The 72089-nt window shown below is 40.4% G+C and overlaps 2 protein-coding genes and 1 long non-coding RNA gene across 6 annotated transcripts; all 3 read left to right on the top strand.

The window, feature by feature from the left end:
• Positions 1 to 38640: 38640 nt before the first annotated feature.
• Positions 38641 to 53896, top strand: LOC135714336 (uncharacterized protein DDB_G0292186). Of its 4 annotated transcripts, XM_065237672.1 has the most exons (6): positions 38641 to 38767; positions 49162 to 49787; positions 49860 to 51010; positions 52316 to 52498; positions 52591 to 52895; positions 52965 to 53896. In XM_065237672.1, the coding sequence occupies exons 2-6, from the start codon at positions 49169 to 49171 to the stop codon at positions 53563 to 53565; spliced, it is 2859 nt and encodes a 952-aa protein (XP_065093744.1). In that variant the 5' UTR covers positions 38641 to 38767; positions 49162 to 49168; the 3' UTR covers positions 53566 to 53896. The 4 variants fall into 4 exon arrangements, with proteins under 4 accessions (XP_065093744.1, XP_065093743.1, XP_065093742.1 ...); XM_065237671.1 differs by having other exon boundaries at positions 49162 to 51010; XM_065237670.1 differs by having other exon boundaries at positions 49162 to 51010; positions 51437 to 52498.
• Positions 53897 to 63165: 9269 nt separating this feature from the next.
• On the top strand, positions 63166 to 71597 carry LOC135714300 (U1 small nuclear ribonucleoprotein 70 kDa-like). Its single transcript, XM_065237638.1, has 6 exons — positions 63166 to 63485; positions 63563 to 63745; positions 63807 to 63951; positions 70204 to 70449; positions 70508 to 70876; positions 71138 to 71597. Exons 1-6 carry the CDS (start codon positions 63342 to 63344, stop codon positions 71335 to 71337), a joined length of 1287 nt encoding a protein of 428 aa, XP_065093710.1. The 5' UTR covers positions 63166 to 63341; the 3' UTR covers positions 71338 to 71597.
• Positions 63959 to 69321, top strand: LOC135714301 (uncharacterized). Its single transcript, XR_010518813.1, has 2 exons — positions 63959 to 67022; positions 67066 to 69321. It is a non-coding gene; the product is annotated as an uncharacterized LOC135714301 (long non-coding RNA).
• Positions 71598 to 72089: the final 492 nt, after the last annotated feature.

Genomic DNA, 72089 nt, shown 5'->3' with positions numbered 1-72089 from the left:
TCTAGGAAGCATAGCCCAGCACAACCGAAGCTTTAACTTTTGGGTAAACCGATCACTCATTCCATGTCTTTCAAATATCTTGGGGTCTTGTTCGATTCCAAATGCACCTGGAGATCCCACATTGAGTATCTGAGACGAAAATGCCAACAAAGGATCAATTTTCTCCGAACAATTACCGGAACGTGGTGGGGAGCTCATCCGCAAGATCTTCTAACGTTGTATTGGACAACGATTTTATTGGTTTTAGAATACGGTAGTTTTTGCTTCCAGTCGGCGGCTAAAACGCACATCATCAAACTGGAACAGATCCAGTATCGTTGTCTTCGTATCGCGTTAGCATGCATGCACTCGACTCATACGATGAGTCTAGAAGTGTTGGCGGGCATGTTGCCACTATCGGATCGGTTTTTGGAATTGTCCCTCAGGCTACTCACCCGTTGTGAAGTTATGAACCCACTGGTAATCGAAAACTTTGAAAAGCTTCTTGAGCTGAACCCTCAAACTCGTTTTATGTCATTGTACTACGTGTACATAACACTGGATGTCAGCCCTTCACAGTATAATCCTCATCGTGTATGCTTCTCCGACTTCGGCAATACAGTTAGTTTTGATGTATCTATGACGCGGGAGATTTGTGGGATCCCAGAACATTTTTTTTTTTTTTTTTTTTAGTCTTTATTATAGAGATTTTTAGCCTGGGGCTAGTTCATCTCTTTTGGATCCCAGAACATCATCGTTCCATAATTGTTATGAAAATAAGAGAGTTTCTAAGTACTTTATCTTTAAGATCTTTTGTCATCACCTTTGCATGGGTCCCATCTCATTGCTCGATTCCGGGCAATGAGAAGGCGGACTCGCTTGCAAAGCTGGGCGCTATGGAAGGCGATATTTACGATCGACAAATCGCCTACGATGAATTTTTCTTCATTTATAGTCAACAGTCACTCGTCAGCTGGCAGAATAAATGGAGCGAAGGGAGTTTGGGACGATGGCTATATTCGATCATCCCTAAGGTGTCGAAGAGTCCTTGGTTCAAGGGGTTGGATATGGGTCGAGACTTCATTCGTATGATGTCTCGCCTTATGTCCAATCACTACTCGTTAAACGCTCACTCGTACCGTGTTGGGCTGGGGGACAGCAATCTCTGTGAATGTGGACAAGGTTACCAGGACGCAGATCACATTATTTGGTCGTGTGCTGAGCATTGCGGAGTCAGATCCGAGTTGTATGATTCACTTCGGCTCGAGATAGACAACCTAATGTTCCAGTTCGGGATATTTTGGGTAGACGCGATCTGGAGTTTAAGCTACTCATAAATGTTTTCTTAAAGAATATTAACCTAAGATTGTAAGTTTGACTAACCTTGTGTTTAGTTTTTGTTTTGTTCGTGTGGTTTTTTTTAATGTTTGTTTCTGTAATAATTGTATAATTACACTGCGGATACCAAATTGAATAGGAATAAGTTCATGTTTTAGGAATAATGAAATATTTGTATCGTAAATCATAACTCAAACCTCCTTCTCCCTCTCCCCATCCATAAAACTGTAAATCTCTACTGACCTCGAGACGACCGCGAGTAATCGGTTCAATTCCCTTAACTCTAGCTTTAAGACATCTATTATGTATAACGCAAATGATAACTTGGCTCTGTAAAGTTTATTCGATTGAGCCTGTACAAATAAATTAATACAAAAAAAATAGAATTTAAATGGAAAAATATTCATTCAGGGGACACATTTGCCCACAACCGACTTGGTTCATAGCCACTTCCCCGGGACATCTCGAAACAATAACAACTGTAACCAGCACTTAAGGGGGGACACCTATTAGAGGGTTTCAAAAAAAATCTAACATGTTGTTTGAATTTTCGGCATTCACATTGTGTTTCAAAGCATCTATTGGTCAAATTTGAGTGCTCTGGGACTTTGTTTACCCCCTGACGATAATAGGTTAAGGTATTGCCGAAGCCGATATTTCCCCTACTAGGATGTTGTGGTTTATGGTGGCGGAATAAATATCAGAATATATGTAAGTCACTGTTAGTCTTGTGTTAAACGCACCTAGACATAACTCAAATTTTTAGTCGCGTTTTAATCGAAACCATATTTTTTACATCAAAGTTAATATCAAAACCTGCAAAATCTAAAACATCTACTAGACCGGCCCGAAACACGAATCCAGTGGTAGTCAGAAATGTAATAATTCTGCAAACATTTTGATTAATTTCCTTGTGGAAAAATTTGAACTTGAAATAGCGTTTGCCTGTTGATTAAGACGCATTTCACCCTCTTAATATGATCACCAATCGACCGAAGCAATGAACATAACACACACACACAAGTCTACGCCATCATATCCAACATCGACGAAATAAACCGACACTTTCAGTTCCTTGAAGTAGACAGCACGATGAACAGCACCTGAATGGAGCTTTTCGCCCCATGTCAGTACCTACACATAAGATACGAAAGCTGGTGCGCTTCGCCAGCGATCGGCATGTCATGCTCGAAAGCTTCGCCTAGCTTCGAATTGAAGCCTGAGCGCTTTAGGGTCAGTGGGGTGATTGTGACTGTTGGAAGTTTAAAACTAGATTTTTGATAAAATTATAAATCAAATTTTTTTTTATTAATGCATCAATCCGAAGGAAGAAAATCAATGCGAGAAATATGTAGAGTAAAGAGGGGTTAAAAGTGCACTCTTAGTTATTTGACTTTATGCTACTTTTTTAATTTCTAGTGATGTAATGCCCAAATAGATCATGGTATCATTTTTGTACCATTTGCCTATATTGTACTACTCTGGATTCATAAAAGAAAACGTAGATTTTCTAAAACCTCACTTTTATTACATCGCAGAACCACGCATTTATATAATTGCTAATTTCGTTGACAAAGTTCAGCTCGACAGAGGTGGCCAAAATGTTCAATGCCAACAAGGCGGAAAATGTCGAATCGAATGGAATCAAAATTGAGCTGGATCTGGAGAAAATGGTGGAGTAGGAAGCTAACGAGAGTATCTTGCAGAAGTTTGATAACACGATAAGCAAGCTATTCTCTGGAAACACTGACGATCAGGGTTGCTTCCACTCACTTGCTATAAAAAAATATTTTTCGGAATTATGCAATCATTAGATGTTATAATGATATGTTGTATTTGTAAGTAACAAGAAAAGGGTTTAAAGTATGTGTTTGATTTATAAAACCTGCCAATTTCGCTTTCAGAGCGTCACAATCAGCGATCTTGTGATTCGTGAGCGTTCACTCAGAGTGAGCGCTCACGAGTCATAAAATCGCTGATTGTGACGCACTGAAAGCAATATTGACAGATTGTATGTGTCAAATATATACTTCATGACCTTTTCTTGTAACTTACAAGAACTAATTAGCATTATACTATTTCATGATTTCATAATTCCGAAAAACATTTTTTTTATAGCAAGTGAGTGGAAGTAACCCTGCTGACGATGATGTGAAACCAACGGCTACAGAAACAGCACCTAAAGAGGGTGCCCGAAGAAGAGAGAGCAGACGGAAAAAATCCAAGGAGTGCGGGAAATTCGACTAAATCTGGAGAGAATGAGACTACGAAAGGAAACAAAATGGAAAGCCAGTGTTGGCAAAATCATCAATCAAGCTATATTTTCCACTCTCATACGCATGATATTGGAAAAAAATATCATGCTTGATACGAGGGGAACGCAATACAAAGAACCTGTGCGTTGACGTTAAAATGCAATCAAAAGTATTTTAAGTAATTAATGTGTTTTGAAGTAGTACCAACCGGTGAGCACTCGTGTTTCAGTTACCGTGGGAACATAATGTATCATTATTTATGTACGCTCCTTATATTTGAAATGACGTTTCACATGCATCTAGTGATGGCCGATTTTCATTCGAATAATCGATTAATCGATTAACGAATCGAAAAGTAAAATATTTGTAATCGGTTATATCATGCCGACCTAAGCATTAACTTCTCCAGAGGATCAACACTAGACTGATGCAAAATTTGAAAATTTCGCTCCACAGTGCTCAAACGGTTCCAAATTGTGCCCTGATTAGCCTCCCAAAATTTGAACTCATTTAGTGAGAAACTGACTTGGGACAAACCATTTGAAGTTTATATGGGAATTACTATGGAGAAACCATAATTTCGGTTCATATCGATCTCAAAATTCACCATTTCACTCTACTTTAGAAAATGATAGCTGAGCTTGTTGAAAATTTTCTCAGCTACAACTTTGTTAAGAACCACTTTTCGATCAAATGTAAGGAACTAAAATTATTATGGATTCAATTCACTGATGTCTTATGATTATGCTCAACCAACTGTTCAGCAGGCAACATTGATGTTAAGGGGGTATTCCCAATCTTTTGCCTTTTTTCGGCCTGTTTTTCAATTAATTTTTTTTCAAGGAAAATGAATAGTAATGCGCCTAACTCTTTGGGATTCTTGTTTATTGAACATTAAAGTTTACAAATAAATTTTTTTCGACACAAAAAAAGACATTATTGACGTCACAAAATGGCGGCAAACAGACCCCTGTTCGCCGCAAACGCCTGGACGGGCGAAGACTTTTCTCTGGAACGGCTTCATCTGAAACAGATTTCGTGATGAAATTAATAATCTGCATAAGATTCTCTGGAGCTTCTCCCGTTGGCAGCAAAAAATCTTGCAAATTAACAAAATGGCGGCCATATGAAAAAACAGGCGATTTTTAGCCCGCTTTTTTGCAGCTTTAAGGTGCTTCAAACAATGTTAAATGTTAATATTTTTGGCTGAAAGTGGGAGAAGCTCCAAAGAATTTAATAAGGAACAAAATGCGCAAAGATTCAAGTCAATATCTCTTATAGTTTCTGAGAAAAATCTTCGCCCGATAAAAAAAATGTGGTTTCGAGAAAAACGCGTTTAAAGTTTTGACTTTAGTTAAAACCATTTAGGGGTTCTTACCATTAGTCAGCTATGCCTGGACACCGAATTCACTGATCGGAAAACGGCTTGGAGGGATGAAAGTATATAGTCTAAAGTACAAAAAAACGTGAAAAAAAAAATTTGATTTTTTGAAAAAAAAAAGATCGGGAATACCCCCTTAATGGCGCGTAGAATAGAGGACAAAAATCATAACTACTATGTCAAACTGCAGAATACAGTGTTGCCCACAATACAGTTGCTTAATCTTGCCATAAGATAATCAATCTCTTAAGCAATTAATAATTATTTAATTTGACGTTTGGCTGAAAAACGATTCTCTGCAAAGTTGTAGCTGATGAAAATTCCCATAAGAATAGTAATAGAATTTGTTAACAGTACAATATCTTAAAAGGCTAGAAGACAATGAACAAAAAGTTTTATTTTCCCATAGTAATTTCAAATAGTTTGTGCCAAGTCAATTTCTTATCAAATGAGTTTAAACTTTCGGAGGCTAATCAGGATCCGATTTGAATCCGTTTGAACACTGTGGAGCAAAAATGTTAAATTTTTTATCAGTCTAATCATCACCCATCGTTTCAAACATGTGCTGTACTCTCATTGTAGGAAAAATGACAGCACAACGAACAAAAAATAATCAATTAGTTGTTTATCGAGTCATTAAAAATTGGGATATCTCTGGTTTTGGTGTGATCATTTTGTTAAAAAAGAGCCCAAAATTTCAAAGCAAATCCACAAAATTGCCTTGCATTCGGGGAGTATTCATTGGATGAAAGGGACCGTGAAAGAGGACACTAAAATAGAAAGTATTTCTTCCGACAGTTTCATCTTAGTATTCTTCTGTGGTTTAACGAAATTTCAACTGTAATTAAAGGAGTTAAAAAGTAATTAATGTTCAATATTGTGTAATTAATGTAATTAAAGCAGTAGTTAATGGAATTATTTTAATTACAGCCGTTGCCTGCGTTGGAGTTAAAGGTTATTGCGTGCGTGCCCCTAGACTTGATATTGATTTTACAAGCTCCTTTGAAATTGCGAGACTACACACAACATGCTAAAATCAAGCTGAGAGTTGACTCGACACAAAAATGATTCCGTAGCACATCGTTTTCTTAGAAAGAGACAGAACAGAACAGCTATCTCTTTTAATCCTTCACCTATGGCAGACCCGAAGCTACTCCTGTCAGCAGTGACGGTAGTTTCGGGTCACGGTCGGATGTAAAGCAAAAATTATGAAACTCAAACTCACCACGGTTTGGTTAGAATTGTAGCTGGTGAGTTTTGTTAGCTTGATATTCGTAGCTACGATATCAGGACTTGTTGCCTTGTTGATAGTGAAAAGACTCGGCTTTGTCCACCGAGGATGATCTTGAAACAAGGAAACAATGAGTTAGTTAGTCTTCATTTATGTGATTCCTTATCTTCTATTCGTTGTTCCCTAGTTTGAAGTGGTTAAGACTATGGTTCTGATGCATGGTCATTATCGGTGTCATTCATTAATTGTGTTGCAAAGGAATCCAATTTTGACTGACAAAGAGGCACGCCTTTGAAGGGTGTTTCAACACTCCGAAGGGTATAAAGAGCGGGACCTTTCAATTAGAGTCGGATCCTTGCGATAAATCCAAGAATGACAACTGTAAAAAAATCGAATACTTCATCATTTCTCAATAGTGATGCATGCATGCACTAAACTAAGGACACGGGATATACTACAATAGATCTAATAACTGGTCGCAGTGGTGTTAGGTCCCGAACCGAGGGGAAAACATCACGGCTTTTAATATCATCCGCAGTTGCTTGCTTGTTGTGTGAAAGCCAAAAATTGTGAAAATTAACCAGAAAATCCCATCAAAGGAAAAAGTGTTCTACATTCAACCATTGAATGGATCGAAATTCGAAAATCAGTGAGAAAGATCAAGGTTCTCAATGAAGTGAAAGTGTTGCGAAGAAACGTTGCGAGACAGCATTGAATAACTTACAATGTTTTGTCATTACCCATGGTAGAGGTTGTTTGAAGAGTAGTATGCACTCTGTGGGACCTAAGAGCAAACCAGATTGATTTGGGAGTCTCGCTTGCTCGGAGATGATCGAAAACTAAGACGAATGCAAAGACGAACGAAAATAACCCGGAGTACACAAAGAGCGACCATATGCTGTGAGTGTTCAGAAGCAGATGATCACTTAAGCGCAGGAAATTAAAAATTTCTTTAACATGACAAAATGACATACGACATACACAGCAGACAATTCTGCGTTGCGTTGCGTTTGTAACGGAGTAATTCGTAGATTGCATACTGGTAACTGTCATGTATCAACTTTAACGTCCATATTCTGATTGCTTAAGGAAAACTATTTGAGGGTGAACAGTTCTCCAATCAAAGTTTAAAACAGAAAAGCATGACAATTACCGTTGCCGGCCACGGCCATCTTCTCCGTTACTGGGGAAAGGAAGGATATTGTTGATCTAACATCTACTTAACGGGAGGCCAGCGACTCACCGACGCCCCCATAGATGCTACCGAGTTGGATAGTTGGGTAGGAGATGGGTCAGAATTCGCTTAAGCAGGCGATGCGACCATGGTAACTGTTTTATTTTGGAGGAGCCTGGAAGTAAACCCATGGTCTTCTACTCAGTAAGCAATAGCGGCAGCCATCAAGCTAGCCGAGTGCCTCAATTTAAATATTGGGACCTTATTTTGTGAAGTTAATATAATACTTATACTTAGAATACTAATTGAAATATAATGTAAACAAATAAAAGTTAAGAGTCTCATCCGAATCAAATGATTCCAAATGCTACGGATTCATAGAAATAAAGTTTAAATAGATAAAAGTAGAAAATAGGAACAATCTCACCAAATCAGTCCAAGTGAATCCTTTGCAAGCAGCTCTGTCACGTTTGGTGTAGTAGTTCCGATCATAGATCCGCCTTATGGGGATCAATCCTCTGGCCTTTTTTTTATACAGGGGGGAATCTGCTCGCAGACACCTGAGCAGATAACTCAGGGTGTGGGGATGGGAGAAGTAGCACTCCCGACCCACTAAACCTTACCGTGTACTCTAGGCCCTTGCCCTCCCTGGAACCACCCGAAAGCATTACGTCATGGGAGGGGGCCGGTTGCGCTATGGCGCATCACTAAGTGTTGTGTCAGACTTGATACTCACAACTGAACAGTGAGCAGCTGTACAAGGCCTTCCTCTTGTTGATCGCTGTTAGTTGTTCGCCTGAGTTCTAGAGCAGACGTGATAGCCAGCCAACTGTCCAGGGCCAAACAGGACAGATGTGACCGCTTACCAGCTGCGTGTGCTAAGCACTCTAAGAACCCGGTGTCACTCCTGCCTTTGCACAATGAGGGTTTGTGCAGGGCTTATCAACCTCCTGGGACGAGCTGGATGGGGTTCCAGCGTCCTTACTCTGCGGTAGTTCGTTTAGCCGCAGTATCTCTCCCTTGGGTTCGATAATTAACGTTTCCAGGGCACACCACGAGGAGGCGAACTACTTCATGCCCCTGGTCAATCCTCTGGTCTAATATAGTCGATTGCTCCAAATGGAAGTGGCAACTTGCATCTAGGATTGGGCGATCTTGGATCGATCTTTTTATCTCGATTTACGATTTTTTGGATCGATTCTTTGTCCACGAAAAGATCGAAAAAATCGAACTCTTCTTTCGATCTTTTCGATTTTCAAAACAAAATTTCGTTAAATTTTTTAAGCGTATTTACATCGAAAAAACGATTTACTTTCATCGCAGACTGCGTTGCAAATTTAACGAAAATAACGTCAACATCAGCATCGCTCCCTACAATGACGTCACTATTTGCGTTCCCGATATTTACGAATACAGCAACATTTGATGGTTTTTGCTACCTCCCTCCCGTGCTTATTGCTCCTTATCGTCACGACAACATTAAATAAAATATTATAAAGGAAATAATTTCTTGGGGTACGAACGTATACAAGCCTATTAAAATAAGAATCAAAAGATCGATCTACCAAAGATAACCAATCAGTGAATCGATTCTAGAGCCAAATATACTATCTATGCGTCAAGATCGATCTTTCTCTGAAGATCACCCAATCCTACTTGCATCTCCTTGACGCGAACACGAAGCGACCACTCATAAAATCATACAACGCATAAATAAACTAAAGTTAAAAACTATCACTCGCGATGCCACAAATTTCTGGTCCGGGAGAAAAAAAAAAAACAAACAAAGATTGCGACATCTCTTCTGATGCTTGCAGGGCCCATGTATTAATTATGTCACGTTAAATCGAGCAAAAAATTTACCTCCTCCCCAACCACCCCCTATCGTGACGTTTTTCCTATACCTAATGCATTGCTTGTCACAAAATCTTAACGCATCCCCCCACGCCCCCCTAGAGTGTGACATAATATATGCATCAACCCAAACATGATGAATCACGATTTCTTTCTCGATTCTAAAACTTCCCGGAAAGCGAGAAAACTACCAATCACACACGTATAACCGTCCGGGAGGCAGAGCGCCAGCGCTAATCCGGCAAATGCAGCCGAAAACTATCCAAAGGGGTTCGAAACTGCACTCTGGACATAAAGGGTGATACGGTCAAAATTTGGTCAATATCAACTTGACGTATTTCTTTCAATTTTGCATTTAAAAAACCTGAACACCCCTCATTTTGAAGGTGTGTGTGTGTAGAATGTTGCTCCTATTTTGATTTTGGAATTCACTCTTCAGTTGTCAAAATGCCGTCCAAGCAAGAAGAGCAGCGTATCAAAATTTTGCTCGCGCATCGCGAAAATCCGAGCTACTCGCACGCAAAGTTGGCAAAATCGCTAAAAGTTGCCAAATCAACCGTTACAAATGTAATTAAAGTGTTTGGGGAACGTTTGTCGACAGCCAGGAAGTCTGGATCGGGGGGAAATCGAAAACCGGAAGCCGCTGAGACGACAAAGAGAGTTGCCGGTAGTTTCAAGCGAAACCCTAACCTCTCTCTCCGAGATGCCGCAAATAAGCTGGGTGTATCGTCTACAACCGTGCATCGAGCCAAAAAACGAGCCGGACTATCGACTTACAAGAAGGTAGTGACTCCAAATCGCGATGATAAACAAAATACGACGGCCAAAGCGCGATCCCGGAGGCTGTACACGACGATGCTGACGAAGTTTGACTGCGTGGTAATGGACGACGAAACCTACGTCAAAGCCGACTACAAGCAGCTTCCGGAACAGGAGTTTTATACGGCAAAAGGAAGGGGAAAGGTAGCAGATGTTTTCAAGCACATGAAACTGTCAAAGTTCGCAAAGAAATATCTGGTTTGGCAAGCCATCTGTACCTGTGGCTTGAAAAGCAGCATTTTCATAGCTTCCGGGACTGTCAACCAAGAAATTTACGTGAAAGAGTGTTTGAATAAACGTCTGCTGCCTTTCCTGAAGAAAAACGGTTGTTCCGTACTGTTTTGGCCGGATTTGGCATCTTGCCATTACGGTAAAAAGGCCATGGAGTGGTACGCCGCCAACAACGTGCAGGTGGTTCCCAAGGACAAGAACCCTCCCAACACGCCAGAGCTCCGCCCAATTGAGAAATACTGGGCTATTGTCAAGCGGAACCTAAAGAAGACCAAAAAAACTGCTAAGGGCGAGCAGCAGTTCAAGGCAAACTGGCTTTCTGCGGCGAAGAAGGTGGACAAGGTGGCTCTACAAAATCTGATGGCAGGGGTCAAGCGTAAGGCCCGGCAATTCGGATTTGGAAAAGCGGAAGCCTAACTGAATATTTCTCCTGAATTTTATACTAATTGAACTTGAAAAAGAAATTTAATTTGATTTTTTAAATAAACGATTTCACCGATTTACACGCGTTTTCCCTTGACCAAATTTTGACCGTATCACCCTTTACACAGCAGAAAATTCTGAATATTAATGATGATGTAAACCTGGGGGGAGACACCTGAGGTATAGATTTGGATCCAGTTTGTGATCTGGTTGATTTAAAGAGGAAGACTGTCTTTTTGTTTTAAATATGTATAAATTACTGTTAAAATTGTGTGTATTGATTAAGCACGGGTAATGTTCAACCGAGACCAAAAAAAATCTGCGAAGATGAATAAAAATAATAAAGATGTCCTGTATTGACTTAGATGTACATATTCATGCATGCAAACCTTTAACTTCCTCTTCACGTAACCTACCAACTTGCAAGAAAGTTTGCATGCAATTTTTGGAATATTCATGAAATTTACACGACTATGCCCATGAAAGCATAACATTCCCATATGATTATTAGCCAGAAATGAGTTATCGATTAGAATCGAGTTGCGATTAGATGCAAATGTTTAGTTTGGAATTTCCACCCCCCGAGTATCTAGACAGAAAATCTTAGTTTCACGTACCCACTTACAAATTGTAGATGTCTCTACCGTACGTAAACAATGGGTTCAGCCATCGTTGGTGGCACAACTTTTTTCACATCAGAAAACATGTTGTTGTTTCACTTCATGTGGACGTCGAAAGCAGGCCAAGAATAAATTTTGGGTTAGACGTATTACTGATGTTGCATTATTTTCCTCATATCTTGGAATTTAATCGATTTGATGAAATCAAAATTCATTATTTGGTCTGGTTTGATTAATTCCTCGGGGGCATCTGGGACATGCCCGGAACTGACCAATGTGATCCACGGCGCTCGAAATGGCCACAATTGAATTGGTTAACATATTTTGAAGTAATTTGTTTTGTAACATGATAGGTTTTATTCCATACCGGTCAAATTTAGTATCATGGCTCACATTCCCCAAAACATGTTCCTGCCACATTTCCAGCACAAGTTGACCGATTCTGAATTTGTTCATTAAAGCTCTATGGACGAGGCTATGGGATCATGATACTTTTCATTTGGTGGTTGTTGCTTGCAATTCGCATTAGTTATTACCGATAAATACGACTTAGCTCCAAAAATGCATGTCTATCGGAAATAGTTGACCGATTCTAAATTTGATCAACATCATTCAATGTGACCATAATACTTTTTGTTAGCTGGTTGCTTCGTTTAGATCGCGAATTTCGTCCATATCTCCGAGACCAGTTCTTCGATTGAAAATCTATTAATCAACACCCGCATTAACAATAACCATAAGAAGCGTCTAACCACCAATTCGGATTATCATACTAACTTTATGTGGTATGGTCGTAGCATATATGATATCGTTAGTGAATGGTACATGTTTATTGGGGCATTCTATAGAATCATGGTACCTTTCATTTGATGGCTGTTGCGTTCAATTCGGTAGAGTGGTTGCCGAGAAATTCATTTAAGAAAAATATGTTACGCACTCTCACGGATAGGCATTTTCCGATCCCGTTATGTTGAGTCGATTGGATAACTATGAGAAAAATATCAATGTTTTTACAAAAACATAAAAAAGAGTTGATCAAAAATAAGACGAATTGTAAATTTACTCCACCATTATTCGATTTGACAGAACCAGAGTACCAGAATTTTCGGGGTACATTGACATTATACTGGTGCTGTCAAATAGCTCCCGGGGTGGGAATTTCGGAAAGGGTGTATGCGTGATCCAGTTTGAAAAACATTGCAAACTGCTTTCGGGGACGTCACTTTATTGGAATAGTTTTTTGTTAAATCGGTCATAGCTTGTGGTAATGTAAGGGGCTCGGTGGCTATAGAGCATCCATTTTTGCTTATTGAGTAGAAGATCATGGGTTAGAATCAAAGCCTCGTTACATTACTAAGTTGCTCCACCCCAGGCCTCCATTGTGTAAAATCGCATATAATAGAACTCGGCAGAACGATTCGAAAAATTAATACGTATATTTAGACAAATGTGACGTACGCTCGATCCGGGTCGAAAGACATTGTCAATTGCTTGTCATTCATGTTAATAGCTTCTTGTAACCGAAAATGAGCCCCGTAACGTGGGTAGATCACCTTTTCGTGGTACGTTACGGGATGTAAGATCTACCACCGATTCCTAGTCCTGACTACTTCAAACTAGGGGAACAGGATTTTTCAGTAGTCCAAGGAACACATCTTAGTCCTTGTTACTTTTTATGCCTTGTTGATAGTGACAAGACTCGGCTTTGTCCACCGAGGATGATCTTGAAACAAGGAAAAATGAGTTAGCTAATCTTCATCTATGTGATTCCTAATCTTCTTTTCGTTGTTCCCTAGTTTGGGCCTGTTCATAAACTACGTAGACAGTTTTTTGGGATTATTGACCCCCCCCCCTCCCCTTGCGTAGACAATTGTCTATACAAAATTTTTAAAATTTGTATGGGCCGTGAATAATTGTCAACCCCCCCCCCCCCTAAACTGTCTACGTAGTTTATGAACAGACCCTTTGAAGTGATTAAGACTAGGGTTCTGATGCATGGTCATTATCGGTGTCATTCCTTAATTTTATTGCTAAGGAATCCAATTTTGACTGACAAAGGGACGCGCCTTTGGAGGGTGTTTCAACACTCCGAAGGGTATAAATAGCGGAACCTTTCAATTAGAGTCGGATCCTTGCGATAAATGCGAGAATGACAACTGTAAAAAAATCGAATACTTCAACATTTCTCAATAGTGATGGAGTAATACGACATGCACTAAGCTAAGGACACTTGATATACTACATTAGATCAAATAACTGGTCGCAGTGGTGTTAGGTCCCGAATAGAGGAGGAACCGAAAATGAACGATCGTCGGTCGTAGCTTGTTGTGATGTACGGGGCACGGTGGCCTTAGAGCGACCGTTTTTGCTTACTGAGCAAAAGATCGTAGGTTAGAACCCAAGCCCCTTCACATTACTGAGTTGATAGGGTCGGCAGAGGTATACTCGGTCTCCAGTAACAACGGGTGTCGAAATAACAATCCCTCCCCAATGACCGTAAGGATGTGGGCGGTGCCGTAATTGACCTCAAAAAAATCACTGGATTCTGCACACTGAGAATGGATTGCTAATCCCAAGCCCCATTCATATGGTTATTTGTGAAAATTTCGCTCAATCTGGTAAAACATGGAGTAGCAACTACTGAAATGTATGGCCGTCAATGCTCATGTTCAAAGAGTTATCTATTACAATCGATTGTAAACTACCGGCATTTTACACTGTGTACTAAAAGAAACATGCTTTGTTCAGAAAATATCGTGGAAAATTCCAAAACTAGTTTCTCCCATTCAAAACAGTCTACGGAAACATAAATTTTCAAAACCGGTTTTCTCTGGTTGCTGTTTTTCCAGGTGGCATAGGATATATAACGCTCCATGTATGGGCATCATAGTAACCAAAATTTACTCTACTTTTACAAACTGTGTGGCTCACTTTCAATGGGACAATGAACAAATCGCCACTATATACCTACCATGAGAGCTGCCTTTGATCACTTTCTTCCGATTCACGTGCCGAGCACCGATGCACATGGTGGAACAAAAAGCGTCTCACAAAAATCAATATTGAAAATCGAGGACCCTGAATGAATTGGTGAGATAACTACGGCTCAGCCCAGAAAGTGTGCTTACCGAAGATGCCGAGCTCCCAGTCAGTCGGTTAGTTGGTCATCGATTGGGTAATCACATTCGGTGAGTTTTGTGTATATATTTCCTGATTTGTGCTCCAGTTTGGTGATGTTTCTGGTTAATATAAAGCTTAAAGGGCTAGTTTTTCAATCGTTAGCTTATTTAAAGTTGCATCGATTAATAGCTTTGATATTTTGAAACAAACTTTTGCTTTATCATGCTGCGTGTGATTTCCCAATTATGTCTTTTAAGTTTTTATGGCCTGCAATAAACATTACTACATTAGTCGCTCGTTTCCTTTTCGGAGCAACCAACCGCATTAACAACGCAGACAATCAGCTATGATTTATTATTGCACCACCGAGGGTAGCTTCATCATCGTCCTGTTCATAAAAGCACTATCTGCTATTATCATCAACGCATATCGCCATCGCTGGCGGACTGGACGTCATTTATATTTTTCAGCCATTGCGACAAAAGGTCAATCGCGTACCACCGTGATGCATCAACCTAAAAAATTAAAGTATCATTAGTACCACCCCACTTTCAACTGCGCACACCCTAAAAAGAGGATCGGTGTACTTTCAACTGTCTCCACGCCACGTCTTTCACGAGCTGCCATAGGCCTGCGCCGCGACATTCAAGGTCGTCCTGACGGTGGCCTATGGCTATCATTAGTGTATACATTCGAAGTCAAACAGAGAGTCACGCCCCGTTCAAGGTCTTTTGGGTGTTCAAGCTTATTTGCATTCCACGGTGGTGGAATCCAATCGATCCTATTTTTCGGTGACGGTCAAGTCAGCACCAATCGTGCTAACACAAATTGATGACCACATTTGGAATACCACCGCCAATGAGCTGAGTCATCCATTCATGACTCTTGTTTTTCTTCTTCAAATCTCTATCAAAGACGAGTAACGGAAAGTGAGAACGAATCTAAAGTGGAATCTCACCGTATCTTATTATTTGATCTTGACTTCTCGGCTGCATCCGAAAACCGGTTTTGCTCAGCGCTGCACATCTAAATGCCTTGAGAAAAGGGCAAAGACCGGAGAAAGCCATTAGGTTGATGAATGATTCTACGGGCCAGAACCGTTAGGATTAGATGCTAATCAGGGTAATTTGCCTCATCTATGTAACATCACAAGAAACTCTATTTCATTTGGCTGCTAAACCATCAACGAAGCAAGACATACTTTCGATTTCATACGCCATTGGGTCCTCAAGAATTTACCAACGAAAATTGCTTGGAAAAACCCACCCGGTACTCAACCACGCTTAGTTCTATCACCGTAGCCACAGCCGGCAGCGTTATGAATGCAAAAACTGGAAAACCCCAGTCAGCGGTAATTCGCACTGATCTAGGTCAAAGAACTGCTAGAGCACGAGAAATCCGTGAGCACGTGAGACGCTAATGTAAACAAAAGCTACGTCGTCGCCGCCTCCACCGACTGCCGGGGCAAGTTCTGAATGCTGTTGTGGTAGACATCAGCTTCGCGAGCTGGGGCAATGCCTAGTAAGTATAGAAGCAATGTGAGTGAGTATAATAGCTTGTCCGATGCCGGAAAGTAATTGCACATCGAAAGTGAAGGCGAATTCGAATCGGAGGGAATTCCCCAAGAACGAAATAGCGTTGCGAATGATTATGATTTATAGATAGATTCGTGATTTCGGAGACGAGGGGGATTGTTGCTTGAACTACTGATGGAGAATGAATTAAACAATCTTCAAGGAGATATGCAAATTAGTTCGGTGGAAAAAGCATAACATTTGAAGAGTTTTGAAGCTTTCTGATGAACATCCTTTGGCTTGAAGCTTGAACAAGTTCATCGTATTTTTTGGGATGTCATCGCGTATACCAATGTTGCTTGACACCAATATGGAAAATCTATTGATCTATTTTAAAACCAAAATATTTGAGAAAAATAGATTGAGGATCTTAAAAACCATTGACAAATGATTTTTACTCAAATTTTGGAACTTAAGCACCTTATTACAGACAAGCACACACATTCTTGGACTTAGTTTATGGGATTCAAAATAAACAGGTTAGTAGTTAATAATGTCATGAAAACAAAAATGTAATGCTTGATGTTTTGGACTATTCAAAATTCGGCGCTCTTTTTCATTAAAAATATGAATCAATTTAAGCGTTTGACGCATTCTCCTCTCCAAAATATATCGATTTCGACCTGGCCGAAGACGTCCTTTTCCGGATTTCTTTCCTTGGTGGAGTTTCTCGCGTTAAACAAATGTATTCACTAATGCAGGGAATCAAAATGCAGAGAGCAAGCAACGATATAGACGACTATCATGACAAACTCTCGTTCTCTCTACAAAATTGCCTGATCGGAACGGTCTAAGGAAAAAGGTAGAGTTGTTTGCAATACTCAGTGAGTGAGTAACCCAACCTTTTGCACTTTTGAGTTCGAATTCGACTCAGTTTTTGAGTTACCCTCGTTGGTCGTGTAAATGTATGGGGAAATTTTTGTTAAGTCATTCCATCGTTCCGATCAAGCTATGTCTGTATGCCGACTTCGACTTTGAGTGCCGACTTCGACTTTGACTCCGACTGAAATGAAACTAGAACCTAATTTGGTCCACAACCAACGATTTTGGATCATGATCGATTCTATTGCAATCGAATGACTATCACGAAAACTAACATGAGCATGATGATCAGTGCTGATTAAAATCATTTCTTCTACACTCATCTTAGCTGAACATGAAGACAACCTTAACAAATAGACCAACTATCTGCATGAATTTTAATTTTGACATAAAAACTAGAAATACAGAGGGAGAGATAGGCGGAGAAAACAAAATACAATTCGGCAGCAGGGATTTGTATCTACATTATCTTGCAACCCTTGCTAAAACTTAGCATTTCACATGACTTTTACTTTTGATTCGATTTACGTGTAAATTAATAATTTATTGCATCGCAATATTTTGCTCATTTTTTGGTGCCATTAATTAACCAACTAAGATCAATTAATCAATAGAACTAGAATATTGCTTTTGATTCCAAAAACTAGTTGAATTTGAGAAGCACACGAAACATAAAGGTGATTGAATTTCCGTTCGAATGCAATACTCTCAAATTTAATCTAGTATGAATAAGAAATCCTCGGAAAAAATCTAATGGGAATGTTCGTTTGGCTCAGATTTTGACAGTTCATATGGCTCAAAACATTCTCTCCGCTCATCTCTTCTTCAAGTATTTCTAATAAAAACATTATCTTGATCAAGGCAACCTCTGAGTATCGAAGGCAACATTTGTTTTTGTTCATTCGAAGCTGGATCTTCATTATAGCCTGTGTTGTTGTCAGTATTAATATTCGTCTTCATCAAGATTATTTTCATTTTACACAAATATACCGCTGAAGAACGTGTCGTGTTGGTTTTTTCATATAAATCGATGTCAAATTATTGCCTTATGGTGAATTGATGATAATATCGAGGCAATATTCATAATAATCATTTATCCCAAATGAATCTGAAAATTTTGCTTTTGGGTTGGTTAATGAAGCACTTGCCAATATCAACAAACGCGTATGGACGAGTGTACCGATGAACTTGAGTTCACTCACTCGAGAAAAAGTGACACAAGCTGCAGGCAATGTTTACTAATCATGAACACTTAATGTTCATGAATAATGAATAATGAACATTTAGTGTTCATGATTAGTAAACATTGCCCGCAGCTTGTGTCACTTTTTCTCGAGTGAGTGAACTCAAATTCATCGATGCACTCGTCCATCCGTTGATGTATAATAATCTCATTTCATCATTTCGCTTGTATAGGGTGTCCCAAAATGTCTAAACACGACTTTGGAACACCCCTGCTTGTTTCAGATGACGTTTAAACATAATGACATAATTATATTTCGACCAACAGTTTCGTGTATCGCAAGTGTCGGTTCTTTACATTTCCGTGACAATGCGAAGCATTTCTCCGGAAAAGCGCAAACAGATCGTGCACAAATGGTGTACTATCAACTGGTGGAAACTAACGATTTTAAATTAGCTCACTACTTGACTAGCCTATTGGTCCCAAGTACATCTATAAGCGTACCCCATTCTAGTCAACATTCTAGTACCACACCATTTTTTTTATTCGCTTTGAAAGTTTGACTGATAAAATAACGGGTTCGTGGTTTTTCCTATGTTTCGAGGGGTGAATCGATTAGCTTGGGACCGAAGATAGTAGGACTAGAGTTGAGCCAAAAGCTGAGCACGTTTCTTCGGGATCTGCTGGTCTTAGAGTTACCTCTATGGTATTATCTCCAACATTTCTCTAAACAAATTACCAAAATTGGAAGTTGTAAGCATCAGAGCCGTTCGAAACGCAATTCAGAAGTATGGTGATGAAGCAACTTTCCAGGACAAGCAAAAATCGGGAAGTAAACCGAATCCTGTTGACCGAAATCTGGACGGGAACATCGTGCATGATTTCACTCGTAAAAAAAGTGATTCAGTTCGAGACGTGGTTAAAAAACTATAAGGGGCAGTCCTATGGGGTTGTACGCAACGGTTACGTATAAATATTATTTGTTAACTGCAGCAGGAGCTTGTGTTTTGTGTAAGAATAGGAATTTGAGCGGGGTTCTCTCTGTGTATAGTCTTTACTATGACGCGATTGACATAGATGGCCCACAGCAACTCACGAAGAGTTACTGATTCCGATCAATAGCGGTGCGGCTATTTCCTCCTTCTATAAATGTTCATGTGGGCTGCAGCTCGATGTGCTTGCAGGCATCCTTTTGTTGTGTACTGGAGAACACGACCACTCACCACGCGGTATGTGAATAAACACCGTTTGGTGAGACCGGATGGAATTCAACTGTGTTAGGGAAATCGTTTTTTCACAGGCAATCGGTGATAATTTTAATTATCATAGCAACAAATGCACATTCGTAAAATTTTCAATAGTGACATTTTGAAAAGTGACAAATACTTAATTTTAAGGGATTTGTACAAAAAAATTCCTATAGAATTAAATTCCATCATTTCTGGTTAAAAATTAGACCACCTTCATGCCGCGACCGACTTTGGATTTTGAAATCGCACCCCCCATGTTGCCTTAAAGTACATGGTATGTTAGATTTAAACATATTTAGATAGAGCTGGAATTAGGCGTAACAGCTCTTGTATGCAATGACTTCTCTCGATTATTTTTAGGAAATCAAGGCACGCCCACGCAAACCAACATTGCCGTCCATACCTGATTGTGTGGGCGAGCCTTGACTTTCAAGACATCATCGAAAGAAGTAATTGTTTACAAAAGCTGTTACGCCCTAATTCCAGCTCTATCTTGATATGTGAACTGACATTCGATTGATGACCTTGATAAATGTAAAAAAAAACTCTTTTAAAAATTTATGGTGGTCCCGAAAAGGACCGTTTTGTCGTGATGGTTGAGTAATGCTGAGCTATTAGGGTGTTAATCACAGATGAGGCTGGTGAGCTGTATGTTGTTTGAAATGAGGGTGACGCACTTGGCATAGGTGGCCCAGAGCGACTCACGAAGAGCTACTGAATCCGATCAATAGTGGTGTGGCTTCTTTCTCTTTCTATGTATGCTCATGTGGGCTGCAGCTCGCTGCTTGCAGGCTGCCTTTCGTTTTGTACTGGAAAACAATATTCAACTCCACGCGCCGAAAGCACTGCTGCTGCTGCAGCTAATGCCGACGACCGGACACCACCACACACGGTGATTGGAATCGGATCCGATCAGCGCTTGATGCCAGCCTTGGTAGCTAGCTGCTCGCGGAGAGCATTTCGTTGTGTACTGGAGAACACAACCACTCAGCACGCGGTGATAGAATAAATACCGTTTGGTGAGACCGGATGGAATTTAATTTTGAAATCTGTGTTAGGGGTAATTATAACTATCATAGCAACAATTGCACATTCATAAAATTAAAAAAAAAAATTATAAAGTCTTAGGTTTCACAGATGCGTAGAAATATATCTGATCGATCGGTAATAAAATTATTGAAATTGGTCCGGGGGCAGCTAAGTTATTAACGCTCAAAATCTTTCATAACTTTGTTACAATTTCCATTTTCACAAAGTGTACCCCCATATAGAAATCACAGACGTAGTTCTACGTCAAAAGTGGGATCCTCGAAGAGTAACGTCCAGCGGGCCAAGGTAAGAATGGGTCTAAAGAGGTATAAGAAGCAGAAGAAGCCGAAGCGGAGTGAAAAACAAGCCGCATCCGTCAAAGCGAGGGCTCGGAAGCTATACGACCAATTCGTGTTGGCCGAAGTGTTGACGACACGGATAAGTCGATTTTTACCGAAAAATTCGATGAAAAGGCTATGGTTTGGCAAGCCATTGGTGAGTGTGGTATGCTTTCCAAACCGTTTGTGACAACGGAGACAATGACAACCGATGTTTACGTGAGTGAGTGTTTAAACAAGCGTCTGTTACCCATGATCCGCAAACACGACACCTCAGTACTGTTTTGGTCGGATTTGGCGTCCGTTCATTACTTCAAGGAAATTGTAGCCTGGTATTATGCCAACAAGGTCCAATTCGTACCCCTGGAGATGAATCCGCCAAACTGTCCCCAGGCCAGGCCATTCGAAACTTTTTGGGCCCTGACCAAAGCATATTTGTTGAAACATGTAAAGGTAGGAGATTCCGTTACAAAGTTTGCGAAATACTGGAAAAAAAGTATCCAAAAGTGTTGGAAAGGCATCTGTCTGTGCTGAAGCTAATGAGTAGTGTAAGATCAAATATCCGCTCCTTGGCTTACGACTGATCGGATCTCGGATTTTCTACGTTAAAACGTAGGAGAATATTATAAATAACATGGATACGAAATAAAAATCGAATTTGCTTTAAACAGGGATACGTTATCCTTTTTTTTAATCGTGCTTACATTTTGGGACACCCTATACGTGACAGCGAAGATTTTCAAAACAAATACGCTAAGACAAAAGTATGCATTGATGTTTAAAGTTTAACCAGTTTCGAGAAAACCCGCACATATTAATGAAATGCATAAACACTGTTTACTTATCGGATGAATAAACGCGTTTTTCTCGAAATTGGTTAAATTTTAATCATTAAAGAATAAAGAAGTTTTTCTCGAAAGTGGTTAAATTGTGTACACCGGAACGATTTAAAATGGTTGATTTCATATATTTCCATTATATTTTAATAATTTTTTTAGCAATAATAATTAAAAAAACACAATAATAAGGAACGTTTATTTCACGGTGACGCAGTTATCGGGAAATTCTTCGGACTTTTGCTGCCGGCTTCTCCCTTGAACCAACCATTCCGTGACGGAAGGAAGGCATGCCAGTTTGGGAACTTTTCCAGTATTCTATATCGCAGAAAACTTATCCAGCATCGACGAAAACTTGCATCGCATCCATACCTAACTCCATCAAAGACACTTCAATTTTGGCCACTTTCGACTTCCCGTTAGATTGCCCGCTGAACTCGATCCGGATCGTGCTACCGTTGAAAGCCCTCTATAATGGGGATCAAAAGTTACTAAATAATGAAAGAATGTGCCTTGTTAGATAAACTTATTATTAGCATCGGCCATCTCTTTGACCTGATCCCACACATCCTGTCCAACCGTACCGGACAACACTTGTAACAGAATTTTTTTTTTCCTTGATTTGTTTTCGGTCGATCTTGTTTTCCGTGCTGAGCACCAATGCTACCGACGCCAGGGAGGCAGCTCCCACACCTGGACCCTACCTATCGACCCATCAACTCATGAACCGGGGACCAACGGCTTTACTTCCCTTCCGAAAGAAGGCGTGATCAGAGATGTTATGCCTCAGAACATCCCGGCGACGCCGACTGGGATTGAACCCTGGCCTGCTGGGGTGAACTTGTAACAGCTGAATCTGCTGCTCATGAGCTAGTATCCAATTTTATTATGGAAGAATATAGGAAACGGAATCGGAAGAAAACTGCTGGTGACGATGATGGCTTCTTCCGGGAGTTCTGACCGCACTCTGGAAATAAAAGGAAAATTATTAATTACTATTAAATTGAATCTATTATAATGATACTATACATAATTTATCTACATGTGAAAAACTTGATCTTTGTTAGCCGGTGGCGTTTTCGGAAAATAGTTGTTTCCAAGAATTTTTTTCAGTCACAAGAGAATAATATTTAGACACCACCGATGAATATACAATTTTTTGCTATAAAATTCAACAACACGCTTTTTTTTTCGTGAACGCAAATCCATCTACACTGGGTTGAAGCGCAATTAGTACAATTTCATATATAACTGGATTTAACGATGTGTTGAGAAGAACTTATTAGGATCCGATGTTTAAAATTTGAAATATTTTATCAAATTAATTGAAGGTGGTGACGTGAAATTCAAATAAAAAAATAATCATTACATAAGAGAATAGTGCTTCTTTATTACATAGCCTGTGTATGTCCCCAGCGAATCAATTATTCGACGTAAACTCCCGCCCATGGCTGGACTAATTGTATTCAAACTAATGACCAATCTAAAAAAGGATCCACCAACAGACAACTGACGGCACCATTTCCGTTTGGAAAAACCCCATTGTGCATTGCGAAGAACTTCTTTACGTTTCTTTTAAATCTATTCTTCGTAAGTGTCCTTCTGAAATTCACAAACTGCACAACCGTACCAGCCATCCACGAACGAACACGGATCTTCAAATGGTACCAACGCGTAAAATACGAGTGATTGACCTCCAGCCGTTTCGCCACCGCCGCCACTGACTGAATTATTCCAAGAAAGCATAGCTCGATCAGCAGTGCTGACTCATGAGTCGTTTTTTTTTTTGCTAAATACTTCGTTCTCGGTGTCAAGAAACGGCTAAATGATGAATGAACCACCAACCCCTTCGGTTGAGATTACATAACCCGTCCGAGTACTATTGAACGGGGTGGCATCGATGTCGGGGAAATCCCCGCGCTCTCGGGCTGGTTCATGCATGCGCTACCACTGCAACTACACGCTGCAAATCAAAACAAACTTGAACGATAGTATAAGAAACGAACCGGCAAAACGGCGCGCGGAGAGCGGCTGGACGCGAAACAGAGCGTCGTCGTCGATCAGTAAACGTGATTTTCGCTTTCGTGCGCCGCGGCTGCATTGCTTTGGGTGAATTTTGAACGTGTGTTTGCGTCAATTTTTTTTCACTTCTGCGCTCGTCCGGTTGTGAAGCGAATTGACTGACTGACCAACTTACCCGGAGAGCAATAGCCTTACGAATTTGATTTGACCTACATTTCGTTCGATGATGAGCTTATGGCCGTTCGCAGATGACAAAAGGTTATTTTTAATCATTTGACTAACGCTTCGCTAAATAAACACTTGGAAAGGGACTCTCCATTTGCATGGCGCTTACTTACTAATACAACGCCAGTAGCGTCATCGTTGTTGAACGTGTGCGAAAAGATTGAATCAGAAAAAAGAGCTTAAAACATTACATAATGGCAGTTTACTACAAGCCATCGTTTTAAATTCAATTTTATTATTATAGAGTGTACCAGTTAAACCTCACACGGCATTTGGTCTTTTACCGGTTTTTAGGCTCAGGCTGCTGCATTTTCGTACTACATATACTGATGCCTGCTGACTTGCAATGGTAGTTGAGTTGTGCACATATTTTGTTCGGCGTCGGTCGCTCGCTCGAAAAGTATGTGGAAATTCTTTCAGTCGGCACCGTACGTTTTACTGGCCGGGGCTGAGTAGATCCGGGAGCGAAAAAATAGCATGCACTGTGGTTTCGGTCTGCAGACGACGACGACGACGGTGCACATGTTCTTGCTCAACCTGTGTCAAATGTGAGGCGGATCTGGCCGCGGGTTTCTTGGAAGGATGGTATCGAAAGTGGGTCTCAGAATTGTTTTACGGAGTTTCACTTTCATTCGTGTATGCTTGTTTATTCTTTATTAGTAAAGTTTATATGTTGAACCAGACCAAGGACGTAAAACATATAATTCGACAGAATTCCTTCAACTTTAGAACTTATAGAAATTTATCGTTCACCGTATGCATGGGTGTTTTTTTTATCACACCTACAGAATCAAAAGTCAATGCAGGATAGGATCCAGCACTCGATTACCATAATAAAAATGATATCAGTATATAGAAACTTCATAGCCTCATAGCCTAGTCAGTAAAGGCACGGTATTACCAAGCCGGAGGCGGTGGGTTCGATTCCCGGTCCGATCGAGGGAATCTTTCGGGTTGGAAATTTTCTCGACTTCCCTGGGCTTAGAGTATCATTGTGCTTGCCACACAATATACAAATTCATGCATTGGTAATTGGCATCGAAAGCTCTCAATTAATAACTGAGGAAGTGCATTTAGAACACTAAGTTGAGAGCACGCAATAAGCTAATATGCACTAAACAATAAGCTTGAAATGCGAATACGAAGAAGAAGAATATAGAAACTTCAGTACCAAGTTGTTGTACTTGGAAAATTCGTTTCTTATTAATGATGGTGATTTTTTAATTATTGATATGTGAAATTAATTAAGTATGTACCTTACAGTAGTAGCTTAACACATACTTTAATTATACTGTTTATATGTAAATTAATTTAAGATAATGTCTCCAATCTAGGATGTTCTTTGGACGTAAAATAATTTTATAATTTTGGCCTTGGACGCTTTTTTTTTTATCCAATGTCAAATAAAATTTAGTTTAAACAACGAAATCGTTCATTTAATCCACGAAGGCATTTGTTGTTTCTTGCAACGGAATAGATTCGTACTTTGTATGAAGCTAGTTTCGTTATAAATACCACACTCTCTACTGATTTTATATGGATGCGACGCCACTGCTAGAAATGTTTTCAAATGAAAATGTTTAAACTCTTAGAACTGCTCATGTTTCAAAGAAGGATAAATCTGATTTTAATAGGGGAAATGCAAAATCTTAAAAATAAATCAAATCTTAAAAATAAATCAAATCTTACTTCATAAACCAAGTTTTACGACCAAGGTATTCAAACATACTGAAATCGTAAGTCAGGGATCAATTTTTTATGCTCATAAAAAGGTCTTGATTGTTTCTTAAAATACAGTATGATGAAATTTTTTTTTAAGTACATGATTGGAATCTGATTTCTTGGTTTATTTTTCAGTCACATAAAAAAGAACAGAACAGAGAACAGGGAATTTATATTTTCCGACGATGCACAGTGCGTTGAATGTATGGGGTAGCGGGACAAAAACAAAAAGATGAAGTTATCGTAATTTTACACCATCGGTGTTATGGAAAAAGTTACTCTAGAGGTTCAGAGCTATAATTTTCATTAATGACACATGTGCAGTAAATGATCGCATAAATATCTGATATGCCAAATTTCATTTTAGTAATTCAAAATAATGTTAGTGTTATCCAATAAAAAAGGTTTGATATGAAATTGATTGCCCCTTTCATTTTCTATGTAATTGCAAAAGTGTCTCATATCCCGGTTAACCAAAAATTATTGGAAAAGGTTGTTATTTCGAATTTTTGCGATAGTTTGAATTTATAACCATACAAAATTTTGTTTTTGTTTTACAAAATAACACAAGAAAAACATAAAAAATAAATTAGATTCAATCTTAGGGCAAATCTTCAATACACCTTTCTTTTATTTTCTACTTCGATTGCTTTCTTGCGATTCCAGCCATGTCTACTTACGATGTCTCTTCAATGTTTAAACTTACGTTCTCCAAAAACTCCATTTACTATACTCCTGTTTCGGCATGTTTTATTTAATAAGGCTTGTGCTCGAAAAAAATGCACCATTTTTACTTTTTTCGTGGGTAAAAATTGATGAAAATCTGGATATAACTAGTTTAGAGTGAACTGTTAATTTCATAACAATCGGTTCAGTGGTTATTTAGATGTCATTGAAACAAGAAGAAAATCACCGGAGAATTTTGCGCGCTGTCATGGAAAATCCGACTGCGACCTTGAGATGAATCGGAAGACAACTGGGAATCACCCATACAACTGTGTCTCGGGTGGTAAAATCGTTTAAGGAGTCCCAGACGACCGAGCGGCGGGCTGGAAGTGGAAGAAAATCGAAGACAGCTGGCCCTGTGAAGGCCCGGAAGGTGTTGGATTATTTGAAGGGTAATCCGAACCTTTCGATTCGCGACGCGGCTCTGAAGGCAAAGTGTTCCGCCTGGTTCGTTCAGCAAACCATGTATTCAAGGTCTGGAAGGCACCGAACCGGCGTGATCAACAAAACACGGCGGCCTAGTCCCGCGCAAGGAAGCTTTATCGAGAGTGGTTAACGAAACCGATGTGTGTGGTTATGGATGACGAAACTTACATCAAGGCAGACGCAAAGAAGATACCAGGGCTGGAATTCTACGTTGCCAAATCACGGTTTGATGTTCCGGAAGACATAAGGAAGAATAAAGTGGACAAATTTGCCAAAAAAATACTTGCTTTGGCAGGCCATATGCCAATGCGGTAAACTGAGTAAACCGTACATCACAATGGGTACCATCAACAGCGAAATTTACCGCACCGAGTGCCTCCAGAAGCGTCTGTTGCCTTGCTTGCGATCCCACGGAGGCGAGACATTATTTTGGCCGGACCTGGCATCATGCCATTACGCGCGATCGACGTTGGATTGGTACAGAGACAATAACGTTGTTTTTGTACCAAAAACCACCAACCCCCCAAATTCACCAGAGATTCGTCAGGTGGAAAGATTTTGGGCCATAATGAAGGCTAAAGTTCGAAAATCGTCCAAGGTGCTTAAGAACGAGCTGGAGTTGAAGAAAGAATGGATGAAAGTGACCAAAAAGGTCGGCTCCACCATTGCACAAAATGTAATGAGGGTTCTTAAGGGAAAGGTGCATGCTTTCAGCGATGGAAAAGTAATTGAATAAAGTAATTATGCCGAAACATAATCCATATGTATTAGTTCATTCCCTGAAAGTTTCAAAAAAATCCGACTTAAAATAAATTTTTGGCGAACACTTTTGTCTGGTGCATTTTTTTTTCGAATACAGGCCTTATGAAACAGCTGCGTCATCTTCGCGATGCTTAGATGAAAATGTTTTTCGATTAAGAGAATCAAAAGGGTCCGAATTCAACAGTAATGATCTCATCAAGTCTTCGTTGGTATTGATTCTGGATGTTTTCCTTGTGTGGTTTTGTCGATTTTTCCTGATAATTTTATGGGTAGCTTTTAAAGCTTCTTCCGAAAGTTCGCCAATGGGTAACTCGAACATTGAAATAATGTTGGCGCTATGTATCAACATTTTATGATCCGTCAAAGGCATGAAATACCAGCTGTAAAGAGCTAAGTATTGATCCCTTGTTTCTTGTAATAATGTTTTATATTTGCGAATATCAATTGGCTTTCCGCTGGCTACTACTCTCAAAATCGTACCAAATTTTTCGATGAGAGTTTCGTCAATTCCCGTGATAGCAGCACTTGTGACAGGATCAGAAAAAAAATTACGCGCAGTGTTGCCATCATTATAAGTACCGTATCCTGGCTTGGGCTTATCAAAAATTAATCCCATTTGAACTCTAAACTGTTGCTGAATCCTTTTTTGCTTTGTTCGTGACTCTTCTTATTTGCTTCTCCACGAACCTGCCAGGTTTAAAAGGTCATACCAAAAAAAAATCATAAGTACGCAAATCTTAGTGGGGAAATAAATTTCACGTACCTATACTGCCCATAATCTCAAGTAAGTCCCATCTGTAAAAAACTGGAAATGAGAAAACGACGTTCAAATATTTTTCAAGTTTTCTGTTTTGACACTTATTTTGGAGGGATAAATTTAAAAATAAACGTACAATGTGATAGAATGCATCTATGTTTACCCAAAAATATTGTAAAAATATCGTAAAATTTTTATTTTATGGTTGAAATCTGAGTGGGACTGACTTGCGATTACATTTAACGTGAATGAGAAAAATAACCGCAAGTCAGTCACAATTCCATGACGATGCTGCATTATTTTAGCTCAGTATTGAACAGTAGAAAGATACCATGGTCCCATAGAACGTTACTGAATGTTTCTGGATTTGTTCCACTGGTTCCAAAGCAATGGCCGAAACATACTCCGGTGAGTATGATTCTTTATCAGACCAGAGCTTTTTATAAACGAGCCAAACCCCCCATGCGATAAATCAATTCACATGAGAATTAAAAAATAAGATCAATAAGAGTCATGATGAGTGACCAGCACCATGTTGGCCACACCCGGACATGTTCCGGGTATCCCCGGGGGAGTGGTAAATCCGTTTTTTTTTTTCCATCAAGCGATACATAAAATCACATTATAATTCAAAGCCATATCGATTGGCGGTCAAACTGAGTATCGTAACAACTATATTGGCCACATCCGGACATGTTCCAGATACCATAGGGAAAGTGGGCAAAATCTGTCTTGACACAAATCTCATGATACGATGTGTTGTCTAACATTTTTAACATATTTTTTCTAATGGGACTGACTTGCGGTTACTTTTCGCTGTGGAACAATTTGACTTGGTATTGTTTTTCATTTTCCTTGAACAAACCACCTTTTTTTCAATAGCATATCTCAAAAAACATAGAAAGATAAACTGAATAATGATGCTAACTCAAAATTGATAAAAAATGCAGATGGGACTGACTTGCGATTACCGGCACGCGATATGCAGAAGACACTCATACGACTTAATCCAACAATGTAGAACGGATAATCCAAATCAAAAGTTGTTTGTATTCTCAGTTTTTTCATGGACTTTCGTTTGGTTCATATCTTTTGGAGTTGCGCCACAAATGTAACATTTAGTTGCTGCTTTTTTGTGTGACAGCGTACTGCAAGATTTTCCATCCAGCATAGTAAAAAAAAATTCAAAGCAAACGTGAAGATTGGTACCACCCATAGGCATAGCCAAAGGGGGCAGGGGGGTGGGAAACTGCCCCCTCCCCTAAACCCAGCAGCACAAAGGCTTTTGGTGAAATGGCGTTCGGTGAAATAGTACTCGACCAAATTTTCCATAGAAATTTTTTTCACCCCTCCCTAGCTCGAAACTTCTCTACGACCTTGGTATCACCTACACATGTCTCATATAAAGACTGGAACGCGCAAAAATTGGTCGACAAAAAAATCATTTCTTTCTGTCAAAATTCATATTACAAAAATCTTATTATTTTTCTTTTGGTAGTTCAATTCATATATTTAAAGGAAAAAATGTTCGTTTATTCTTTTGGTTTGCCAAATCCAAACTGCCGTGCATTCCGTTTAACCCCTTCCATTAAATTATGCACAGTGGTCTCATCGACCTTATTTTCCGCCGAACGCCAGTTATTTTTAAACTGCTGCTCGTATTCCATGGATTTATTAGTTTTTTGAGATTCCGTTTGACCAAGGCTCAAAACCGTTCGATAGGGCGGAGTTCTGGGCTGTTGGGAGGGTTGTGGTCTTTGGGTACCACAACCACGTTGTTCGCATCGTACAACTCGATTGCCTTTTTCGCACAGTGGGAGCTCGCCATGTCCGGCCAGAACAGCACAGGTCTTTTATGTTGCTTTAGGAATTGTAGCAGCCGCTTTTCCAAGCACTCCTGGACGTAGATCTCTTGATTGATGGTTCCCGTAGTAATTAAAATGCCGCTTTTTAGACCACACGTGCATATGGTCTGCCGGGAACTTCGATAGTTTGATGGTTTTGAAAATTTCAGCCACCATCCCTTTTCCTGATGCGGTATAAAACTGCTGCCCCGGAAGCTGCTTGAAATCCACCTTCACATAAGTTTCGACGGTCATGACGACACAGTCGATCTTTGTAAGCAGATTCGTATAGGGGAAACGCTCCTATAGTTGCGGTACGTTAGAAGCGTTAGGTTCCTATAGTTGTGTACGGAGTCTCCATACACAACTATAGGAACCTAACGCTTCTAACGTACCGCAACTATAGGAGCGTTTACCCTACAGCAATTCGTAACCTTCGCCTTTTTAAACGGCTCGTTTCTTGGCCCGCTGCACAGTAGTATGGGAGACATTGAGCTTGCCAGCAACGTCCCGAATGGAGAGGTTAGGATTCCGCTTATATTTTACCGCCACCTTCTTTGTCGTCGTTGCCACGTCCGGATTACGATTGTCGCCGCTTCCAGGCTTCCTGGCGGTCGACAGACGCTCCCCGAACACTTTTAAAACGTTTGTCACGGTCGATTTGGCCACATACAGCAATTTTGTCAGCTTGTCGTGTGAGAACATTGGATTCTCTTGCTGCGCAAGCAAAATTTTGACCTCTTGCTTGGACGTCGTTTTGAAAACTGGAGAGCAAACGGTGAAAACTCATCATAGCAACCATTGTATATACACTCAACTTACAATTTTGCAGCATTTCAGGTTTTTTATGCATTTTTAACAGAAATTCACCAATTTGAACATGACCAATTTTTGCGCGTTCCAGACGTTAGAACTAATTTACTGATACAAGACTCTACTGTGCCTTGCTCATTTAAAATTAAAGTTGAATCCTTCTTAGCAAACATAAATTTAATAGGTCTGAAAAATTCGTAGAGGCTGGTCGAGGGTTGTGCAACAAAGTTTCTTCTGTTTCTGCATCAATGAGTTTGAGAGGAATCATAGTTATTAGGAATAAGAATTCGTCGGATGCATTTGAATCCGAAATTTTTTATTTATAAATGCTGTGACCAGAACTACCATCCATTCCCCACTTACAAACCAATCTTGCTTTTGTGGGGTGAGTTATCTGTATTACTTTAGTGATGCCATTAACTGTTAGGTTGAGTAATTCTTGAAGATCTACCATAGCTAATGTCTCTGAAAGGTTTTGTGAGATGATTCGGTTCTTTGCTTGTTTTAAAACATACATACTTGGAAAACAATCTCTATGAATGGCGTTCACAGCATCTCGAAGCACAATGTACTTCCGCTCTGACAGATCCAGATCAACAAACAGAGCTAGAGCTTGAGCCGAGGGGGCGACTCTATCTACGATGCAGGAAATATTGTGTTTTGCTGTGTCTAGCTGCGCGTACGCTGAGTAGATAGAAAGAAGATTTATCACGATTTTAAGATTTCCTGCAAAAAGATGATGCGCGATGCAAGTAGATGCGAGAAATGAAAGAAGATTTTTCAAAGATGTATTCGCTAGTGTGAGATTTTTTGAGCATCTAGAATTGAGATTTAGGTGTGTCGCCCCCCTCGGCTTGAGCAGAGATTAAGTATCTATTGGTATTTTCTGCAGGAACAGATGAATTCAATGACATGTTTGCGGCGAATACTAGTTCTTTTGGAGCGGTTTTGGAAACTAGTTCTGCGACTCGTCTTTTTTTTTGTGTTGGTTGAGCAGCTTGCAAAATCTTTCTGGGGCCGACCGCGAGTATTATTTTCATTGGAATCATCGTCAACATTTGTATTGTAAGCAGGAAATTCAATTGATGACTTCAACCAAGCATTATATTTTTTAATAAAATACTTTTTTACTCGATGACATTTAACCCACTTGTAGTTCAGTTTAGAGCAATGCACGATGCAAAATTTGTGCAAATTCTTCAAAACGTGCTTAGGTGTGTCATCCGATAAGCATGACGCCAAATAACAGAAATCACATGGCGTTCTTTTGCTTTACTCACAAAAGTATAAAAATCTGGTGGAGTTGCGAAAAGTTGCAGCTAAATAATACATGGTCTTGTAAAGGAAACTTTTAGCAACATTTCTATGAAAAGTATGGGGTGGAACTCGATGGAATTTTTTTTTAATCGTTAATCAAAGTTTGAATAGTGTTTTTAAGCAGATCAAATTCTACGCAAGCTATTCGTTCCTGTTTACACTGTACTGACCTTGACTGTTGTTGTCCATTTTACTTGAATTGATTTTACGCAGTAGAAAACTTTTCAACAGCGAAATTTCTAGACAATATTCGAGTTTATTTTCCTCTCTGAACACTGACAGTTCACATGGCTGTAATAGTAGTTGTGATGCTTTCTCAAGCTAACCAATCCTTGTTTACATTGCAGGGGCCATCCATAAAACACTTCTCAGTAGTTTACCCAAATGAAACAAAGTGAAAATCGATTTTTATCTAATGGCCTTCTTCTTAGGATAATACAAGGGAGGAGGCGAAATGCATTGAGCCAAAACGTGGCAAATTCCCTTTTTATGTGACTGAAAGCCCAACCACGAAATTATATTTTTTTTTTCGAAGATCCAAAATGTTCTAAGTTCAAGACATTATAATTATGTATTAGTCGATTATTTTTGTAATCTTGTTTATGATAATAATATCGGAATCAGAGTTAACTTTCATGGGTGCACACTAAGATTATTTTACCGAAATCTGTGAAATTTTACCGAAATCTCAACGAAATCTGTGAAATTTTACCTAAATCTTAACAGCTGAACGTTCAGTAAAAAAGTTCACTGATTTTTCACAGATTTTCTGTGATTTTTCACAGATATTCGTTGAAAAATTACAGGAAAACTGTGAAAAATCTCCCAACTGTTTACCGAACGTTCAGCTGTTGAGATTTCGGCAAAATTTCACAGATTTCGGTAAAATAATCTTAGTGTGTGGTATGAGTTACGGTTCTTCAATACTTTTTCTTCTGGTTATTACTCACTGTACAACAGTTTTACTAAAATTTTCTGGAAACTGTCGATACATTTTTGATAAGAAACTTTTCCTTCTTTTGGATTACTACTGGCAGCGTGCTCAGAACAGAATGTTCGGGAGCTTCCCTAAAACTCATCTTACAATGTGTTGCACAGCACAGAAATACAAATCACGTTCAAGTAGGATAGCCTGCTCTTGAAGACAGCAGTAGTATTGTAGCCATTGATTCAAGAGTTTCAAGCAGGAGACATTTTAAAAACTAAAAAACTACAAAGGACAGCCCTGTGGGGTTGTACGCAATGGGGACGTAGGACTACGTGTTCTTATATAATAAATCTTATTTGTTAACTGCAGCAGGAGCTTGTGTTTTATGTAGGAATAGGAATTTAAGCGGAGTTCTTTCTGTGTATACTCTTTAAAGGGTGATACGGTCAAAATTTGGTCAAGGGAAAACGCGTGTAAATCGGTGAAATCGTTTATTTAAAAAATCAAATTAAATTTCTTTTTCAAGTTCAATTAGTATAAAATTCAGGAAAAATATTCAGTTAGGCTTCCGCTTTTCCAAATCCGAATTGCCGGGCCTAACGCTTGATCCCTGCCATCAGATTTTGTACAGCCACCTTGTCCACCTTCTTCGCCGCAGAAAGTCAGTTTGCCTTGAACTGCTGCTCGCCCTTAGCAGTTTTTTTGGTCTTCTTTAGGTTCCGCTTGACAATAGCCCAGTATTTCTCAATTGGGCGGAGATCTGGCGTGTTGGGAGGGTTCTTGTCCTTGGGAACCACCTGCACGTTGTTGGCGGCGTACCACTCCATGGCCTTTTTACCGTAATGGCAAGATGCCAAATCCGGCCAAAACAGTACGGAACAACCGTGTTTCTTCAGGAAAGGCAGCAGACGTTTATTCAAACACTCTTTCACGTAAATTTCTTGGTTGACAGTCCCGGAAGCTATGAAAATGCTGCTTTTCAAGCCACAGGTACAGATGGCTTGCCAAACCAGATATTTCTTTGCGAACTTTGACAGTTTCATGTGCTTGAAAACATCTGCTACCTTTCCCTTTCCTTTTGCCGTATAAAACTCCTGTTCCGGAAGCTGCTTGTAGTCGGTTTTGACGTAGGTTTCGTCGTCCATTACCACGCAGTCAAACTTCGTCAGCATCGTCGTGTACAGCCTCCGGGATCGCGCTTTGGCCATCGTATTTTGTTTATCATCGCGATTTGGAGTCACTACCTTCTTGTAAGTCGATAGTCCGGCTCGTTTTTTGGCTCGATGCACGGTTGTAGACGATACACCCAGCTTATTTGCGGCATCTCGGAGAGAGAGGTTAGGGTTTCGCTTGAAACTACCGGCAACTCTCTTTGTCGTCTCAGCGGCTTCCGGTTTTCGATTTCCCCCCGATCCAGACTTCCTGGCTGTCGAAAAACGTTCCCCAATCACTTTAATTACATTTGTAACGGTTGATTTGGCAACTTTTAGCGATTTTGCCAACTTTGCGTGCGAGTAGCTCGGATTTTCGCGATGCGCGAGCAAAATTTTGATACGCTGCTCTTCTTGCTTGGACGGCATTTTGACAACTGAAGAGTGAATTCCAAAATCAAAATAGGAGCAACATTCTACACACACACACCTTCAAAATGAGGGGTGTTCAGGTTTTTTAAATGCAAAATTGAAAGAAATACGTCAAGTTGATATTGACCAAATTTTGACCGTATCACCCTTTAGTATGACGTGCTTAACGTAGATGGCCCACAGCAACTCACGCAGAGCTACTGATTCCGATCAATAGCGGTGCGGTTTCTTCCTCCTTCTATAGATGCTCATGTGGGCTACAGCTCGGTACTTGCAGGCAGCATTTCATTATGTAAGGGAGAACAGCCCATAATGCACCCCTGGGGTAAAATGCCCACTTATAGAAAAACAGCGATAACTTTTCCTCAGATGCATTATCCTGGTAACGGTTTGTGATTGTTTTCAACTGGAGGTTTAACAAATAATTCTTGATCATAAAATCATGTATTGACCTACTGATTCCTTAAAAAAATTGCATTTTGTGCAAAACAGGACACAGTTGTTAAAATCATCGACTGTAAATTAAGCTTTTATCATCATGTATCACAAAAAAAATTTAAAAATTTACGTTTCGTATATTTTTTAGATATTTTACTTGATGAATCACAGTTTAGCATTCCATTGAGATTTTGAGACCTTATTTCTGATGTAACATAAAGAAATAATCATTTGAAATACCGCATCCCTTTGCATTATCTACTTGCAGGGGTTATGGTTTGTTTACCATGGGGTGCATTTTACCCCAATGTTATGGTGCGTTTTGGCCATTGTTTTCGTGCGTCTTGTCCCAAGTTTGTGGTGCATATTGCGTCATGAATCAGGCGTTTTGTCCCGCTATAATTTTGGAAGCAATTTAAAAAATACCTTGAAAGTCATGGAAAATCATCCTTTTGTAGTTCTAAATCACTTGATCTTTGTAGAAAACATGGTAATGAACCAAACGCCATTACTTTCTTCTTGATTTTAGCTTCCATTCGCCAGCCATTGACGATTTTGCTTAAACGGTGCGTTTTGCACCATCCTACCCTACTGGAGAACAACACCACTCACATCGCGGTGATTGAATAAACACCGCTTGGTGAGACCGGATGGGATTCAACTTTGAAATCTGTGTTAGGGAAATCGCTTTTCGCAGGCAATCGTTAATAATTTTACTTAACATAGCAACAGTTGTACATTCGTGCAATTTTCAAAAGAGACATTTTGAAAACTGATGAAGTCTTAATTTTAACAGATTCGCCAATTCCTATCGATTGGCGTATTAAGAATTAAAATCCATCATCTCTGGATCAAAATCAGACCACTTTCAAGCCGCAACCGACTTTGGTTATTGAAATTTCAAAAACATGGTGTTAGATTTAAACATATCTAGATGGAGCTGGAATAAGGCGTAACAACTTTTGTAAACAATGACTTCTCTTGATGATTTTCAGGTATTCAAGACACGCCTTGCAATTAAATTGCCCCACATTACCGTCGGTTATATTGTTACGCCCTAATTCCAGCTCTACCTTGATATGGGAACTGACCGATTGATAACCTTGACATATGTTCAAAATATACTATTTTACAAATTTATGGTGGTCCCGAAAAGGACCGTTTTGTCGTGATGGTTGAGTAATGCTGAGCGATTAGGGTGTTAAACACAGATGAGGCTGGTGAGCTGTATGTTGTTTGGAATTAGGGTGACGCACTTGGCATAGATGACCCACAGCCCACGAAGAGCTACTGCTTCTGATCATTCTATGAATGCTCATGTGGGCTGCAGCTCGCTGCTTGCAGACAGTCTTTCGTTGTGTACTGGAGAACAATGTTCAACGAAACGTGCCTAAACCCCTGCTGCTGTTGATACCGCCACCGGACACCACCACACACGGTGATTGGAACCGAAACCGATCAGCAGTTGAGGCCAGCCTTGATAGCTAGCTGCTTGTGGGGAGCCTTTCGTTGTGTACTAGAGAACACCACCACACACCACCCGGTGATTGGTGAGACCGGTTGGAATTCAACTTTGAAATCTGTGTTAGGGAATTCGCTTTTTGCAGGCAATTGGAGATAATTTTAACTATAATAGCAACAGTTGTTTATTGGTGCAATTTTCAATAGTGACATGTTGATAAATAGTCTTAAATTTAACAGATGCGTAGAAATATTTGTAATTGATTGGTGATAAAATTATTGAAATTGATCCTGTGGTAACTGAGTTATTAACGATCAAAATCTTTCATAATTTTGTTACATGTTCCTTTTTCGGTTTTCACAAAGTGTACACCCATTTAGAAATCACAGACGTAGTCCTACGTCAAAAAAATCAGCTACCTAATAATGCTTTGAAAAAAAAAACGTGCTGGCTGCACTTTGACCTCCACTTGGCTGCACTTAGACAAGCATTTTGGTTAAGTCCACACTCTCTAGATTTAAGGGTCTTCAATGTTCATACTAACACAGAGATCATATAAAAAATAATGTCCCAGAGTAAAGAAAACTGTTCCACAAAAAAAAAACCCTAAGTTCAATCATTCACTTATCAAAATTCGGCCTAATGACCCAATTGGGTATAAAATACTGCAAAACCAGACCTCACAATTTGGTTTTTTACCCAACTTTTTAAAATGATGAAATAGAAAAAAATGCTTTGAACGTAAAATTTTCTAAGAATCATAAGAAAAAACAATTTTTCTTGGATTTTTTTTATATCTTTTTCAAGTATTTTTGAAACAATCAAAACGTGAAAAAAAACTTATTTTTGTGGCGGTAAGCTAAGCGTTAAAAAACTTCGATCATTTATTACTTTTACCCATAATAAGTACTATGTTAAAACACATTACAATTAGATAAGAGAAACACCATCATCACATAGACTGTTTGAAGAAAACTGGATCGATTAATATTTCATCGCTGTTTGGATTTAGATGTTGAAAACTGAACCGTAAAATGTATCACCGCATCGACATCGAATTGGCTTCATTCGGTTTGCCACTAACACCTGTCGTGTCCATATAAACTCCAAAAATTAGGCCAATTTCCTATCAGAGACCCGCCCATGTAACTAACGCACACAACACACGAGCAAGCACGTGCGTCAGATTATTCGGCGAAAAACGGCACACTGGAAAATTGACAATCACAACAACCACCAGCATCGCTGCCATCACCACCTTTATCCGTATGATCAGTATGAATCACAAAAGTCATGTAATCACAAGCACATGTATGCAGCAGCAAATGAAGTAGCACCACTGCTGAAAAAGAGGAAAAAGAAACCGAAGAAAGCGACTTGATGTAAAAATAACTTAAACGTAATCGCTTCTTCCCATGTTAGGGATTTTGGCACGGTCGTCAACATGCTTCTGGGGACGGGTAGATTGGCGGGTAGATCACATCATCCAAATCCCTCTCCCGACGGACGACTATTGACTTCAAGGTAAAAGAAAAGCGAATCTTTTACTCTACAACCCTCAACTGGAAGCTTGCCGGAATTGTATAAGGAAGCGCAGCAAAATCTTGTTAAACAAGACGATCATCTGGTTGGTTGCCCCACCGGTATCCTGATAGACAACATCTACCCACGGACAGCCACTGCTGTCTGGCCAAGTCGCAGAAAATCGCGTCATCTGGAGTTTGTGTTACTCTGAGTAACAAACGCAGCCACAGCATCGACCCGGTATGATTATGTGCCCGACAGAGAGGGAAAGCAAACAAACCCACTCCACCACCCATGCTCCACTACGGCATCATGCTCGTTTTGATTCTTCCACCACATCTGCAGCATCATCCCCCCATTTCCCAACCGTCGTCGACCGTTGCAAGCAAGCCTATGCTCTTTTATTCGTGCAAGTCCCTCTCTCGCTCGCTGGATATTTCTCAGCTCCAAGCATCGCCCGAAGAAGTGGCTCCGGTTAAAATTCGTCCACAGCCAGGCGGTTTTCCACCCAAACCGAGTGCAGGCGGAGGAATTCTATATAATAGTCCGTTGGGTGAAATTGAACTTCAGTACCGAGTGTGATGTGCATCGAACAACATTTATAGAACGAAATCGTTACGGACTATCGAGAGTGAAAACAAAAAAAAACTCAAAACCCTTCCAAGAAAGTGGAAAGGAAATTCAGCTGAAGCTGGTGGTGCTGATTGATTTTTACATAATAATTGTGAGACAACGAAAAACGAGTGCTTCGTTCGCAAAAGGTTAGTCCCATTCGCTTTTGTTGGAGCACAAAGGGGGAATGCTATTATCAGAGTGTGATCAGGAGTGATGTGGTGGAAAATGATTGCCAAGAACTGATAATTGGACCCACGAAGGACTGCCGTAGGAGTTATCTGTGCGGACGATTTGATGAAGTGATGAAGGAAGAGTGTGACTGGCGAATTATGCAATTGGACCAGAATTACTCACGAGCCTGAGTGAAGTGATGAAGTACGGCTCGAAACTAGGACACCACCGTAGCGATCGATGATCGCATCGATTGCATAACACTCCGACTGTTTGTGGCGAGACAGTTTTGCCGTGGTCCTCCCACACACACGCACAGAAGTGCACCTTTTTCACAAACGTGTTGTAAATGGGAGTTGCAGCAGGCTTGAGTATGGTTATATCATTGCTTAAGATCGGCACGGTGTGGTTGGGGAGAGAGTGATGTAGCGGGGGGGTAAGTTACTATTGCTACATCGTCAAGGGAAAAGTCTCACGATATACAATTTGAATAAATTTTGAACGACTGTGGGTCCATTGTGCTATTGTGTTTGGCCGGGCGGGGGACGGAAGTAGGATATTTATGTTTTCGTTTGTTTGGTAATTTAAAGTACAAAAAGGTAGCATCTTTTGCTCTCCGTTCCGGTGTGGTACCTTCTTCGATTATTTTTAGTGAGATAAAGCTTCTTTAATTATTTGTTGATGGTATCGTTAAATAGTACCATGGTAGTAAAGTGAGTGTGAATAAGAAAAAGTGAAGGTTTATTGCAATGAGGTACTTCTCGTCAAAATTCCACGGTTCGTCACTTGCGCTCATTGAAGTCTCTTGATCCGAACAACAGTCGTAATGTACTGTCTGCATCCAGATTATTACATTTATTTACAGTTTCTAACATGCCGTTCATTCTTTTGCCTTATGAAGGTCGTGTTTATAGATTAAAACTCCAACGAGCATTTAAATCTATAACCTAAATACAATTCTCTTAATAATTTAAACAAACGATGAATTTTGAAAATCACTGAGTTCATTTGAAATATTTGATATTGAATTGAAGAGCATGGTGTAAAATATACCTAGGAGTAAAACGATTCTCACAGGATTTAATGATTTTTTTCAAAAGTTGTATCATGTATTTAACGTGACGAAGTATCATTTCTTCATGGGACACATTTCTTCAATATGGACTGGCCGTAAAAAAAGTATGCTGTCATACAATTTCATAACTAAATGTGTGAAAAATTAATTGGTGGGTTTAGCAGGAAAGCATTCCAAAATTTCCATCTTGCTCAATTCCTTTCCTGGAATACTGTAAAATGAACATTGGTCGATTCTCCCCAAGGAACCACGAAGCCCGTTGATAGCCCGATAAGGGCCTTTTTTTTTGCAATATACGGCTTTAAAGTGTTATAGTAACCATATATCAGCATTATATTGTACATTTTGAATTAGCGGGCTTGATGGTTACTTGGGGAGAATCGATCAATTCCGGCCAACATTTCATTAGAGTAAAATTGTTTTTTGTAAACAATGTCTTCAACCACCGATTTCTTGCAAATAAAAGCTCACAACCTGCAAATTAAAGATGTCAGTTGATAGAGGAAACATTCCTCTACCTGATGGTGTAATTACTTTGCATGTGTAAGATTTTATGCGCTAGAAATTGCCGACTAAAACCATTGTTTACAAAGACAATTTCACCCTTTTGAAATGTTGATGATAACCTACCAGATGGGCCAGAGTAAAATTATGCACCGATATGTCAAAAATGGCAAGTGCTGCACTAACCCGAGATGGGACTTGACAATCCAGCTTCTCACTCTTCTTAGTGTTTTTTAATTCATCAAAAACATTAAGAAGCCCTTCGAATATTAGTGGATAGTGTTTGACGGAGTTGACCAATAATTCCAGGATTGCAGAATGATTTTTATATTTAAATTTGGAATTTATTTCGGACCTTTAAGCAGTTGAGCACCTTGTACATCCTTTTTGCTTAACACAATAAAAACAACCATAAACAAAAAACAATATCCATTGCTTTAAACACGCCATGCACTCCATTTTTCAACTTTCCGTTACCAATTAACAACGACATTGATGTCAAAATTAATTCCGGCATCACTGCCAGTCAGGTTGATGTGATCCCTCTGTCCCTTTTATTTCACGATTGCTACTGTCAAATCGACCAATCAGCAACTGGTTCGGATTTGACAGCAAATTGGCTCTAAAACGCTACCCTATTGTCAAGTTTCGTCCCAGGCACCAACTCGAAATGGGTCTTTGCAATCGAGTATCTCACTCTGCTGTTAACAATTAACAACGCCATTGACGTCAACATTCATTCCGGCATCACTGCCAGTGAGATTTCTGTTAGCCTTCTGTTTTTATTTTTTATTCCATGATTGCCACTGTCAAACCAACCAATCAGCTTGGATTTGACAGCAAATTGGCTTTCAGGCACCAACAAGTGCAAATCATTGACAGCTCAACAAAATTTGTTTATTAACAAACAACCCCACAAATAAATCGAGCTGACAAAAACTTAATAAGAAAAATTTCAGCTGAAGATGCTTTCTTGAATAAGGTTTAATTTGGCTTTCAATGTTTGTTTGGGTAAACCTGAGGTCTACACCCTGAATAATGCTGTTGGTCTAAAATGACATTATTTTCAGTTTAAATGGTTTAAAATAACGAGACTAAATTGACATAAACAAACTGGCTGGTTTCCTGCTCAATTAGAATAACTTTTCCAAAACTTTGACAGATATTCGATTGTTTCAATTTTGACAAGTGACCTCTTTGTTCCGATGCAGTCTCTTCAGTTTATTACAGCCAGAGCAGTGAGACAAAACACGTTCACTAATGGGGTGTTTAAGCTTATGCTATTTCACTAGCGTAATGTAAACAGGGCATCAGTGTCTACCAGCATGAGATTTCAGCAGCAACTGAAATTCGTGCTAATTGGCTAGTACACTAGCGCTAGCAAATCCTCACAGATGTAAACACCCCATAACTGAAAAAAAAAACTTTCGACTGAAACGTACTTTCTCTGAAAGCCCGCTGGTCTGAATGAAGTTTCAGTTAAAGCACCTTTACCTCTAAAAAGTGTTCACACGCTAACTTGGAAGTACACATTAACACTCCAAATATGATGCCTCCGGAAAAAAATTGCAACGGCAAACTTGCAATAACTCATAGCTTAGTCATTTATTGGCGAGTTTCAAATCTATTGATGCAATTTGAAACTACACACTTAAAAAATTTATCCTATATATGAGCAATGATTTTTTAAACATTCCCATTTTGCTGTTACACATTTTGCAGGAGGTATCTTGTTCCGAGTGTTAGTGAGTAAAATTTCACCAATTTTGATATTGAATAACAAAAACTACTCATGAAATGGGTAAATATACTACCCATTAATGAGTTAAACCCAAGGGGTATGTCACTCCGCACACCAATCTTGAGTCATCTTTTTTGTCAGTGTGCTGCAAGTGTGCCGATTGTGCCGGTCATAGAGCTAGCTGCGATTGTTTGTAAAATACCCATCCCGGCAATCCGGCATTTCTTGAATGTTTTGGTTTGAAATCGCAAGCATAAATCGGATTGAGGATGACGCGAGAAGTGGCGGGTGTGCAAAAGGGTATTTTGTGTTCATGTGATAATAAAAGTCCTGTGTTTGAGGGTTTTATAATGCCCTCAAAGGCAGACTAGAAACCTAGCCTTTCGTGATGTGAAAAGCAACGGTCTATCAGCGACTGGAAAGAGTTAGAAACAGTGACAAACATTGTAGGAGACTGACTATAGAGGATGATGAATAGACTTCTGTAGTTTGTTTTGTGTGAGTTGCAGCATTATTTGAGTTAAGGATACTAATGGTTAGGTTAAGGTTATCTTTATTAGCGATACTTTCAGCCAGAGGCTGCTTCATCTCTTGGGTACTAATGGTGTCTGATTAATTCCTCATTCTCTTGAGCCCACTCTAGCACCTAAAGTTTGTATTTAGATCTACAAGTAAACTGCTGGTCTGAGTTCCTCTGGTATAGGAAGGTACAATTAGAGGATATTCCTGAACATACAATCAAACAGCACGTAATATTGTGAATAACTTCAATGACAGTTATCCAGCAGTGCTCCCATTTTATTTACAACAATCCAATGCCTAAGAGATTGTGCCGAAGGTATGCCAAAGGTGTGCCGATGGATGTGCCCAAGCTGTGCCGAATATAATTTCGGAACAATGGGCTGAGTGACTTACCCCTTGGTTAGGCCACTTTTCTTCAATTTGGTTGAAATTGCAGTCATTAATGGTTACTTTCAAGTCTAATGGATCGACTAATCGATTTTAAATACATTTAAATACATTTGGTATATGATTTGACACATGAAACGCATTTTAGATAGGGAATGCCGCTGGCTAAGTTATATTTAAGTAAAAATGTTTCAGTTAGCGAACGTGTGTACTTATGAATTTATCTTGATTGGCAAGCATTCAATTGATCACATCATTTGTGCAGTTTAAAATTACATTTGCTATCACTCAGACTTTACCGTGGAACATAATTTTATGTTTGGCATTTTTAGAACCTCTAGAAAGCAGGGTTTTATTTATGCTATCCCTAAAAACATTGCAATTGGTGACCTCATTTTCCGGAAATCTCTGGTAAAATGTAATCCTAAAATTACCTGATTGAGCACATCATTCGAGTGATTAAAAATGACGTTTCGTACCACTTTGCCGTCGAACAATATTTTGAATGTAGGATTGCTTCATTTTCTTGAAATCACTGGTACACACTTAATTCAGATCATCGAAGTCGGTAGGAATTTATCGGGTTTTTGAACAGCAGAACAAGTCGGTAAAATTGTCAAATGATCGTTAGACGTGAGAAATCCAGAAAATTTCTAAATTTTATTTTTTATCAATAAATGGGGTAGACTGAACAAATTCTGTACAAGTTCAGAATGAATTTTCTAATAATTGGATTTTTCATTGTTATACCGAACAGTTCTGTAGTCAAAATTTGCCGAACGATGGAGGCCTGGATTAGTGTGTAGAAGGTCGTCCCAAAACTGCTCGACAATATGATTAATTGTGTGCATCTATTTCTGAAGCATAGCAGGGGTAAAATGAACAAATGGTTTTTTTAGCGGTGAAATCATAAACTTAAATGGAAAATGCATTAATGGAAAAGCCTGCATGCCTGGTTAATACTTTGATGATTAAGCACTTAGGTCAAGTCATTTTACCCCCCACTTTCCTAATAGTATTCCGGAACTGCTCGAATTATCCTGTTGTGCTTTTAAGCTGACGATAATATGCCAAAAAGTGACGCATTGTCCTTTTTTCAATCTCCGTGGTGAAGCTTTAAATAGCCGGATTTGATTTTGTAAACAAAGACTCAAGCGTCAATTTGTCGAAACACAAAACAGCAGCAGAGTTTCGAAAAATTGACGTTTGAATCTTTGTTTACAATATCAGATGCGGCTAGTTGAAATTTCACCCTTGATTTGTTGTTTTAATAGGCCTTTTAATGTACCACCAACGTAGAGTGCACCCCGTGAGTTCGGGAGGAAACGTCAACCAAACCGTTTGTTTACATCCCAATAAGAATTTTTCACAACACAAATTAAAGCATTTTTCATTCAACATCTTGCCAATTTCCATCGGTAATTGTCTTATTTTTTTTATGATTTTCCACTGATCTGAACTAATTTGCACTCAAACTATGTACACACAAGAAATCCGGAAGATCATAACCACTAAGGCACTATTCTTATTTTCATTTTTTCTCAACAAAAATATTCTTGAACACCAGCAGGATACGGACGAAATCGATACAGAATTAAATTTTTCAACTGTATATCAAGTTTTGGAGCATCTCTGATTAATCAATTTATCAGGAAAATGAAAAAAGGTGTTCCGCTTCCTATGTCTCACGGCAGAAATTTCTGCTCACAACACTCTTTTCGACGTTCTCCCATTCATCACCAAAGGTTGAATCGATCGCTTAGTTTCTATTAAAAAGGCGTATGGTAATAGTCAAAGCTATTTTGAAGTATTTAGGACTTTGAAATATTTTCATATCACATTGGGACCTTTAGCGTTTTAGAGATGATTGAAGTAAATTTTAGTACTACAATGCCTTCCCGTTGTTGGCAACGGTAATGATCAATTTGTGATTTTACTGAACCATTCTTTGCAATTAAGAGATGAGATCGAAGTAGGCCGCGCTGTGAAAATGACGTGTTTTTGTTTTGTCGCCTTGTTTTCGTTCTTGTGATATAAATATAAAATTTTGTTTTTTTTTTAATTTTAAAGTGCAGAAGTGGTGTTGAAAAGTTCATTAAGTAAAAAATATCAAATTCCTCTCCATTGCATTTGGTGCCGTCTGTTCCAAATAACGCGTAGTAACGCTCAGTTTCGTTCCTCTTTCCTCTATAGGATTTATCCATCTAATTTGAGAAAACCATTTTAAAACATACTAAAGCCAACCGGTAGAAACTGACGATTTTAAATTGGCTCACTACTTGACTAGCCTATTGGTCCCAAGTACATCGATTAAAGTTCCCCATTCTAGTCAATATTCTAGTACTACACTATGTTTGTTTTGATTTGCTATGAAAGTTTGACAGATAAAATGAGGGGTTCGTGGATTTTCCTATGTTTCGAGGGGTGCATCGATTAGCTTGGTACCAAAGAGAATACCAGAGTTGAGCCAATAAGTTGAGCACGTTTCTTCGGGACCTTCTAGCCTTAGAGTTACCTCTATGCTAAAGGTGCGTTCCATTTGGTGAATTTTCACTTAAATTTGACAGATGGAAAATTTTCAAATAAACCTGCTATTATACCAGACTAATTTCTGACAGACCAGGAATCAATTTTGACAAACAACTTCTCGAAAATCGGATGATCAACAACTGAGGTAATTTCGAACATTATAATTTATTTTCGTAGTGTCAAATGTAAGTGGAAACTCACCAAATGGAACACAGCCTGAATACGCGTCAGTCATGTGATGCACTACTGCTTGATTGAAAGTTTTAGTACATTATCAACGGAACAGCATCGATAATGTATTGTAGCGGGGCTAATCGTGTGTGAAAATAGCTTCGGAATGCTTGCGTTCTTGAAATGTAAGGGAGAACAGCCCATAATGCACCCCTGGGGTAAAATGCCCACTTATAGAAAAACAGCGATAACTTTTCCTCAGATGCATTTTCCGGGTAACGAATTGTGTTTGTTTTCAACTGGAGGTTTCGCAAATGATTCTTGATCATAAAATCATATATTGACCTACTGATTCCCTTAAAAAATAGCGTTTTGTGCAAAATATGATACAGTTGTTAAAATCGTCGACTTCAAATTAAGCTTTTAACAGCATATATCGCAAAAATTGAACTAATTCACTTTTCGTATATTTTTTAGATGTTTTACTTAATGAATCACAGTTTAACACTCTATTGCGACCTTATTTCTGATGTAACATAAAGGAATAATCATCAGGCGTCAGATCACCATGAATCAGGCGTTTTGCCCCGCTATCATATTGGAACCAATTTATAAAATACCTTGAAAATCATGAAAATGCATCGTTCTGTAGTTCGAAATCACTTGATCTTCGTAGAAAACATGGTAATGAACCAAACACCATTACTTTCTTCTTGATTTTAGCTTCCATACGCCAGCAATTGACGATTTTGCTTAAACGGTGCGTTTTGCACCATCCTACCCTACTTTTATTGCTACGGTAGAGCTGCCACCTTCCAACTCCCATGTTCAAGCTTCTTGCATTCATAAGAATTGATTGCAGGCAGATTTTATCCATAATACCACTGCCAGACAGTGGGAGTTCGATTGTTTTGGTTATTAATAGTCAGTTTTAGTTATGTTAAGGACATTTAAGCGATTTCGAGTTATTTTACGTCATGGTTTGCATCAAAATCATTACAATTGTAGCCATTGTTATGTGCTTACGGGTTCTTTTAAATATCTTCATTGAAATGTTTCTATATTATTATAGGAAATTATAAATAAAACACATAACTTCACAGCTTTTTCATGGTATGGTTATATGATAGCCCTACAAATTCAGAAAAGTCTAACAGGGTCAAGCTAGGAAGACTAATTTTTCAAAACCAAATTAAGTGTGATAATTCAGACACATAATATTGAACTACGTATGTGAAGTTCATATAACCTCAAACAAGGATCCAGAGCTGTCACTCTCGAAATAACCTAAATCTCCAATATGGTCGACTCGTGACATAACATCCAAAACCGCAAGCTCTGTTCATAACCAGCTGATCTCAGTATTGCTACAAACGGTACCTACTGCGACGTAACGTCGCCCACAAGGCCAGCAACCTTTTTCGCCAAACCCATCCAAATAAACAAATCAACATTAAAAAAACTCACTCTCAATTTCATTAGCGACACTCAGCCGTCCATTCAACAGTCAGCACCAACGAAGAAAGAAAAAAAAAAACTTCCCACGACCAAACCAACAACGGTAAACACGCTGAGCACGGTTTGCCGATTCGGCCGATGACGCATCTTCCAGCGCTCGTTCAACGATTTGGAGGTCAACGAAATCAGCGCACCGCTCCTTCATCTCCTCCTTCGGACCTTATTCGCAAACATCTATTAGCAGCGTAACTTTTGTTTACACTTTACGCTTTGTGATGCAATTGTGGTTGTTGGCACGACCCCATTATTCCCGCCGCCCACAAGGTGCTGCTGCTGCTGCTGCTGTTGGTTGTGGTGGCGTTGCATCAAGAAGTGACAAATCTCGAGACAAATAAAGCAGCCGTTGACCACGATTAGGACCGCCGTTGTAGGGTTCGAGCAATTTGAAACTAAATTTGTCACGCTTCGGGAAGTCGCATTTCTAAAAGCGATAGATTAATGGGCACTGTTTGATCTGCGAAACAATCGCCATTGTTTTCCGTCACATGAGGAAAACTTTCCGCTGTTGGTTGGCATGGCGGCATAAAAGTAAAAGTGAAAGATTGGTGAGCAGTTCCACGCCAAATGACAAATCGATCAGACTCGAACTTCTCCGATTTGCAAGAAACTTTGCCTATTGGATCACATCATTCGAGCAGTTTTAAATGAAGTTTCCTACCACTCGAACTTTGCCATGGAGCAATATTTTGAAGAAAACAAATCTCCTAGAACCTCGGGAAAATAGTGTCTTATTTATGCTGAGCTAGATTTTTTGGAATTTATTCGCTGAAAACAGATCGTCCCAAAACTGCTCGACAATATGATTAATTGTTTGTTATGGGTACCCTAATAAAGATAACCATAAAAGAGAGCTTAACGACGTATTCAGGGTATCATACAAACCATTTGTGAGATATTTTACCCATCAGGGATACAGTTCGTTTATGGTATTTGTTTATTAGGGTAATCATTCAAATTAAATTTGTATAAAAATTTGCCTATTTTTCAATAAATGTAGCACGATTATCTCTAATCTAAATGACGTCTGAGACAAAGTTGTAGGGCAAAATGAATTCTTTCTTGGAAAAAAAAATACACGGTAAATTATTTCAAATATTTAAAAAAAAAAACTACTCGAAACATAATTATGTAAAAAATGTCCTTTTTCAAAAAAAATTATTAATTTGTTGCCAAAAAACTTATAAAAACCTTAGAACATCAACTTTTGGTTAAATTTTTAAACTTAAATAATTCAATAATGATTAATTAATAATGGTACTAATTCAAAATGGCCGAATCTCAGCACAGGTGTGAATAATTGCAAAGTTTCATTCAATTCGGAGAAGGTCGATTCAAAGAGTCATTTTTTTTTTTTTGCTTTTTGGCCTGGAACTGCTCTTGGTGTATCTCGTCAATCGTTGGCACTTTTGTACGTACTCTTCCTGATTGGCTTGTCAGTTTGTAGGTTGCGGTGCAGAACTGGTTTTTTGCGCAGGCATATAATAAAGCCGGTGCAACGTTAAGGGATGCTGCCAAGGGAGGCCTGACGGGGAACGGCCTATGACGAACCAGGTGGAAATAATGACATTACGCTTGGTTGCCATACACGACGGGTATTGAATGCAGAAGAAGGGGCTATTATCTCATTTTGTTCGAGTTTTCTTCGAGTCTGTTTTGGTTCCTCGGAAGATGCAGTCGAGAGCAACGGGGTAATGGCCGAGCACCCCGCGAAGACTGTACTGAGTTATGGGGTTGAATGAATGCCATAATGCCGAAACAGGCTCACTGGGGCTTGGGTTAGGTAACCGTTGCTTGGAAATTGGGGTACCCAAACAAGTATATGAATGTGATAATTTTTCCAAAACTGGGTCAGTGATGGGTTCCGGGCGTTCGTTGAACCTTGAAACAAGCTAATCATTTACCAATATCTCTACCTTTTACAGACACAATATGAATCTCATAACCACCGCTGCACTGGTGGTGCTGATGGCTATAGCGGCCACCAACGCCGACGAATGGAACTGGTTGAACAGCGGAGAGGCCTTTATGGAAGATCTGATCCGCGAGAAACGCCAGGAAGGCAGCCAAAACGTGACAGAAGTCGCTGACGATGACATCATAAACTACATCCTCGACAGTGGACGTCAGGGTCGAAGCCTTGAAGGTTTTGACGAAATCTATACCGACCCATCGGTTATGCAAGCCATTCAAAACTCCGATGACGTTGAAGCCCGGAACATTATCAAAGAAAAACTCTGCGCCCTTGGGTTGATGCAGTGTGACGGAGAACTCGTCGACGGTAGACGTCCGTACCTGAACCCTCAGAACCTTATCTACGCTCAACCCGTGGCTCTGAAACCAGTCGGTCGCCCCATCGCCACCATCCCAATCCGTGGCCCACCCGGTCCCCCTTCCCAAGGTCCACAATATGTCCCAAGACCACCCCAGCAGAAACCTCACCAAGGTCCATACGGACCACCACAACCCATGCCACTTCCTAACCGTCCTCAGCAAAAGGTTGGCTTCTCCTCCCAGCAGCCACCTTACGGCGGACCCAATTCCTTCCAAGGTAGTTCCTCGTTCAGTGGTTCCTATTCCGGCCAATCCGGTTCCTTTTCATCCTACCCCTCCAAACCCTTAGGTCCCATCTACGAAGGCGGTGGCATACCGTACGAATTTGAAAATCCCAACAAACCACCAGGCGTCATCATCGGTGACGGACCCTCTTTAGTGAAATCTCCCATTGAGCAGCACATCCACCACCACTACCATCACATCGAGGGAGGAAACAGCGAAAAGACTATCGTGACCAATCCTATTCCACTGTCAACGGACGTAATCACCGGATCGGTTGTCGGTGGAAGCTCTTCGTCTAGCAACAATCTATATTCATCCAGCGCCGAGTACGGAAACTCCGGTAGCTTTAGCTCTGGTGGATTCAACCCACTTGGTGGCAAGGACTTCGACTACCAGGAGCTGAAAGGTTCTGCAAACAGCAACAACAACAACAACAACGGATACGGACAACAGCTCGGAAGCTACGCCTCGCAATCCAAGCCTACCGGTGGATCCAATAACTACTACAGTCAAGGCCCAGCCACATTTGGAAGCTCAGAAAACACCGTCTACGGTTCGTACACTACCGACAATGCTGGCAGCGGTAGCAACATCAACAACAACAACAAGTACAATGGACTGAGCAGCAGCAACTATCAATCCAGCCAGGGAGCCTTCCACGCATCCAACCCGAATCTCTACAAAAAGGAACTGAACGTCAAAGGACCCGCCAACGGACTGAATAGCTACAGCGGAGACTACAACAAGTACAGCCAACAGTCCAACGGACAGTACAGTAGCAACAATGGTCAGTTCAACCAGAATCTGTACTCCATCAACAACGGTCAGTTCAACAACGCAAACCAAGGTCAATTCAACAACGGAAACCGAGGTCAGTACAGTGGAAACAACGCGCTCAGCAACCGCAACGAGGATTGTGTATGCGTTCCATACGACCAATGCCCAGCCCAGGACGTTGTCGGTCGTCGTGATGATCTCATCCTGCCTCTGGATCCCCGAAACCTCAAAACCGATATCCAAGCCGACACCGAACAGGTTGTGATCACCGACAGCAAGGGAGTTATGACCATCGTCCAAGCGCCAAAGAACATAACCGCTGAATCCCGATCCGCCAACGTTACCGAGCCAGCCAAGAAGATTACCAAGCGAGAAGCCTCTCCCGCTGCAGCTACCAAAAAGTCCGACAACAATGATGACAAAGCTAACATCGAACCGGTAAGTTTGAACTGCCTTCCTACTTCTAATGGTACTAACTGCCAACCAAAATTTCAAAACCTAACCTCCGTTTCGGCCACCACTAACGCTCACACACTAACCCGGGTCATGTTAACCTAGTAGCTGAAATAGATGTTATCTGTACCATACCGCTTTGTACGTTTCCTCGTTGCAATGTTGACCAAACCGGACACTGGACCTAAACAAAGAACACCCTAAAGTTCAACAAACCACCCTAAATCAAACACTAAAACAATACATTCTGACATAAGCTTTGGCTTCGCTCACAAAAAACAACAACAACGAACCGGACTAAGCCCCGTTCTGTTGAGCTCTGAACGACCACTTCAGCAGTTCAACAGCCTTTAAACGCCTTATGACAACAAACTGTCTAAACAAATGCCTTGTTTACTTGTATTGTTTTAGCGTTTGGGAGGTGGCCACGGTGGTGATGGAGGTGGAAAGAAAGTTGTTCCTACCTTTGGGGTGTCCTTTGGTCTACCGTACCCTTCTTACCCACTGAACCCATACGGGCCTAACCCTGCCGGGAACCCGTACTTTGGTTCCATCGGTGCGAACGGTCTCAATCTCGGGTTGGTCAATGTAAATCCTTTATTTTCCCTTCAAGTCACCAAGGATGAGTATGGCGATAAGGTTGTGAAACCTCTCGTCAACCTCCATTTGACTCCCACTGCAAATGTTGTACAGAAAGTTGGGCATCTATTGGCCGCTAAAAAGCAAAACATCTTGCACGTTTTCAATCAGCACGATCACGTTCACAACCACTTTGGTTACCCTTCACCACCGCCAATCTATCGTCCTCCGCATGGACCGCCTCTCATCCATGGTCCACCGCAATCCTTCGGCCCAATTGGACCAGAGCTTATCTATACGAAGCCTCCTGGACCTATCCACACTCCTGGTCCGTACTACCCTGGTCCATCTGGTCCTATTATAAACCGACCACCAGGACCTTCTTTCATTCCTAGCGGCCCTCCACGCCCACCACCATTCTATGGAAATCAACCTCCATTCTATGGAAATAAACCTCCATTCTACGGACCACGACCTCCATACTACCGTGACGCAGCATCCTCATCCGACGTTGAACTAGACTACAATCCCAGCGACATCGGTAGAGCTGCAAACGTTTCCTTCCCTCAGTCCCAAACTCCGATCGGTAACTTCCAGTACCAGTCGGTCTATCCCCAAAACCAACCCGACTCCCTCAATCAGAACAGAGTACATTACGGTAGACAGTATCAGAACTATCAAGATAGTAACTTAAGACTTCCACCTACTCAGAATATTCCGACACCGCCACCGGGACATTCCGAAGGTAGTAACATCGTTAGCTTCCCACGTAGTCGCCGATCCACCGACGTTCCGGCTCCGGACCAACTGGAACCAGTCAAGGAAATTACGGACTCTCTGGCAGTGCCCAGTGAACAGGTTGAGGTACAGGAAAAATCTATTTCAGCTGAGAAGGTAAGTGACTAACCCACCATTTCAGGTCACATGAATAACCTCCATGTTAAACCTACTGTTGCTTACGAAACCATTAAATTTTCATTCGACAGCGTCAAGCATACTATGGAGCTCGTCCACAGCAGTGCCCATCGCGTAACGTTTGCTGCCGTCGTCCAGTTAACCGCCCCCCACAGCCACCTACTCACGCAAACCTTGGAAAGTGCGGCGTTCGCAACGCCCAGGGCATCAACGGTCGCATCAAGAATCCAGTCTATGTCGATGGTGACAGTGAATTCGGCGAATATCCATGGCAGGTCGCTATCCTGAAGAAGGACCCCAAGGAATCGGTTTACGTCTGCGGTGGTACCCTGATTGATAATCAGTACATCATCACGGCTGCTCACTGTGTCAAAACGTAAGCTTCTTTGGTTAATTAACTATTTCAACTGACCAAACCTAACCTAACTTCTCTCACCATATCCAGTTACAGCGGATTCGATCTCCGCGTGCGCCTCGGCGAATGGGATGTGAACCACGACGTTGAATTCTACCCATACATCGAACGGGACGTCATCTCCGTACAGGTTCACCCCGAGTACTATGCCGGAACGCTGGACAACGATCTGGCCATTCTGAAGATGGATCGCCCCGCGGACCTCTCCAACGCTCCGCACATTTCGCCAGCCTGTCTGCCGGACAAATTCACTGACTTCTCTGGACAACGCTGCTGGACGACCGGTTGGGGTAAGGATGCCTTCGGTGACTACGGCAAATACCAGAACATCCTCAAGGAAGTCGACGTTCCGATCATCAACCATCAGCAGTGCCAGAACCAGCTTCGTCAGACCCGTCTTGGCTACAGCTACAACTTGAATCCAGGTTTCGTCTGTGCTGGTGGTGAGGAAGGCAAGGATGCCTGCAAGGGTGATGGCGGTGGTCCACTGGTTTGCGAACGTAACGGAAGCTGGCAGGTCGTCGGAATTGTATCCTGGGGTATTGGCTGCGGTAAGGCTAACGTGCCCGGAGTCTACGTCAAGGTTGCTCACTATCTAGACTGGATCAACCAGGTTCGGGGACGATTTTAAAGACCCGGAACCTTCTAGTATTGGATGTAGTATTTATTGATGACTCATATTTATTGTGTAAAACGAAAGCTAGCGAGAACTTAACCAGTGATACTCGAGAGTCAAGAGATGATGAAGATTTTTGTGTAGATAGATGAAAAAAGTGTATAAACTTCAGCAACGGTCACGTTGACGAACGCAACTAGTATGAACGACTGCTGGAGGTAAAGTGTACGATGCTATATGACAGCATTTCTCCTTAGATGACCCAAGTTTTGTATGTAGTTTCCGTAGAGATGTAAAATTAGGATTCTAAGTGATGAATAAATTATTGTATTTATTCCTTAACAAAGTGCGCATGTGTCTATGAAAGAATAAGTCCGTTGTGGGAGTTCCCCTGAGAGATTACCTATGCGTCCGTACGCCGTCGTGGTTCGAGGGCAAAGAAGTTGATAGACGATTGCTGCGTGTTCTCGTTGTCACTATACCCGCTATATTTCAAATATCAAAAAGTGGAACCAATTCAATATATTGTAGACCAACAATTGAAAAAGTACTATCAACTTTTATGTCGGCGCTTTTGGTGTAGTGGTAAGCGTGACTGATTTCTAACACCCCAATGGGTCTGGGTTCAATCCCAGCCGAGGTCGGTGGGATTTTTCTGAGGCATAAAAATCTCTGGTCACGTCTTCCTTCGGAAGGGAAGTAAAGCCGTTGGTCCCGGCCCATGTGTGTTGAATGGGTGCGATATCCTACGCAGGTGTGGAAGCTGCCTTCCTGCACATTCAATTGCCGTCAATGGATGCCAATCGATGTCCGTCGGTGATTGGCACTAGATTGCGGAACAGAGACCGACGTTAAATAAAGGAAAGAAGATCAACTTTTATAAACAAAACGTTGGTTATTCTTTCCTCATCATTCGAACGCAAATTACCAGCATCCTCGGATAGGGGACTCTCCGACGACAGCAGGCAGCATTCCGTGCTGGAAGATCTTGTGTGGAACATATTTTCACGCTCCGCATCATCTTGGAGCAAGTCAATGAGTTCCAAAAGTCCCTGTACTTGGTATTCATTGACTACGAAAAAGCTTTCAACTGACTAAACCACGTAAACTTGTGGGGCGCTCTGAGACGCAAGGGAGTCCCTGATAAGATCGTCAACCTCGACGAAGCGCAGTACGAGGCTTTCACATGCAGAGTGTTGCACAACGGAGCTTTGTCTGATCCGATTTGGGTAATCGCGGGTGTGAGGCAAGGATGTATATTATCACCCCTACTGTTCCTCATCGTAATCGTTGCCGTTGACCGTGTACCGAACCGTGGGTTGCTGTGACAGCCTATTACCAACAAGCAATACGAAACTAACGATTTTAAATTGGCTCACTACTTGACTAGCCTATTGGTCCCAAGCAAATCGACTGACGTACCCCATTCTAGTCGAAATTCTACTACTACACAATGTTTGTTTTGATTCGCTATGAAAGTTTGACAGATAAAATGAGGGGTTAGTGGATTTTTGAGGGGTGAATCGATTAGCTTGGGACCGAAGAGAGTACCAGAGCTGAGCCAAAAAGTTGAGCACGTTATTTCGGGACCTTCTAGTCTTAGAGTTACCTCTATGCTATTACCATGGAGCATCTCAACGACTTCAATTTGACTGATGATGTTGCGTTATTAGCACAACGGTTAGGGGCTCGCAATAACCTTTAACTCCGACGGAAGCAACGGCTGTAATTAAATTAATTCCATTAACTACTGCTTTAATTACATTAATTATACAGTGTAGAACATTAACTACTTTTTAAGTCCATTAATTGCAGTCGACTTTTCGTAATTGAAGTACATTAATTTCATTTTCAATTGCATTAAGTACGGATAGTTAATTTTAATTACAGTCAGTTCTACTTCAAAACGCATTAATTACATTTAGTACTTTTGATTGCATTTTAACTTCAACTTTGTATTGCGTGCCCCTCGCACAACGGCGCTCTGACATGCAGAGTAAGCTCGACGACCTTGTGGAACGCTCCTCTGAATCAGGTTTAACCATCAACGTTAACAAGACCAAATCGTTGGATGCCAACACGGAAAACCGTTCCAATTTCACGGTAGCTGGGCAGGCAGTGGAGAAAGTCGAAAGTTTCCAATATCTTGGCAGCCAGATAGCGTCGGACGGTGGCACCAAGAGCGACATAGATGCACGGATTAAGAAGGCGAGGGCTGCTTTTGCCAGTTTGCGAAATGTATGGAGAGCGATTCAGCACCAAAAACCGAATTTTTAACTCGAACGTTCGAGTCTGTGCTGTTATACGCCAGTGAAACATGATGTGTATCAGCGGAGAACACTCAGAAGCTGCAGGTGTTTATCAACCGATGCCTGCGGTACATAATTCGTGCCTGGTGGCCCCACAATTGGATCTCAAATTCCGAGCTTCATCGTTTGTGCCATCAGAAGCCGAGAGAGACAGAAATTTGTGAATGGAAGTGGAGGTGGGTCGGCCATACACTACGACGGAGTGGAAACGAAATCTGTGAGGAAGCACTGGACTAGAATCCAGCAGGACATCGCAGCAGAAGCAGACCCAGAGGCTCTTGGCGGCGGAGCCTAAACAGTGAAATTAAGAACTTTGACCGAAATTTGACTTGGGCACAGGTCAAGGCCAAATTTAGTAATCGCCCATGATGGAAATCTTTCACAAAGGCCCTTTGCACCCCTGGAGGTGCGCAGGATCGTTAAAAAAAATTGGATAGGGGAAACGTTTCCAACCCAAAGATGGTGTTAGCATAGAGGTAACTCTAAGACTAGAAGGTCCCGAAGAAACGTGCTCAACTTTTTGGCTCAGCTCTGGTACTATCTTCGGTCCCAAGCTAATCGATGTACCCCTCGAAACATGGGAAAATCCACGAACCCCTCATTTTATCTGTCAAACCTTCATAGCGAATCAAAACAAACATAGTGTAGTACTAGAATGTCGTCTAGGGTACGTTAATCTACTTGCTTGGGACCAATAGGATAGTCAAGTAGTGATTAATGTACTCCATTCTAGTCGAAATTCTAGTAAGAATGAGAATGTAAGAATGAGAAAAACTTTATTGGGAATGTTCGATTGGCTCAGATTTTAACAGTTCATTTGGCTCAAAACATTCTCTCCGCCCATCTCTCCCTCTGAGTATTTCTAGTTATAACATGTTATAGCGCTATATTGATGGTGGTTTCTGTGTTGCAATTATTTGACAACCGAAATCTCAAAACGACCTTTTGTTTTTTACCCATTATTGAGTATCTGTTACCTATTAATGGGTAACTATTACCCCATTAATGAGTAACAGTTACTCATTAATGGGTAAAAGATACTCATTAATGGGTAAACAAATTACTCATATTGAGCTAAGCCACTTTTCATAAAAATGGGTATTTCTGCACCCATTAAAGGATCGTCCATTAATTATGCCACACTTTTAGGCGGGAGGGAGGTTTTAGAAACTATGACGTGCCATACATAAAAGTTAAGGTCCATTCAAAAAATGTGACAACTCCCCCCTTTGTGTTTAATTAATAATAATTATTAATTAATGGACCTTCCCTAATGGGTACTTTCAAGTTAGCGTGTAAGCTTTTAGAAATTTCTCCATCCGAATGAGTAAAAGTGACTCACTCTGTTGGAAATTTTTTTCAGTGAGTAACAATTCATAAATAGTCAACTGTGGTTAAAATATATCGACACTTACACGGCCGATGAGACAAGCTCAGATAATCACTTTTACACTGAAAACGCTGAAAATAGTCCCATAGAGCTTTTCGACGTTTAATCGGCGCACACTACTGCAACTGCACCATTTAAATCGAACGAGTGCGAGCAAGAGGGAAACAGATTAGTGAGAAAACAAACTGTGCATTCAAGAGCAAATTTGCATTATGTCGTAAGTAACATTCGCACCAATCCGAGAAAAATAAAGTTTTGTTTTGATGACCGAAAAGTTATTCCTATTTCCAAGTAAACACATATAATCTCATAGTGATAGCAATGTTTAACATATTTAGCAGGGTTTTAATCATACAAATGCAAATCGCTAGCTTTCATGCTAAAAAATACTGGTTTTTGAGTCAAAAGTTATTATACGTCGTTTGGTGGCCCCTATTGTTACTTAAGTCAAAGTGTATTTACCAGGATATTCGGGAGAATTATCAATTACATCTCCTTACGTGTAGCCCATTCATCATTTTAGGACTACCGAAATCATCTTAGCAACAAACAGTTCGATTTATTCACTTTAATAATGAGAAAGCGAAACGACGAACGTACACTTTTCACGGGTTTCTCAGCGCTGTTACTTAAGTCAAACGGCATCTCCATAGAAATTGGGTGACTTAAGTAACATCGAAAACTATTTTGATCGGAAGGTGATTACGTCAAAAAGCAATTTGACTGGCAAATAAATTTAAAAATGGGATTTGATCCTATATTCGGACAGTATATAGTGTAATAGCAGGAGAATCGATTGACACTGATAGCTCGACTTTGTTTACCTTTGTTACATTCGACGTAATGAAAATTTGATCTTGCATTCATCCATGTGTGCTAGATAGAGAAAGACGATTAAAAACAAACGTCAAAAAGGTCTATGGTAACAGTTATAAACAGGAATAACTGGAGGGCGTATGTTGTTCCATTTTCTTCTGTTCCTGAGAGAGGGAAAGAGAAGGGTCAAAATCCAAACCTCCAGATAGTGTCAAAAAGTACAGAAAAGGATACATCAGGCGTAATTTGATAACGGCACAAAAGCTTTTGTAAACAAAAAATGTAAGGCCCCCTACACGTGAACCGAAGAAGCCCACGTGAACCAACAACATCATCGGATGGGGGAAATTTTTGTATAATTCAGGCATAACATTTGATAACGGCACAAAAGCATTTGTAGACAAACTTTCTAAGACCCTTTACACGCGAACCAAAGTACGCCCACGCAAACCAATACCACTTTCGGAAAGGTGATAGTTGCCCCTGTTCGATGATGTTGTTGGTTTGCGTGAGCGTACTTTGTTTCGCTTGTAATGGGCCTTAGAAAGTTTGTTTACAAATGCTTTTGTGCCGTTATCAAATGTTATGCCTGAATTGTATTGGTTTGCGTGGGCGTACTTCGGTTCGCGTGTAAGGGGCCTTATAACTTTTGTTTACAAAAGTTTTTGTGCCGTTATCAAATGTTACGCCTGACATTTATTCATACAAACAGGCCGCCATTACCGAGCATGAAATGCTGGATAGACAACACTAATAGAATTCCACACATTTTTATTGACGAATTTCCATGTAAAATTCCACATGATTTTCATGTGACCTCACATAAACAGAATCCACCCAGAAGCACACATGACATTTATGAGTCAAATGAATAGTATGTGTGGTTACACATAGCTTTTATGTGTACACATATTAAGTATGTGTCCGACACATAGATATCATTTCAGGCATAACATTTGATAACAGCACAAAAGCATTTGTAAACAAACTTTCTAAGGCTCTTTACACGCGAACCAAAGTACGCCCACGCCAACCAATATTTCGGAAAGGTGATAGTTGCCTCTATCCGATGATGTTGATGGTTTGCGTTGGCGCACTTTGGTTCGCGTGTAAAGGGCCTTAGAAAGTTTGTTTACAAATGCTTTTTGTGCCCTTATCAAATGTTATGCCTGATTTATTGATCACATTGCAAAAACTCATGTGTGGGACTCATAAAAACAATATTTGAAATGTTATTAGTGCACCTTTTTGCAGGAAATTTTCTTCAAAATCATCATCTATCAGATTCCTATCTATTAAGGTTCAATTTACTTTGATGCTTTTTGGTAAATTTCAAAAGCAGTTTATCCCGATGCATTATGTTTTTTCCGAGTGCATCTCACATTTTTCCTGCATCTTAGATAGAGTCACCCCCTCGGTTTTTCCGAGTTTCTTCTAGCTTCCCCTGGAAATGGCTGCTCCTGAAATTTCCTCTAGAAGAGCACTGTCTTCCCTAATAAAAAATAACCATAAAAGAAAGCTTATCGTATATGTTCAGACTAAAGAGCCTGAATTTATAAAGAGACGACATCTTATCCATTTGACAGGTCTTCTGCTCGATTGGATTAGTTTTTCTACGACTTTGACAGACAATCGATTCCAATTTTGAGATGTCGCCTCTTTATAAATTTAGGCTCTTTAAACGCTGGCCAGACTGAGCAATTATAACATGTTATAATGGTTGTCAAATAATTGCAACACAGAAACCACCATCAAGATAGCGCTATAACATGTTATAACTCTGTAGTCTGAACAAGGCATTATAGTACGTTCAGACTACAGAGCTATAACAACAATCAATACGAAACTAACGATTTTAAATTGGCTCACCACTTTAGTAGCCTATTGGTCCCAAGCAAACGATTAACGTACCCTATTCTAGTTGAAATTCTATTACTACACTATGTTTGTTTTGATTCGCTATGAAAGTTTGACAGATAACATCAGGGGTGTGTGGATTCATGCAGAACATGCAGGGGTGAGTGGAATAGCTTGGGACTGCTTGGGACCGTTGTTCTGGTACTGAGTGAGCCAAAAATAATAATGATTTTATTCGGGACCCAGTGGTCTTAGAGTTACCTCTATGGTTATAACATGTTATAGCGCTATCTTGATGGTGGTTACTATGTTGCAATTATTTGACAACCGTTATAACATGTTATAACTCTCCAGTCTGGACAGCGTTTTAGTTCAAACGCTGTCCAGACTGGAGAGTTATAACATGTTATAACGGTTGTCAAAGAATTGGGTTCTTTAAGGGTATTGAGGTAAATGCATATTCGTAATCTGCATTAAAAATGGAACCCAAACCCAAAATTTCATCAATTTTGGTACACTGGAACTATTTTAAATAAGTACGATTACATTGGCAGAAATTACCTTATTAGCGCCCCTCGGTGTCACTTTGTATGGGAGCGAGCTGTCAGTTTGTTAGTTTAGTGTCAAACAGTGAAGTTATAATTTTGCTTTAAATCTTGACTTAAAAATCGAGATGAAAGTGTGTGGGTTCGAAAAAAATATCGCTGTGCTCCGAAAACGAAGCTCTTTCAGATGATGTATAAAAAACGATACATTTTTCAAAATTAAAGAACCCAATTGCAATACAGAAACCCCCATCAAGATAGCGCTATAACATGTTATAACTCTGTAGTCTGAACATACTGTCATGCTACGTTCAGACTACAGAATTATAACATGTTATAGCGCTATCTTGATGGTGGTTTCTGTGTTGCAATTATTTGACAACCGTTATAACATGTTATAACTGCTCAGTCTGGCCAGCGTTTCAGACTACAGAGTTATAACATGTTATAACGGTTGTCAAATAGTTGCAACACAGAAACCACCCTCAAGATAGCGCAAAACATGTTAAAACTCCGTAGTCTGAACAACCCGCATAAACGCGAACCATAAATTGACCTTACCTAAAATGGTTAAAAATTGTTTATAATCCCTGCTAAACTTTAACTGAAATGGTTATGGAACTTTACATGAATGTTTAATGATAAAGTTTCAACCTTATGTATTATGGTTTTTTGGAACTGGACCTTACACATAATGGGTTGTTAAGAACCATTCCCATTCCAAATTCTTGTTTTCTCCATACAGTTTCAGAAAGAGAACTATATAAGAACGTTTTTACTTATGATTTGAGAACATTAATGGTAATGGTTATGGTAGTCAGTAAGGTCTATTAATGGTTTTGTATTATCGCTCAACTTTACGTGGAATATATCGTGAATTGGTAATCAGTAAATTACAGGCAACCAATTCGCGATATATTCCACATAAAGTTGATCGATGTTACAAAACCATTCGTGGACCTTACTGACTATCATAACCATTACCATTAAAGTTCTCAAACCATAAGTTAAAAGGTTCTAGTATAGTTCTCTTTCCGAAAATGTATGGAGAAAACAAGAATTTGGAACGATAATGGCTCTTAACAACCCATTATTTGTAAGGTCCAGTTCCAAAAAACCATAATACATAAGGTTGAAACTTTATCAATAAACGTTCATGTAAAGTTCCATAACCATTTCAGTTAAAGTTTAGCAGGGATTATAAACAATTTTTAACCATTTTAGGTAAGGTCAATTTATGGTTCCCGTTTATGCGGGAAGGCATTAACGACGTGTTCAGGGTATCATCTAAACCATTTGTGGGATAGTTTACTCATCCGGGATACAGCTCGTTTATGGTATTTGTTTATTAGGGTTCATTTCTTGGATGTTTTCGGCTTCCTTCATAAGCTAGTACAAACATACCCCGTAAATTTCTTCCAAATTTCCTGGAAAAGTCGTTCTTAGTCCAAAAGTTCTCTCTTCGTCTCTAAAATCGCAGAAGATATAAAATTTATTTAAATAGTTAATACTACACGGAACCGTAAAATTACCCAAAATTAAGTTCTTTTCACTCATCTCCCATGTTCCGTTCAATAAGCTAATTTTCAGTAAATCGCTTATAGTAGTTTGCATTTGGCTACGGCAAAAATAATTACTTACTAGTATGTATTTTCTACCCAAAATTAAGTTCAATTGACTCAAATTTGAGAATATCTCATATACTCACTAGTAGCTTATTGAACGATAGTCATGAGAAAGTCGAATCTCTCGTTCCGTTTTTGACAACAGCAAAAAGTGAGAGTGGGATGCAAAACTCAAAATTACCCAAAATTAAGTAAAAAGAACTTAATTTTAGGGTATTTTTTTTTTTCTCTGTGTAGAGTCCGTGTATAATGAGTCACGCCAAGAGAGAAGCCAACACGGTAATCGCAAAATACGCAATAATGACTACAAAGTAAGCATTTTCGAGGGAGACTGGGACTACCCATTCAATGAGTAAATATATTACCTATTTATGAGTATTTGCTACTCAAAAATGAATACTTACTACTTGTTTTTGTAGTTGCAATTACTCATAAATGGGTAAAATTTTACTCATTTAATGGGTAGTCCCAGTTTCCCTCGAAAATGCTTACTTTGTAGTCATTATTGGGTATTTTGCGTTAACCGTGAAGTCTACCTATTGAACCGTCAAACTGGCTACCTATCGGGCAAAGTAAACAAACGTTACGATGCTATGAAAAATTCACGAAAGGTATTGCAATAAAATATAAAATATAATCGAAGAAATGATCATTAGATTGCAGTGAGCATTAAATTGTCATGGGATACGTTCGGTAATGATCAGTAATGAGAATTTCTACTATTTTTTGTTAAGATAATTTGACAAAATCACTGATATAATGATTTACTACAGCCGCATTTTTTTTCTCTCACTAGAAGTCATTTGAAGTTGTTGAAGAAGTCCTCTGTTGCCAAGTGAAAAGAATGGGAATCTTTCGAAAACCGTGATGCGAGTTCAACTGTTTTTCTCTTGGCGTGACTCATTATACACCGACTCTAGTTAATACCGATAAGTACCGATTTTTCAAACTTCCGAAAACGAAATGCTAGCAAACAATCTGGCAACGCTGTTTGTCGATATCTTTTTGCCACAGTTGACTAAACAGTCAACCCCGTTTGACAGCTGCTGGAGCTGCACCTCGCTGCGGTACGTTATGGAAACTGAACCACTGGCTCTTCATCTTGACGCATCACAAAAATTTGCTCATTAAATTTTTCGCTGCGTAAAATTGTTTGTAAAATACTTGGAAATGCTCTAAATTTCCGCAAATTTGTGCTCGTTTAGTAAACTGCTCCCGCTGAACCGGATAGTGAAATTTTTCGCGCACCATGACGCAGTATTTGCCACCAAACCTGCTGGCATTATTTGCCCCACGCGATCCGATTCCATTTTTGCCACCTCCCGATAAGCTTCCCCACGAGAAGAAATCGCAAGGCTATGCCGGCGTTGGTACATTTCTGGATCTGTTTGAGGTGAGATTTGTTTGCTTGTTTTTTTTTTTTTTGGTTTTTTACGAGGATGGCATATTTTTTTTTCTTTTCGTACACAGGACCCAAAGGATACTCCGCCACCGACCCGGGTCGAGACCCGCGAGGAACGGATCGAGAGGCGCCGTCGGGAACGGGCAGAACAGGTAGCCTACAAGCTTGAACGGGAAATTGCCACCTGGGACCCGAATCAGCTCACTGGCGCCACGGCAGATCCGTTCAAGACGCTCTTCGTTGCTAGAATTGTAAGTAGCTCCTGGATGGTGGTTTGAATTTATTAACTTCAAGTTTTGATTTTCTCTGCAGAATTATGACACTTCAGAATCCAAGCTGCGACGCGAGTTCGAAATATACGGTAAAATTGTCAAGATTGTGATAAATCTCGACAAAGAATCCGCAAAGCCCAGAGGATATGCGTTTATTGAGTATGAACATGAACGGGACATGCACTGTGAGTATTTAATTTAGTTGATTGAATTTTACTGAAACCGATTCTTTCAAGAGGAAGATAGCAGTGATGAATTGAACTTGCGCTCTCACTGATACCTATCTCATACTCGAACGTATTAGATAATAGACCTCTCAGCTCATAAACAGTTTCCAGTTAGGGCCCAGTCTAATTCCCTCCCCCAAACAGTAAATTTATTTCGATATGTTGAACGATTGAAATATTGGCCAGAACCCGAATCTAACGGACTTCATTTTCTCGTTCTCGTTCTTCCTGCTACAACAGTCCCCTGCTGTAGACCGACAGTTGTCGTAGACGATAGCTGGAGGTGGCCAACGGCTGTTACTTGAAAGCTTCACTTTCTTTTCGAATGAGATCGTAGCAAATTCGGCAGCCAACCAGCTCTGTTACTGTGTTACTACCACCGTCCAGCAGGTTACATAATATGTCACACTAGAAAACATTCTGGTTTGCACCGAACAACGGGAGTTAATACCTCAGCTACTAAAAACCGTTTCCAGTGGTTCCATTTTAGATTCTGGAAGATGATATTTGATTGGGATTCGGACTGAGATGATTCAATGTGTCAGTAATCCGCCCTGTAGCACTAGTTCACTCGCTGTGTGAATCAGGAGCAATTGAGAAGGGATTTGGTGTGTTTCTGGAATGTGCCCCCTCTGTGAACTGGTTAGGTTTGTATGAGTGTGGTAAGACAGGTTACGAACAAAGGATAATCGGGTAATACCAACCATACACAAATAAGTGATACGACTTCGATGAAAATGCCTAGTAGATTCGACGTTTCCAATCTCATAGCTAAATTGCGATTGTTTTGATGTAAGCATTTCCGGTGGCTGATCGGGGTTGGTCAAGTGGTTAACGGTAGTTTTAGGAATGTATCTTACCTACCTGCTGCCGAGATAGCAATTGGTCAACTTATTATTATTATTATTTAACTTTATTAATGAGGCTTTCAGCCTTGGGCTGGTTCGCCTCCACTTGGTCAACTTGCATAATGAACTGTGCATCTAATTGCAGCATGTAGAACCAACCGATGTTTTATAAATCAATATGTTCCTTGCCATTATTTAACTCTTTACATCTGTGGTCAACATGGGCACCTTATACATATGCCAAAAAATCCTTGTTGAATCCTAATCATAGGGTAGGATGCTTGGTTTTGATTTATTGAAATTGCAACTTTTAAACAATTTAGGAATCTTGCTAGCAAAACCTTTTCAAAATAGTCCTTTGAATTGATCGTAGTGAAACCGGGGTTAATCCCGCCAGTCTCTCGTATTTAGAAAACCGACACAAGCCGATGGTGGACGTGGCAACGTCTAAGATCCTCTTCGGCGAGTTATAGGTCTGCTTTTCGAGGCCATGACCCCTTCGGTTCTTTGAATCAGCGCACATCGGGGATTTTGTCCGTTTTGCCATTTTGTACCGTCGTCTGCAACGTTGAGCATAGCTAGGGCATGTCGCCCTTCCTCTGGTTCACCAGATCTTTCTGTGAGCTTCGTCCAGGTCTTCCAGTGCACTTCCTTCAGATCTTCCTGTGGATTTCATGCAAATAGTCCTGCGAACTTTCTCCAAGTATTCCTGTGGATTTCCTCTTTATCTTCCTGTGGACTTTCTTCAGATCTTCCTGTGGATTTTCTCCAGATATACCTGTGGATTTACTCCAAATCATCCTGTGGACTTTCCCCTGGTCTTCTTGTGGACTTTCTTCAGATCTTCCTGTGGCCTTCCTATGTAGACTTTCTCCAGATCTTCTTGTGGACTTCCTCCAAATATTCCTGTAGTCTTCCTACAAATCTTCCTGTGAACTTTCCCCAGATCTTCTTGTGGACTCTCTCCAGATCTTGCTGTGGACTTCCTCCAGATCTTCCTGTGGTCTTCCTCCAAGTCTTCATGTGGATTTTCCCCAGATTTTCTTGAGGACGTCCGGTCCTCCAGATCTGCGTTTTTCAATCGACGGGTCGCAACCCATGTGGTGGATCGCAACGCACTGTGGGAATTTTGTCTTTTGCAAGCCGATTCAATGTCAAACATTGTATACACATACATCATCATATTATATACATATCCATACAACATCTGTATTTAATATTGATTGGTTAGGAGTTTATTAAATTTCAAAAGAAGAAAAGCAAGATTGAGAAACGTTGCTCCAGATCTTCCTGTGGACTTAATCCAGATCTACCTGTGAGATTCCTCCAGATTGTCGTGTAGACTTCTTGCTGATCTTCCTGTGGACTTCCTCCAGATCTTCCGGTGGACTTCCTCCAGATCTTTTAATGAACTTCATCCATATCTTCGTGTTTGCTTCTTCTAGATCTTCGTGTGGACTTATTTTAGATCTTCTTTTATCCACCTCTTTCTGTGGACTTACTCCAGATGTTCCTGTTAGTTTTCTCGAGATTTTCCTGTGGACTTCCTCCAGATCTTTGTGTTGACTTCAACTAAATCTTCATACCGACTTCCTTCATAGCTTCTTCCAGATTTTCCTGTGGATTTATTCAAGATCTTCCCGTGGACTTCCGCTAGAAGTACTATCATATTTGAAAATTTGAACTTCCTTTGTTACATTTTATATTCACAGGCCATCCTTTTGGACGCTCTACAAACTTTCTTTTAATATTTCTGATTTTCTTGAATCTCAACTCGTTTGAACTTGCTGTTGTACTTTGATGATCTTTGAACATCCCGTTGGAAGTACCTCGAACAAACCGTTGGAAGTACCTCGAACAAACCGTTGGAAGTCCCTTCAACTTTCAAATGAAAGCTCTTTGAACTTCCTTTTGGCAATTTCCAGTTGAAAGAGCCTTGAACTTCCGGAGAAAGGTGGTTGAACTTTCTGGAGGAAGTTGCTTGAACTTTCCGCAGAAAATTTGAACTTTTAGAAGGAAGCTGCTTGAATTTTCCGTATGAAGCTACTTGATCTTTTCGGAGGAAGTTGCTTGTCTCCGGAGGATGTTTCATGAACTTTCCGGAAGAAAATGCTTAAACTTTCCGGAGGAAGATGGTTGAACTTTCCGGAGGAAGGTGGTTGACCTTTCAGGAGAAAGGTGGTTGAACTTTCCAGAGGAAGTTGCTTAAACTTTCCGGAGGAAGTTGCTTGTCTCCGGAGGAAACTGCTTGAACTTTCCGGAGGAACGTGGTTGAAATTTCAAGAGAAAAGTGGTTGAACTTTCCGGAGTAAAGTGGTTGAACTTTCCGGAGGAAGTTGCTAGAACTTCCCAAAGGAAGGTGGTTAAACTTTGCGGACGAAGGTAGTTAAACTTTCCGGAGGAAGCTGGTTGAACTTTCCGAAGGAAGCTGCTTGAACTTTCCGAAGGAAGTTGCTTGAACTCTCAGGAGGATGTTTCTTGAACTTTCTGAAGAAGCTGCTTGAACTTTCCGGAGGAAGGTGGTTGACCATTCCGAAGGAAGTTGCTTGAATTTTCTCGAGGAAGTTGCTTGAACTTTTCGGAGGAAGTTGCTTCAACTTTTCGGATGAAGGTATTTGAAATTTCTGGAGGAAGTTGCTTGAACTTTCCGAAGGAAGTTGCTTGAACTTTCCGAAGGAAGTTGCTTGAACTTTCCGGAGGATGTTTTAAAAACTTTCCGAAGGAAGTTGTTTGAACTTTCCGGAGGAAGGTGGTTGAACTTTCCACAGGAAGGTGGTTAATTTTTCTGGAGGAAGTTGCTTGAACTTTTCGGATGAAGGTATTTGAAATTTCCCGAGGAAGTTGCTTGAACTTTTCGGATGAAGGTATTTGAAATTTCCGGAGAAAGTTGCTTGAACTTTCCGAAGGAAGTTGCTTGAACTCTCCGGAGGATGTTTTAAGAATTTCTGGAGAAAAGTGGTTGAACTTTCCGGATGAAGTTGCTTGAACTATACGGAGAAAGTAGGTTGAACTTTCCGGAGAATGGTGGTTGAACTTTCCGCAGGAAGGTGGTTAAATTTCTGTAAGAAGTTGCTTCAACTTTTCGGATGAAGGTATTTGAAATTTCCGGAGGAAGTTGCTTGAACTTTCCGAAGGAAGTTGCTTGAACTTTCCGGAGGATGTTTTAAAAACTTTCCGAAGGAAGTTGTTTGAACTTTCCGGAGGAAGGTGGTTGAACTTTCCACAGGAAGGTGGTTAATTTTTCTGGAGGAAGTTGCTTGAACTTTTCGGATGAAGGTATTTGAAATTTCCCGAGGAAGTTGCTTGAACTTTTCGGATGAAGGTATTTGAAATTTCCGGAGAAAGTTGCTTGAACTTTCCGAAGGAAGTTGCTTGAACTCTCCGGAGGATGTTTTAAGAATTTCTGGAGAAAAGTGGTTGAACTTTCCGGATGAAGTTGCTTGAACTATACGGAGAAAGTAGGTTGAACTTTCCGGAGAATGGTGGTTGAACTTTCCGCAGGAAGGTGGTTAAATTTCTGTAAGAAGTTGCTTCAACTTTTCGGATGAAGGTATTTGAAATTTCCGGAGGAAGTTGCTTGAACTTTCCGAAGGAAGTTGCTTGAACTTTCCGGAGGATGTTTTAAGAACTTTCCGAAGGAAGTTGCTTGAACTTTCCGGAGGAAGGTGGTTGAACTTTCCGGATGAAGTTGATTGAACTATACCAAGAAAGGTGGTTGAACTTTCCGGAGAATGGTGGTTGAACTTGCCGCAGGAAGGTGGTTAAATTTCTGGAGGAAATTGCTTGAAGTTTTCGGATGAAGGTATTTGAAATTTCAGGAGAAAGTTGCTTGAACTTTCCGAAGGAAATTTGCTTGAACTCTCCGGAGGATGCTCATGCTGATGTTCATGATGTTTTTCCGGATGAAGTTGCTTGAACTATACTGAGAATGGTGGTTGAACTTTCCACAGGAAGGTGGTTAAATTTTCTGGAGGAAGTTGCTTGAACTTTTCGGATGAAGGTATTTGAAATTTCCCGAGGAAGTTGCTTGAACTCTCCGGAGGATGTTTCATGAACTCTCCGGAGGATGTTTCATGAAGTTCCTTTAAATTCCCGTAGGAAGTTCATTTAAATTCCATTCGAAAGTTTCTTTAACTTCTCTCTGGTCATGGTTTGAACTTCACTCTGGTAGGAAGTTCCTAGAGTTCCTTGAACTTCGATTCGCAAGTTGTTTGAACATCCCCAAAAGAAGGTTCTTAAGCTATCCGTAGGAAGTTCCTTGAGCTGGGTTTACGGCATTTTGGGGCTACAAAGAAACATATCCTAACCACTACCGTTACCAATCGACCGTCCATTAGTGTACATCCGTTGCCTGCGGTGGAATCTCTTCAAAGAAAGGTAAAATGAAACGTGGCGTAAGTTGAAACCGATTTATTGATTCATATGATGCACACTTCAGCCCCTTTAGTGCGCATCGATCGATTGGTGTAATAATATATATCTCGGGTGGTAGTAGGTACACCCGTTAGTGGATGGTAAACAAGATTTTTTTCTTCAAAAGGATACAATTGCTCTCACTATGTTTTAAATCCCCATATTTAAAATGTAAGAGTTCGTGCTGCGGATCCCTCGCATTAGTAAGTGTGCCTTTTTTATTTTCCTTAATTATTTAATCCTTGATTTTGATTGCGCTCAACATTTGAACGTAAGTATTGTGCGCACCAGGTAATGATTGTCTGTAGTAACAGAAAGGGGTTCACCGGAAGACCGGAACTTGAATTGGAGAAAACGAATCCTTGCCCAACGCATCACCACAGACACATGTCTAAGCATACAAAAATCGAATCGAATCTATTCCGAGATTTCGTAGGTTGTTTCTTCGTAAGTAATATTACCGGTTTTTCAATCATTGGTAGGTATTATTACAATCCCATTGAGTATGAGGCAAAAAGGGTACGTTAATGTGTCGGTGATGATAGGGGCTTAGTATTAGGACAGAGGATGAGGATATGCTAGGGTTTCGAGAAGATTCATCGTTGCACTTGCTTCTTGATGAGCTGCATTCCACTTCGTCTAGGACTCAGAGAGCAGGTTTAGTAAATGCAGAGAATTTCGGAAAGATGCTTACAAAATCAAATTCTATTTCAAATCGAATAGGAGACACGGTAGTTTGGTTCAAAAAAAAAAATAATACCTCGATCATCAGTAACCAAACAGTCTACACCTTAAGGGATGCTATTCCGTCACATTCTAGACTTCCATAGGAGTATTTCAATCAAAAGCATTTTGACTATCATTATTTTTCGCTTGCGACACACACACACCATCAATTCCGAAAACCCTTTCTTGGTGCGTCGCAAATGACTTCTATTTCAAAATGTAGCCGCCTACAAGCACGCCGATGGTAAGAAAATCGATGGTAAGCGAGTGCTGGTCGATGTGGAGCGTGCCCGTACGGTAAAGGGCTGGCTTCCGCGACGTCTCGGCGGAGGACTGGGTGGAACCCGTCGAGGAGGACCGGAGGTCAATATCAAACACTCGGGTCGAGAGGACAACGAACGGGAACGGGAGCGCTACCGATTGGAACGCGAACGAGAGGATCGTGGACGGGGCGATCGATTCGATGCACGTAAGTTTGAACCTTTATCCTAAAAGTGACATGCGTACTTGATCTCAAACAATTGCAGGATTCGAACGTCGTCGCTCACGGTCCCGCGATCGCGGTGAACGTCGCCGGCGTAGTCGCTCGAAGGAGCGTCCTCGCCGCAGGCACAGTCGCGAGCGGGAGGTGGACGACCGCTGGGATAAAGAGCGGGAACGCAGTCGGGACAAAGATCGCGATCGGGATCGTGATCGTGAGCGCGGGGACCGCGACCGTTCCGATCGTGATCGTGACCGTGAGAAGAAGCGAAGACGCAGCCGCAGTCGGTCGCGTGACCGCGATCGTTCTGACAAAAAACGTGACAAACGGGACAAGGACCGCGACAAGGAGCGTAAGGAACGCAAACCCGAGCTCCGCGAGGGAGAGATCAAGATCAAGGAAGAACCGTTGGATGGTAAGTTGCTTGGACTATTTCTCGTAGATTTGTATGCAATCGGTGATCATAAGGACAAGACAGAGAACATAATCTTGTGACTTAGGACCCGTTGATCGTTCAATACGTGATTGCAAGAGAAACCTTTACTGGCACATGAGACTACAGGGCTATTAGTTTTCTAGCTTAAACTTTTTAGTAGTATCTAAGTCTCTGACATTTCTCCTTCCGTCGAAATCGACAATCGACTTATCCAAAAACCTTTCCCTCCGTCAATTGCAGATTATCCGGATTACAGTGCTCAGTACACTAACTATCAGGCACAGGTAAAGAATGAAGACGACGAGGAAAAGTACCGTCCGCACGAAGATGAGGATCAAAATGGAGCTCCGCGGACGCGTGCTAGTGGGGAGAATGGTGGCCGCTATGGTGCAGTAAACCGCGAAGAAGCTCCCTATGACGATCGGTACGACGATTATTAGATTGTGTAGCTTTGAGCGAATTTTCTCATCGCAGTCTTTTCAAAATTAATGTGGTACTCCTGCGAGCATAATTCCGCTATCCATCAGCTTCAAAGTTTACTAAGGTACAGTCCCATTTGACTGGGTTGAACTTTCGTTTTTTACCGTAGATTAAATTCATAAACAGAGATCGGATTCATAAACACATAACAAAGGTTAAGTATTTGTTCGTAAGATCATATTTTTTTCGCGTGGCATCGGACAGGTAAAGTATTTTTTAACAGAAAAATGCTTTTGCTTCAGCATCTTCCAGGGTATGGTTAGATGCTGTTGCTGGAGCAAACACAGAATCGGAAATTTTCGAAGTAGGTAATCTGGTGAAAGATTTTTTTATAAACAACAATATTTGACTTTTGGAAAGGTTCATTTGCTTTGAACGAGATGAAATAGACCTCTACATACGGCGTTCGGCTGAGTGTGGATTAGCTTTCCTTTTAGTATAGGATGGGACTTTTGTGTACCCCAACGTAAGTAATTTCCTGAATATAATCGTTTTGATCGATCCGTCACATAGGTATCATTGTTTACGTTTTTCTTCCGAAATGCCCCTTTTCAAATACGTCTTTGCAGAATTCAACCCGGAAGAACGTCAAATGAATGAAACGTTACTGCACCATTGTGGGTATATACATGGTGATAAGCTTTGTCACTATATGGGCTATACAGCTTTGTCAACCCGAGCGAGGCTACAAAAACAAACATTCACAATCACG

This window comes from Ochlerotatus camptorhynchus, unplaced genomic scaffold (genome assembly GCF_037179485.1).
Source record: "Ochlerotatus camptorhynchus isolate MF236.1 unplaced genomic scaffold, CSIRO-AGI_Acam_v1.1 ptg000639l, whole genome shotgun sequence".
Lineage (NCBI taxonomy): Eukaryota > Metazoa > Arthropoda > Insecta > Diptera > Culicidae > Ochlerotatus > Ochlerotatus camptorhynchus.
The sequence above is the reverse complement of the archived record's forward strand: the minus strand, read 5'-3'. Positions and strand labels throughout refer to the sequence as shown.

Excerpts from the sequence above, each read along its gene's own strand:
- LOC135714336 (XM_065237670.1), top strand. The coding sequence starts at position 49,169 with ATGAATCTCATAACCACCGCTGCACTGGTGGTGCTGATGGCTATAGCG. Across the intron at positions 51,011-51,436 it reads ACAAAGCTAACATCGAACCG|CGTTTGGGAGGTGGCCACGG; the intron begins GTAAGTTTGAAC and ends GTATTGTTTTAG. Across the intron at positions 52,499-52,590 it reads AATCTATTTCAGCTGAGAAG|CGTCAAGCATACTATGGAGC; the intron begins GTAAGTGACTAA and ends TTCATTCGACAG.
- LOC135714300 (XM_065237638.1), top strand. The coding sequence starts at position 63,342 with ATGACGCAGTATTTGCCACCAAACCTGCTGGCATTATTTGCCCCACGC. Across the intron at positions 63,952-70,203 it reads ACATGAACGGGACATGCACT|CCGCCTACAAGCACGCCGAT; the intron begins GTGAGTATTTAA and ends TTCAAAATGTAG. Across the intron at positions 70,450-70,507 it reads GGGCGATCGATTCGATGCAC|GATTCGAACGTCGTCGCTCA; the intron begins GTAAGTTTGAAC and ends AAACAATTGCAG.